Source organism: Brachyistius frenatus, unplaced genomic scaffold (assembly GCF_029030835.1).
Source record: "Brachyistius frenatus isolate BFR_SWC_R1_liver_20210118 unplaced genomic scaffold, ASM2903083v1 Contig_288, whole genome shotgun sequence".
NCBI classification, from domain to species: Eukaryota; Metazoa; Chordata; class Actinopteri; family Embiotocidae; genus Brachyistius; species Brachyistius frenatus.
Window position 1 is genome coordinate 192,171 of NW_027210887.1, and position 70,330 is coordinate 262,500.

The following is a 70,330-nucleotide window of genomic DNA, read 5'->3' on the forward strand; positions in this document are numbered from 1 at the left end:
CTGACTAAGAAAAGGATCGCACTCAACATCACCTCTCCGTTTCGATACAGATTACCCAACAATAGCTTCTGCCACTCTCTTAAATCCACTACACGGAGGCAATTTGTATGAGAAAGATGGAGACACAGGGATTGTCTTCGGTTGGTTGAAAGAGAGGAGAAGGGGGACCAGCGGAGAGAAGTGGGGGATAACCATCAGGTACACTCAAAGCCAATCTGTTGCTTCGTCAATAGGCTCCTTCTGCTGGAGTGCCATGTGCAGGGCGCCCCAGCTCCGCTCGGCCCCAACCTCGCCGTCACACCAGCCATCCAGGCAGGCACAAGCCGGGGGGGAGGGGGGGTGCAAAGAGAGGGCCATGGCTGGGTCCTCTCAATAGGAGGATCAAAGCAGGGATAGAGGGATGGGCCCCCTTTCTTTGTGCTCGCATGGCTCCCAAAACAAACGCATCCTCCTGTCTGTTGGAAGCCTCATGGAGCAGGCTGGCCGCTGGAACAGATGGTGCAGCGGACTACCACTGAGAGACACCTTTACTCTGCAAGTGTTGCGTTCAACACATCCGCGTGTCTGGTTTACAGATCACAAGCATTTGCGCTTACTTTTAATACAACATATAATAGAACATAATGATACAGAGTATGCAGCGCAGCGATGGGCTGAAAATGCTGCGGCTTTATTTCAGCTTTTAAATGCAATCACTCATCTCAGTTATACGTCAAGATAAAATCACTTCATCAAAAGATCAAACCCAGTGATGAGTTGATCGTAAAACATGATATAACGTATTCCTCTGCCACAGACAGACCTGCATTTCTGTCCAAAAACTATTAAAAAGAAGACCAGTGAGTCAGTCCCTCACGCAGCACTGTCGTAAGTAGCTCACCAAAGCCATGACTCAAAACAGTCCCCAGCAAATGCAGTAACATTTGTTAAAAATAAACACAGGCTATGTAGCTCGTTAAATACTCATCATGCAGCCATAAATATTCACTAAAGCACCAAATGTGCACTGATCCGCAAGTGAAAATAGGCCATTACAAATGCATAACTCTTGTTTGAGCAAGACCAAGACTTGCTAAACATTTTTTTTTTTTAAACCTACAGTGTCCTGTTGTTGTTGGAAACTACCTGTCTTATTTCAAAAATCTAAATATGTATTTATGACTGATCTTTAAATCTTTATGCCTTCAGAAGGAAGGAATAGGCTCTGGGCTGAGGAGGTAAGTCAGAAAGTTTGAAGACACTCTAACAGACTGTTGGTTCTGGTGTCTGTTGGATCTATTTAAAACAAACAAATAAATACATACAAAATAGTGCCAGCTTCATGGTTTAAAGGGTCAAAAAATTGCATCAACTTTCATTTTGTCTTGCCATGCTGAAAGTTGGGGTTTTATGTGATGAAGATTTCTGAGAATTTTTTAGTGGAACTACTTTCTATGAAATAAGTTAGTTTCCAAAGATTCCAGTTGCTTCCATTGTACGGCTCTAGAGACAGATACATCAAAACAATCATCTTGTTGTTGTTGTTGTTGTTTAAATATAAACTAATTCTTTAATATTGACTATTTCTTTGGTATCCCAGTTGTTTTCCTCATCCAAACTTTCTGAACCCCCTGCTGTATGACAAAAAGGATTTTAGTTGTTATACTCTTTCAAAAACAGTGTTAAAATTACCTCGCTAGTATTTAGATATTTTTGTTTAGAGTAAAACAATAAAAATTGCCAATTTTGTATGATTAGCATTATTTCCTCATGCCGTGAAGAGTCACAGTCTCATTCCCTGCCAGTGAGTAGAGAGATTTTCACGAGCCCATCAGAAGCAGGGCTTCCAGTAGATATAACCCATGCTATGGTAATCACATGCTAATCACAGTTAACACCAGAGCAGGGTCCTATACTCTAGATTAATGCATCCGTGGCATATTCACGTTCCCATTAGCATAAATCAGGTTCACCCTGCCTTTGTAATTAGTGTTTTCATGTGAATGATAATAAGATATGGTGATTAGGTCAAGGTACTAGAATGGAAATGACTTGTCAGCTAAGTCGGCCCCACACAGTTCCGCACATGATGGACTATCAATATGTGCTTCCTCAAGAAGCAATTAATGATGTTGAAAGATAATTGAAGTTTGATAGTAGGACATGGAAAGCAAAAGTAGACTATTAATCCAATTTCTGCAGGACACTGTTTTAGCAAGACTCTTATTGCAGAGACATGTGTGTAAAATATTTTGTATCCTTTGTATATGTTATGGTGACAATGAATTCTTTAACAGTATGTTATTTATGCTGCATTATCCTTTGTTGATGTTTTGCTGCTTTTTTGTGTTTATTTTCTAACCTGCTCAGGGACTGCAGATAAAAGTCACTGTAAGATTTTATTACTAATTTTGGGTATGAAGACAGTAAAGTATATCTGTAAAAAGGGAATGCAGTGCAAGCTGCATAATGAGTAAAAGATATCCATAACAACACTGAAATGCTGTGTTGGGAAAGTTACTTTTGAAATGTAATAAGTTACCAGACACCCTGTTAAAAATGTAATAAGTAATGTAAAATGTTCATCGCTTTACCAAAGTATGTAATGTAACTTATTACATTTGATAACTTTTCTCACCAACGTTTTAAACTGCCCAATAATTGCAAAGTCCTAAAAATAAATGCAAACTATAGGCCATGTAAACCTCACAGCAGAACTCAACACTGATTACGGTCCGACTTTAGTTAAAAATTCTTCACGATAACGTCACAGCTGACTGCAGTGAAGGAAAAGTGTTCCCCTAACCTCAAAGCAAATCTACATGCAGGTCAACTCCATGCTGAGTGATGATAGAACTACCAGCTGGGCTGGATACTGTTAATACCTTTTTGACACTGGCTCCTGAATTACTCTTCTGAAACATCTCTGTGTTTTCAGACAACATGGCCAACCGCCCTGGTGAGGTTCCTCAGAGCAACGCACACTAATGTGATCGGCCGACGAGAGGCAGTGCAAATTTAAACAAGAGAACCACTCGAAAACAAGACTCACAATTTGAGCACATTCTTGCAAATGAAAGGAGCTTAGATGTAATCAGAAGACATTCCTGCACGTTAAAAACATACAGAGCTGCAAAATAAATATTACATTCTTCATATTAACATTTTACAGAAAAGAATATATTTGTAATTGCCAACATTTTGAATAGTAACTAATTGAATTATTTCTTCTCAGTAACTGTAACTGATTACAGTTACATTTATTTTGTAGTTTATTTACATATAACTAGTTACTTCACAACACTGCTGGAATGTGATCTTTTTTTTTTAGGAAAGTTTTCTAAATGTCAACAGAATCGTTAGCTTTTTTTGTTTTAAGCATTTTCCTACTTCATTTCACTTTTCGGACACCTGTCGTTATATACAGGCTAACCTCAATGTATACCTTTGGACATTGTTTTCCAGGCTGTGAGAGACTTTCTTTTAACAAACAATTGGAATGTCTTGCGGACCCCCATTCTTCTCCCCACTTAAGAGCATGAAAACATGCATGAGCATACAATATACGAGTGCTTGGTAATGTGTGCACTCAAACACAAGATCAGAGTGCTGTGCATGCACGGGAATATAAGAGCAAGATGGAAATGTGTGTATACAAAGGTGCAGTGCACACTTGTGTACTTCAATGAAACACACAACATAAGCAGGACGTGCAGCAAGGACTGGCCAGAGGTGGGGTTCACCCTTTGTGGGTTTTGTGTCTCTTGGGACACCCCTTCCTCTCCTGACATCCCTGACATGGAGCATTCCTCTCAGACTGGTGACCCCACATGACGGACGGGAACCTCCATGCCTATAACCGACTGATAAGACCCGCCAGAACACCAAGAGACGGAAAGGCAGAGGTTGTGATCAGGAATGCAAAAAAAGAAATCAGAAAAAAACAACTTAAAGAAAATTATGGGTACAAATATAATAAAACACTTTTTTTTTTTTAAAAGGGGAAAATTCCACAGATTTGTCTTGATCTTCCAGAATAATTTCACATTCAATCTGACACCCCTGTTTCCATAGTAATTTATGAGGCTTGGCCTGTGAAGCTGAACACCCAGGTCACGTCTTCTTTATAGGTATCATAACCCCTCTTTGAACTCTTTGGTAGCAATCCCAGCTTTCTCAAAGTCCAAAATGTGAAAACTGATAGTCATGACGAAACTTTTGGTTTCCCTCTCTTTTTTTCTGGCGAGGGTTAAGGTTAGGAGAAAGGTAAAGGTCGGGTTGATTTTAAGCTTTTTGTGGAGAAGTTGTAGTTTGGCCGTAAAGCTACAGCCACAATATAAAAACTAAAACAAAACAAAAAATGATCTCTATCTAAATGTAAACTTGAATTTATATGGAGGACTCTGCATCATATTGTAGCTCTTGTCAAGGCAGAATAGCTGAATGAGAGATTCTCAAACAGGGGCAGTAATTTGCAGAGTGTGTTTCTAAGTTATTCCAGCTCCCGACAGCTCAGCAGTGGCTGACCCCTCTCCCCTTCTGTCTGCTAAGAGGCCTACGGGGAGGAATCAGCCCAAATTACCTTTATTGATCCAGAGAGACAGGTGAATACCAAGCAGGTCTCTTTTCCCTTCACTCGCCTTATCTCTCATCGAGCCTTTTCATCTCTCCATCCCCATCTGCCTGCAAGAAGAGAGAATATAAAAAAAGAAACGGGGGGCTTTTACGTGAAAGGGACTATTGTAACCACATGTTACTGTATCAGCCACCGCAGTGATTTAGTGTTTGCATTCAGGTTGCTGTGATTAAACCTGCCTTCTCGTTGCTCATCTTTCACCAGCGGCTGAGTGAACAGGAATGGCGAGCGGCTGTTTTTCTGCCTCCAATCTGCCGTTGTCCTTTCGCCCCAGCATACAAATCACTGTGGCGGTGGAAAAGATACTCCATTAGGTCCAACTCTGAGTTAAATCAATGCGTGACTTATCAAATGAAATAGGGGATTATGAGGTAATCACCTGACAAACGTTGCTGAAATTGTAATTATCTCCACTGCACGCATCTCAGAGAGAGACCAAACTAACTATTTAAGTGGAGGGCGAGATAACAGGGTGTAGAAAAGCACAACAGCTATATCTCTTAAGACGGCACGCTGTGAGCCAGAATGTTTATGCAACTTCTCTCACTCGACACAGCAATACGTACAGTACGAAGGGGTTCACTCCACTGACAGATCTACTGCTCAGTCAGTCTCTTTCGACTGCTTAATTACACCTGCGGGTGTTTATGTGTCAGCTTCTTGGGAGAATTGCATAAATGACAGGTGCTTAACATACACAGTGTCATGACAGGATTTGCACACCTTATGCAGTTACAAGGTTGGTTTTAGTTTTTTTCTGGAGCAAAACTAAATCATAACCTTTTCCTAAAATAAGCAATACAATCTTTAAAATAAATCACAGAAAAGTACTAATATAAAATTTAAAACACATTTGTAATATAATAATATATAGTATTAAATAATAACAATATAAATATAAAGTAGTCCAGTGACTAAAATATATTTACAAGTAATACATTTTTAATAAACATTACACATTTTAATTTGATTTTTTTTCTTTCAAAGAAAACAAATAAATCCATATTAAAATTATCCTTTTTTTGTTTTTATTTTGCTGTATTTCAATTCAAGATATCGTTGACTATAAAGTGATCTAAATTTATATTTAATGTCCACTGAGTTGAAATTGAATATTTACTGAAACCACATATTTCATCTGAACAACATAAAATAAATGTGTAAATCTGAATTAGGCAACAATGAAATTCACCAAAAATGACAATATTAGCCACAGACCATATAATTATTTTCACTTCCAAGCACAATGTACCTATTATTAATAGGTTTAAAATCAAAACATAAATACATTGGGTATTTTTATATTTATTCATGTGTTAATTTACCTATTTTTTGTTTTGTTTTAAATCATAAGAAGAATCTTCTGAGAAGGTCTTTTAAACATGTGGTGGGGTTTGAATATTCTACATCCTTTGACTGAAAGTATTACTGCTGGAGGACAACACAGCCCCCAGGTGGAAGCAGGGCAGAGTTACACAGCAGCCCCCACAAACGTGAAACACTCACTTTTGGCTATCTCACCCCATCTGTTGGTCAAACAGCCACATTGTACAATGCAGCGTTTAATAAATGTCCATAACTCAAAGTCAAACGGCAAAAGGGAACGTGAGCGCTGTCTGCCATCTCCGGTTTTTATAATGAGAGGAAGAACACATGGTGCACTTTCTTTTCTCAGTGACCAACAAGCATCAGTCCTGTGGATCTTCCTGTGTGTCACTGTGACTTAGACAGTCACTGACATGTCAGTTCCTTCAAATAATATCAATTCCTGTGCACTCACACAGAGTACAAAAAAAAATCTTCCATAGCAAACATGATTAAAGTTAAACATGGAGAGAAGCAGCACTTGTTGTTCCGTATCAGTCTATGAAAAATAGCTTTTGGGAGATCGTATTTTCTCAGAGATGCACGGCAGTAAAATACAGTATCAACACCAAACCTGAGAAGGAACGAATAGAAATGGCGTTCTTGTCACATCGTTCCACTCCACACAGTAGCACTTCCAGTCGTCATATCTCTTGAACACAAACTAATTCAGAAGCTGCAGCAGAAGCACAGTACCTCCTTCTGGCTCACAGCGCAACTACCTTTAAACTACAAACAAATTATCCACGAATCAAACTATATGTTTGGTGCAACTCAGGCAGAAAGGCCTCTGTTCCCACTGACAAGCATTGGTGTGACTGTGAGAAGCTGGCTGATGAGCTTCAGGCTCGGTCACACTTCGTCACCTCATTGGGTGTCTGCGATCACACCATGAGCAGAGTCAAAGTTCACTGGGGCATGGGAGCGGTCACACTCTCCAAATGAACTAATACATACAACAATACAATACAAGAATACAAAACTAATGCAGTATTACAAATCACAAAAAGTAACATCTTCAGTGACATGAGTTGCATAATTATGAATACTCAAGTTTGAACAGCACCAAATGATGTTCATTTAAGACGTGTCTGTGTGGCACAAACAGAGGAACTGGGCTGTAAATTCAGTTTACACTACCATGGTCAAATATCCATCATTTCATATTTAGATATAAAACTGGCTGTAACTTGTTATTCCTGGCTTGTGCCACCTTTCTGAGAAAAGGTACAGATGCAATGCGTGTGTCCCCTCAGGTCAAACCCGGGCCTGAGTTCTGTCCACTCCTTTAGGTGTGCGTTCATCACACCCTCGTTCACACCAGTCCCTGGGAAAGAGCAGCATGTGTCTGAAAAGATAAATCTCTGCAAAGTTCACCAGAGTTCACAAAGTCATGTTGGGACTGGGCAGAGTACATTGGTCAAAACCTAAATGTGTCATAATTTACATTCTATTATCTACATGTTTGAAATATTTGCCTGAAAATACACAGTCACACACATTCACAGCCAGAAACTTCACCTAACTCTGACCACTTTGTGACATGTGACTAATATTCGTTGGCTTTACTTTCCTTTTCAGGTTAAGATTTAAACCAAGATGTCTTTCAGTTACAAGCTTTTATCTGTAACTCACACCACCACACATTAAACAAAATAGTCTGGCAATTTTAACAAATGTAAACCCAGTGAGAGATATCTGCTTCATCTGGCCTACAGCTCAGTGAAGGTTATGAGTTCATCAGAGAGGGCATCAGTCCCTGGTTCTATATTTAACTCTGGAGGTGAACAAATTTCACACAGAAGTAAGTGACTCTCCTGCAGCTTTGATACCCAGGCTTGGGTATGTCCAGAAAAACCCACAGTTACAGAGGTTATGAGCGCTTCAGCACTTTATCAGAGCTCCGAGTCTCGGGTAGAATTTGAGGATTTAATTTAATTTTGATGCTCGGTAATCAGACTTGTGATCCCTCGTTCTGAAAAACATTTTGTTTTTGTTGTTTTACGCCTTTACAGTGGTGGCGTGGCCAGATTTGCCCTCTTTATCCCTGTCAGGCCTTTTTATTAATCTGTGTGAGTAATTTATTAAAGTGTGAGACATACAATGTGAGCGGATGTCTGTCAATTTATTCAAACAGTCTAGTGGAGGTCACTAGTTCAGTGGTTGTGCATTGCCCCCCCACCACCACCACCACCACCACCACCACCCGGACACAATCAGAGGCCACAGTGTTTCCCATCATGAAGGTGTGCAAACTTTGCACTCAGCAAAACACCTAAAGGTGATCCAAAAAGTTCCCGCAGAAGGGCTCGAGAACCTGGCAGCGGGGTGAGTTCAAGAGTCGAATGGGTACACGTTTGAAAGTTTAAGCAATTGTGCACTAAACTACACAGATTGTGACATCGTATTCAAACGACAGGCTTCCTTAACAGTTAACATGAATTTTAGGACGAGGTCATTATGATCTCCTATGATGTGAAAAGTGTCAAAGCTACTTTTTCAAACATATCACAAACACTTTTTTGTGGACTGAAATCCAACCATATGTCAGAACTACACTTACCAGCAAAAAAAACCCCACTCAAATAAAACTATAAAACCACGTCTGTTGCCAGTAGAACTTCATATTATGATCTGAATCGAAGTATCTTCTTTTTTTTTTTCCCCCCAAATGTTGAAATCTGGGAATAATGGGCCCTTGGATCTGGTGCCTCACTTCACAGGCTCTGCAAAGGGGCTTTCTGGGCAATACTGTCATTGGCTTGTACTTCGATATTACATTGCAGTGTTTTTTTTTATTATTATTTTCTATCACCAATAATAATTAGAAAAACATACAATAGGGTTGGTTTACTGGATAAAGTAAATACTGTATTTTGCCATTTAGCCACTTGAGTTGTAATTTGGGGTGATCGTGTTGAAAGAAAAGCGAGCAGGAGGAATAAAGGACCATCCGCCTACTGCGAGTTAATCCAGACCAAATCAAATTCTGCTGTCTTGTTTTGTCTGTTTGGACTTGTTTTTGTTCCAAGATGGTAAATTTGGAATCCCAAAAAGTTGAATAAGAATTGTTGTTATTGAACTATTGAACATTTCAAGTTCCATCCTGGATTGGAGGAAATAATAGTTTAAATCTTATGACTGCAAAATCCGTATCAAACTGATGTAGCCTGCCAAAGCGAATACAGACATTGATTCTTTGAAGTTAAAATCACATGAACAAATGATTTTATATGATAACAAGCACTCTTTTGTCAGAAACACATTTAGTCTAAGCCGTTTCTCCTTTGTGTATCTCAGCCTCCATCTTTATGTGCTCTCCTGGCAGGGTTTACACCTTCCACCTGTCACGCAGTTTCCGCACTTCAGGCGCCACTGCGCAGGAAATGGGGCGTTTACCACCTTGGTCTTATCCAGGGAAAAAGAGCTTTCAGCCGCGAGCAGGCGGATGTTAAAGAAGCAGAGGACAAACGTTACACTGCTGCAACTTACACTTCATCTATCAACTCCCAGCGGGTGTTAGCGTCAAGAAATAATAAGGAGAAAAAGTACATTCGTATTATGTGAAATGTACTTTTAGATATAGCACGTCAGATACAGGTTAACTACACGAGAGAGCCCCAGAGACACGTTGTGTGCTCTTAAAAATAAAAAACAAAAACTCGACTGACTGTTATTTGATCTCGACTGTATCAGTTTGACCAGCGACCGAAAAAAAAAATCTTATTAGGCTTTGGAAACAAATAAACCCCAGACAGCGACATTCAGTTAATACATTTTATTTCAATGCTCAACAAAATACAAAAGAGGTAGAGATGTTAAAGCAATAATTTAAGCATTTACATTCTTGTTTTGTAGAAATCAAGAATATCTATTTACATATATTTACAGAAATAAGTTAAAAGAAGTATGTATATATTATGAAATTATGCAACAATTTGTCTTCAAAAGTTTCAACGGCTGACTTTTAGTTCAGCTCATTTTCCATCTCCTCCTCTTCCTCATCATCGCTGTCTTCGTCGCTGCTGGAGTCTTCATAGGGGCAGATGGTCGCTTGGACCGGATAGTTCCGGAGGAGCATTTCTGCATCCTGGTAAAGATAATCGAAAAATCTGGATTTCGGCCAGTACAACCTTCAAAAAGAAAAGGAAATTGCATGCATATAATGTATTATTTTATTTTTATAGAAGAAAAGAGACCAACATAAAAAAAGAAGGATTACTTAGTTGATAAGACCGCACTTACTTCACTGGATGGATGACTTGCTGAGTTTTGGGGTGCTTTGCATCACAAGGGTCTCCATTGTGAGTCTGAAAGTTTAGTCTATTAAGCGATGCACATTGGAATTCAAAAACTACCAAACAAACTTTATGCCGTCAAAACTCACCTTGTGTGCAGCAGCTCTGCCTTCATTTGCAGTCCATGGTCTCCACAAATTGGATTGCTGGGTCGAATTGTCTCCCGTAAAAACAGAATTTAATCCACTGTTGGCCGTGTAAGTCTGCATGTTTCCTGGTGCTGATCAGTCCTGCGTAAAGTCCGCTGAGGAAGTGAGACTAAAGGCAGGAAACTCGTATTTATCAGGCAGCTCGTGCCAAATTGCGCTTTGACGCGTCTCCAAGTGTTTCCATGCGCCACGGTGTTAAGGTGTGAAGTCACACTTCAGCAAACTAGAACCATATGGCCACTTTCTTTCTTGATATTGAATGTAAAAAACAATTCTTCTGACAGAGTTTGGATCTGTTCAAAACATGACAACACTTTACAATTCAACGCTCAAAATCATGATATTTTCAAGAAATTGCGTCTCTGATCAAATCGAAAACTGTCATTGAGCGAACCTGCAGTCAGCACCTACAGTGTAACCCAGACCCGGGGTTTGGGTAATGAAAACTCTCTTCTTCTTTTTTAAAGGCCTAAGAAGGACATTTTAAGTTTAAGTTTAAATTTAACAGTTGTTTTAATCTCCTTAAGTTTTACTGAAAAAAAAAGAAAAAAAAAAGAACTCTTGATCCCATTTACTTTTCTTTATCTGACTCTGAAGCCATTTGGGTGTGAGGTGTGAAGAAACACGTGCCCTATTGCCTAAACCTAGTGGAAGATGCAAACGGTATCGGGTGCGGTGTGTTTTGAAGGGAGTTGACACGCGTTAGTCTCTTGTGTATACGACAGCAGGATGGGGGCTAATAGTTACACGTTATCAGATGCAGAACTTGAACGCATCACACTCCCAGATGTAAAACCTAATGTGCAGCTTTTACAGGAGCTCCACTCATGTGATCTTTATTATAAATCTGCAACACACTGATTTAATCAGTCCCTCCCCCCCTTCCCCCCTTCGCCGTTTTCTGAATTAAGTGTTTTCCCCACAAAGCACCAGCAGGGGGGAGTGTGGAGCTGCTCTGCTGGCATCATAAAGGGAACACTGTAATATCTGACACATATCTGCACAAAAATGCAGTGCAAGTAGCTGACTGAGAAGCACAGAGGACTGCATACAGGCACAGGTGTGCATTCGGAGATAAAGGATGCCACATATTACTTGTTAAAACGTGGCCAGCTGAAATGGTTTTTGTTCTTAAAAGTGAACCACACATGACCAGCATTAACTGTCTTTGACCACGAGCTCCGTCGACATCACAACACCCCTCTCTGGGGAACGAGCAGTCAGAGTCTGGCACTAATAAGGTCCACACAGACCTCCTCTCTCTCTCTCTCTTTTCCAGCCCCGAGCTAATTGGACACACTATGCTCTGCTGCTGGCTGCTTTTATATTTTGCTTTCGTTCACTCTTTTGCCATGCTTTGAATGTAAAAGAAAAACTATAGGGATGCATTACATGCTCTTTGCATACGTGTTTGTATAGCAAAACATGGCCTTTGAAATCATGCTCACAAAATGCACCTTAATGCAGTTCTTACAAATAACACAGCAAAAGTAGGTCAGTATATTGCGCCTGTTCAATGGTTTCATGTTTTTTTTATATATATATCTTTAGTGCTGGTCATCAAAAACATACCTCTTGTTTGTTGTCGATGTTTTAGTGACAAAGCTTCAGAGCACATGTGGTGCTTTTTGACAGAACAGTGCAAAGCATGTCAAAGGAGTGAAAAAGAGAAGAATACAAAAGAAGCTGGAACTGTGAGTTCTCTGCCAGCTCTGAATGAAGCAAAATAGAAATCCACTGCTGAGATCACAGAGAAACACATCCCACCACTACACACACACACACACACACACACACACACACACACACACACACACACACACACACACACACACACACACACACACACACACACACACACACACACACACACACACACACACACACACACACACACACACACACACACACACACACACACACACACACACACACACACACACACACACACACACACACACACACACACACACACACACACACACACACACACACACACACACACACACACACACACACACACACACACACACACACACACACACACACACACACACACGCACACACGCACACACGCACACGGACATGGACATGGACATGGAAAAAATATGAAACACAGTCATCATGGAGAGCACTGATAATACCAGATAAAGACATTATCCCTTATTGGCTCAATCCATTAAGCGCAAAGCATGACAAAGGCTGAGATGGAGGTAATGAGAAGCATAGAGAAAAAGCTGCAACTCAATATGAGGAAAATGTCTGCAATGTTTTTTAGACACTCAGCATTTTCTGTTGCTTAAAGGTTTTCCTCAAATAACCTCATCTATCGTTCCACTTGTATCTCATGCTCACGTTTCCCTCTCCCTGGCTTATTATTCATAGGTAGCCTGTGTTTTTGCCCCAGTTATTTACACTTCTGTCGCACAAAGACTCTACAGTGGATAGTCCTCTCCAGAAATGATTGTAAAAAAAATTAATAATAATTCTCCATGGCAACAGTGAAAATGAAAAAATGTCCAGGAACCCATTCAGGATTATTTTGTCATTCTTGCTCATCATCATCACTGCAAATTAAATGTTTAAATGTCTTCACAAATCAATGTGCTCAGCCTTTAGCCATCAACTGACCAAGCTTTGGTTTCCAGCCTATAGCTGTGAATCATGTAATAATGATATGTCTTCAAGCTTCCCGTGGTTCTGCTACCTGTTTGATTGTGTTGTTTATTGGGCACTTTTAGTTAAGAAGCAGTCAGTGTTGTACTCTGTAACACTGAAAGGAAAACATGCTTTTTTGTCATAAACCAACAGCAACAGTGCTGTCAAGATTATCCTAAATTCTTTTCATTTTCTTGGAAATGAGAGATAAACAAAGATGACTCTCAAAGAAAACCTTTCAGTTAAGCCTTTAAAGCAGCAATAATCAATAACAATAACAGACATCCCAGTATGTTGTTTGGCACTTATTTGAAGGAACTCAAAGGATTTAGTTTGAGAAGTTGTGCAAATCTGAAAAGAAGCAAGAACTTTTAAAGCTTTAAGAAAATTTAAATACAAGTGTTTTCTCTGCTGTTCTCCAAACTGATGGCGACAGGGCCGTGTCGACCCACGATCCCAAGTGCCTTGAACTTTTAAAGCCGCTGGTGGGTTTTCATTGTAAATGAGCTTGGAGGACACATTTTGTGGTATGCGGCTTTGATTCAAGCCATGCTCTTCTTTCAATACAATTAAAACATTGAATTAAAAAACCACTACGATTTCTATAAGGCTGCAGTTATTTTTAAGTTTGACTTTAAGCTTGAACATTTTAGATCTATATTAGATAGACTTCTTAAAAGTAAGCCCTAATATGTGCCCTACATATAATACAGTGAACAAGAGTTGTTAAATGTATTCAAGGATGAAATGGCAAAGACCTTTTGCTCACTTTACTGCTGTGAGAATGTTTTTCTTGTTAATCTGAGTTTAACAAGGACAACATTCCTCCATGTGACAACAGAAGTGAGTAGAGGTGACTCCTGATTCATTTACTAAACGAGATGCTCACTGACGCCATCATCCTGATTCCAGGTTGCTTTCGGAGCACGTTTTTTTTCTCTTTCTCATGGAACAAGGATCTATTGGTTCAAATTGTGTTTAAGAGGTGCGTGTAATCAATGAAAGGTGGTTGTGTCAAGAGTACCTGCTTCTTATTTGAAAATGCATTTTTCTGATACATTTGCCAAAATGAAAAATCTTAGAGAAGATTTCATGTATTATTCTTACAAAATATGAAATGATCAATTACCATGAAGGCATAGAGCTCAGCGGTGATAAATAACAGCCGAGTGGGAAAAGAATAATGCATCATTTACCCATCAGGTGTCCAAAGGCAGTCGATTGAAACCTATTTGGTATTCAAATCCTCAACCTCCTGGAGCTGCAATTCAATTATCCGAGTGAACATAATCATTTAAGATTTTCGCTTGATGTCATGATGAACTCAATGAGTGAAGCAGCACATGTTTTCGTGTCTTTATGAGGGCTTCTGTGAGCTCTGAGTTATGTTCTGAGAAGAGCTACGCAGAAGGTCAGATTGATCTAGATCTTGGTTTAATTGAAGTCCAGTGTTTCCTTGGAAACCATCTAATGGGGTTAAAAATGTATTGGAGGTAGAACCAGACATGGTTCAAAGAAAAATACGACAATTGCGAGGGGAAAAAAAATAAAATCCATGAAGTCAATCATAAAAAAATACATCAGTACATTCAACACTAAGAGGATAAAGCATGGTAATAATCAGGGAGGCTATTTCTGTATAGCTATACTTATGCAACTTTGTTATAGGAACATGGATCTATAGCCCTTACAGCATAATCCAAGTTGTACATGCAATGATAATATCTGTTTATTCATAGTTAAATTAATGACTTTAGAATTATCTTAATTTCTCCTGGTCTCCACTTTCCCTCAATAATTCACATGAACTCTGTTTTGATCACTCAGTACATTTTGTTGGGTCACTCCATTGTTATTTCAGTCACAGACCCACTACCATGGAGAGGAAAGGCAGAAATCACTGAACAAGGGTCAAGATGACGGCGGGCTGCCGCTTCCTCCTGCTCTGCACTGGGATTAACTTGTGCGACTGCTCAATATGTAGAATGGTTTTGGATTTATGCAGCCAAACACAGATTTGGAAGGCTCATCCATCAGATCTGATGGACTGAAAAATACCACTTGTGGGAGTCAATTTGGATGACAAAGAAGGAGGAGACTATCTTCAAGGTTTAGCTTGCAATTGGAAAGAAGGCTGAAATAAATTATGTTTGAAAATGTGGGCTTGAGTGCATGTGTGCCCAGCAAGCCTCAGTATCCCAAGCATAGTAAATTCAACTGGTTTTGCAGAGAATGAAATGCAGAATTAACAGAGTACTAGAGACATGTGGGGAAAACAGTATGATGCAATACATCAGCAAGTAAATGTTTTCCAGTGGCCACGTCTGCCTTTGAGCAGTCAGGACAAGACTTCTCTGCCAGGGAATGAAAGCTGTGAATTTATCTTCGGCAACATCAGCAGAATTATGGGTTGCACGTAGCAGCAATGCCGATGCAGAATCTATGAATATTTTACAATATCTATTTAAGAGTCCTCAATTTTTACATCCTCAATTCACAACTGGACACCTTCAGATCAGTCAGTCGAGGGGGTACTACCTTTAAATCTATAGAGCGGATTTGTGATCTGAATGTTATCAGGCAAAATGGGGAATTTTTTCATAAATAAGAAATGGCATTGGGAAATGTGTTGGCTCACAGCCCATTTATATACACTCCATGCTCACATCAGCACTGGACACACGCAGTGTATTAATGAAGGAGTGGATTGTAGTGTTTATAGAAAACAAAAACAAGCCTACATCTTCTCTACAAATTGGAAAATGCACGGTCACTCTTTGTTCCTTGTGTTTTCATGAGTTTACTGTGGTGAATCATTTTTAGGGTTTGACAGTTGTGTTTAATGGTGGTGAATCACAATCAAAAACATGCCTCCTACCTAATGCACCTGCAGTGGTGAGTCAGCGCAGCAGCCAGTGGTCAGGGCCATTTACGTGCATCAGAGGACTGCCGGGTCTTCAGAGAAGGTTTGAGTCTCACCTCACTTCAATTTGGACTCTGTGCTTCAAGAAAGGTCAGAGATAATCAAGGTGAACATCATATGGTTATAATGGCAAGGTTATTACAATTAGTTTCAACAAGTGTTCAAATCATTGATGTAATACTGGCATTGTGAAAGAAAGATCCCTGCAATTGAGAATGTCATTTAAATGATCTCCATGTCTGCAGCAGGCTATTTTAAATTTAATGAATACAGTTACAGAATTTCAAGAATTTTAATGAGATAAACTTGCCCTGGGCTGCAAACAAATAAAGAGAGCTAAAGCTCACTGATTACACACACAAAAATGAATAGAGCCTAATATGCAGCCAGTTACCAGTAAAAAACAAAAAACAAAAGCAGGACATACTGAAAGTGAAAAGCAATTTGTACATGGCATAAATGTTACTGTTAATGCTTAGCTAGGAACATTAATGTCCATAATGTGGGAAGAATTTTTTTAACATTTGTAAACAGGACCGCTCAGTGAAAGCAACGTAAACATAGCACGACAGCAGCAGTACTTTCAGCACAATATTTCACAACAACAAACAATCAAATGAGCCTTTGAAAATGACGTGGGAGGAATTGCTTGTAGTGATGAACCTACAGAGAAGTACCACATGGCTTAATCTGCATGTCCTGTTCTGGTGGTGGTACACTATGCAAGAACATTCATTCACACATTCAAGGTACTTGTGTTTGACTTCAGTTTTTCATACTCTTTCCATCCAGTGAAAACCATGTATCCGCAAATTTGGTTGATTTTGAATTTGAACTTTTCTGATAAATTGAAGGATTGGATGTTCCTTTATGGGGTGAGAAAATGCTCTTACTTTTTAATTCAAACTAAAACAAAATTAAATCCACTCAGATTTGCAGGAAAAAGCATTGTTTTACTGAGCTTCTTGACATTTAAGAGATATATATAGTTGTCACAGAACAGAAACGATACAAAAATATGACGATCCTAATATAATGCATTAGTGTAGATTAAATTAACCTACAGTACATAAAGTAGGTAAAATAAGCACAACCTTCTCCAACTGCATTAATTCAAAAGTTATATTAATCCAAAAACATAATATATTTTAGGAAAACACTGACAGGGAGCATTTATTTCATCAGGTGAACTTTTACTTTCCATCATACTTAACCTTAAGTCAAGTTTTAAATGCAGGACTTTTAACTTGTAGTAGAGTATTTTCAAAGTGTGCTATGAATACTTCAGTATGAAGGATCTGAGTACTTGCAGCACTGCTGCTCGACTCTTTACCACCTGTGCAGAAAGCAGGAGGAGGAAGGCACAAAGCTGCTGAACATCGTGGAGCTTTTCCCAGTGAAAAGACCCAAATACACGATTTGATGGAAATCTAAAAGGAAGTGAATGTTGGACTGCAGCACGAGTGGGAATGAAACGTGACGAGAAACAGAGTTTACAACGAAGGCGGACTCGACGTTACGTAACAGGAAGCACAAACCAAACACGCGCTGCACTCACCGGAGGCTCACGAGCCCCGGGCAGGAGAGCAGCGCATGCGCGACCGGAGACCAAATCACCTGGAAACTGACGAGGAAGAGAGCTGGTCTGTGTGCACGGCATGGCGCGAGGGACAGGTGAGGACACAATTTGGCGGGAAAGTATGGGGACACGCACACCTGCAGCCACGAGAGGATCGCATGAATGAAACTTACTCCAATTATCAGCATCTATCCCATAACTTCTTTTTCGTCTTCTGTGAGTTTTAATAGCGGTTGGTGAACGAGCTTCGAGGTGCATTACCGAGCTTCAAGGTGCATTACCGCCCCCTACTGGACTGGAGTGTGGAGCGGTGGATTGGCATGAAGGAACAACACCTCGAGTCTCCATTATTCCTGTCGCTCTTGAATAATTAACCAGGAGAAAGTGCACCTTCCATGACGTCTTTCCAAGTGCATTCACAAACGTCACATTGGTTTTGTTTTTTTTACCCTTCAGTATCACTGATATTAAGTCCTTTCTTTGTTCATCATACTTGTTGCAATCTATCTGTTCATGCTGACAATCTTTCGTTCATTACAGTGTACGCATTGTCCAGTTAGTGCTTTCCTATTCTATGAAATGTTTGATTTAATCCTGCATGTCCTTTTCTCAGATGGGTAATAACCATCTCTTCTTTTTGACTCCCCTGACATATTCCACCAACACCTACATGCTTTTGAATACTGCAGAGATCTCTGTGTCACTTAAGTCACAAAATGTTTTAATAGTTTTAACCCCTGCTTTGCTTAACTGCACTTGTACATCAATTATCTGCTGTTTAAATGAATGTTCAACCAATATGTTCTCATTTCCTTCGACCCTTACATGAGCTGGAGCCCAAAGTAAGGGGATATCCAATCTCTTATAATGCAATCTGAGAAGTACATTAAACATTTCATGCACACTAGCCTGCATGGTGACTTTCCAGGCTTAATGCTTTAAACCGCTGATAAGCTACCAGATGCAATTAATGGGTTGATTATTTCCTCCCACCCAATTTAATGAACAATATTATACTCAGTAATTCAGCTGTTACAGCTCTTCTGATACTCTTTTTCACTGCTACCTCGCGATGAGGGATGTAGAAGGCAGCACCTGTGTGTCCAGTCTCTGGTTCCTTTGAGCCACCTATAAATATGAATATATTGTGTTGGTGTTGGTCAATTAAGTTCTGTATGATCGCCCATTGTAGTGCCTTTTTAGGCCTCTCTTCTTATTCTTGCTGCAGACTTGTATCTATGTATGGCATAACGAATCTCCACAGAGATCAAGCAGATGCTGGAACCATAAGAATTACCTTTCGGTTACATATGTCTACATTTAAAGCATCCCTGTCAACCAAAAGTTATCAAACCTGGAGTAAGTGTGTCCCCAGCTCTCCTGTAAAATGTCTTGGTAGGATATGATCCACTGCGTGTTTGCAGATTAACCCAACCCAACCCATTAATTAGATATGAGGCCTCAAACGTCAGTAGGCCTATGATTGGGGGCTGTCTGATTTGATTGATGGAGCCTACCTGGTCTGGCGTGATTGACAGGCCAGCAGTCTGGACAAGGCTAGGACAGGTGTGATACTGATTGCAATTTTATTAACAGCATATAGAAAATATGTATTTATTTATTTTTGCTCAGATGTCGCCCTTAGTATCCGCTTTATAATGTTTAATTAGCGAGCAAACAAGCGTTTGTACTGTTGATTAGACCGCTAAAGTGTGCAGAAAGAGTTCCAACACAAATGCTGCGCACTCGTACCGTCACGTCTTCACAAACGATCTGACTGCACGTGTCTTTTCTTTTAAAGGTGACAGCCACCGACATGAACCGTTCATTTTCGCCGGATCGTTTTGGACCAAACCTGTCTTTGAGGAAACGTTTATCGGCCCCTGCGGCTCCTTCCACCACATTGCCTCCACCAGGACAGCCCACCATGCCCGGTGCTCCACCTGTGCGCCCGGCGCTCCACCCCACCTGTGCGCCCGGCGCTCCACTCCACCTGTGCGCCCGGCGTCACTGGAGATGGTAAAACAGACACGCTTGACTGGTGTCCATTACCGGACACATAACTGCGTGGCATACCTGTTGTTTTTCTAATGTGGTCAATTGTACACTGCGAACGGGAACTAAACGGCAATGCAAACTCGAGCATGGTCATAAGATACAAAATGTTATCTAACCTTATTTCAGTATGCCTTACTATCTTTGTTTCTTTCTCTTTTTTTCAGGTAATCTAATTTCACCAGTCAGCAGGGGTACATCTGGAGGATGTAACAAACGTGCAGTTTTTCTCATTGGCTAAATCAGAGTGTTGTATTGACATGGAAATGCCTTTCACCCTGTGCCAGGTTTTCCTGCCTTCACAGTTGTTAGGATCTTCATCACCAGTAGTGACTGTATACTTCTGCAACTACTGTGGTCAGCCAGGTAATATTACAGTGGAAAGGAGTATTACATTACATTACCTTACATTTCATTTATCTGACTCTTTTATCCAAAGCGACTTACAATAAGTTAATTTCAACATGAGGGTTCAAAACCAGAACAACAGGAATCAAGAAAATACAATTTCTTCCAGAAAGCCAAACTACAAAGTTCTATCAGTAAGTTCCATGTTAAGATACTAAAGTTCTGCTGTTCAAGGTGAAGTCTGAAGAGGTGTGTTTTTAGTTTGTGGTGGACGATGTTCAGAGTTTCTGCTGTTGTTGGGGAACTCATTCTACCATTTAGGAGTCAGGACAGCAAACAGTCGTGTGTATGTTCTCCTGCAGCTGTTTGTTCATTTTAGCCAAAGGCTCGTGAGCAGGTGACTTCAACCATCAATAGGCAGGTTTCTCGGCTCAATGTTGTCTTCGCTTTGCATGTTAAGTGCTGGTGTCGCTGAGGATGTATGAATATGGTGGTATGCAACTATCTTCAGTTCTGTGGTTTTAAGTGAAGTCTGATTTACTGGTGTTCACTGACGGGGAGTTTTCGGTGCCAAAGCTGTAAGACATGTTACTGCTCTGTGAAGTGTCAGACAGAAGACTGCAAGGCGCAGAAAGGCGTACGAATACTTGTGCAAGTCCGTTGATCCAGAGCCCACAAAGTAAGCTGGGTCAACTCTGAGTGCCACTCACTGTCAGCTGTTACCAATGTTTTAATTCCAACAAAACCCAACCAATTTGTAATTGAGCTGGATTAGGATATAATGTCTCGCCCTTCTTTCTTTTAAATTCTGTAGAGAGAAACCAAAGGAAACTTCAGCTTCTCTAGTTACTGAAGACGAAGCCAGCCTCTTGGAGTTTGAGGTAACTGCAAATGATCTTTTAATGCAAGTAAAGGTTTCAAGTTCTACATATGCATAATTTGAAATAACACTTTTAAGAGAATAGTGATTTTTACCTCTTTTTATTGAAGCATGGTTATTTATCCAGTCCCCAGAGGATCTTTCTGAAGGACTTGCATATTTCTAAAGTCATTAAGGGAACAGATATCCAGGTATAACATACCCAGTTAACCTCAACTGTACAGACTGATTTAGTCGGTGTTATTAAATTCCAAAACGCAGTCTTTGTTTGTTGCTCTTTTATGTGTTTTCAGGCATCTGTTGTGGAGTTGTGCAGCCCTGGCAGGTTTTTCCTCCATCCTCAAAGCCCTGAGCTGCTGGACGCTCTGCTGAGCATCAGCACAGGGCTTCAGAAAACGTACAGCTGCCCCTCCGTGATGATGTATGTATCCTGTGTTGGGGAGGTTTGCGTGATTCAGTTTTCCTGTGATCTGGTGAGCAGAGGCCCATTTAGTCAGTTTCTCAAAAGACACAAGTTTTAGTGTGCACGTTAGCTCAGTTCTTGGCTCTTTCACTTGTTTGTCTATTATTTTGGGCAGAACTGGTACCGAGGTCTTGTGCAAACGTTGGATGCTGACCACAAGATGCCTAAAGTCCTTAACATTGATTTTGGCAATGAAGAGAGTGTCCCGGTGGACAGGATCAGACCCATGACATCTAATACCCAGCCATTTTGCTCATGTGTGAGTGTATTTTCACACCCGTAGTTTTCCAATGTAAAAGTGATGAATGTTAAGATGTGTTTTTTTGGTCTACCTTTAGGCAATGGAGTGCCGAATCGTTGGGGTGGTGCCAGTGGTTGGCAAATGGTCAGGAGAGTGCTGTACAGTGAACCCTCGTTTATCGCGGGGGTTACGTTCCAAATAGAGACCGTGATAGGTGAAATCCGTGAAGTAGTAACCTTTTTTTTTTTTACAATTATTATACAATGAAATACTCCATAATACATTGAAACCAAAGAACAAAACCTTTTTACAGGCCCAAGCATTTGTTTAACAAATAAAAGTACTGTATAAAATTTTTTTTTATAAATAACTACTGTACTGTAAAATAATAATTTGAATCATCAATACGAACTGAAGGCTTCAAATTGCTGAGATCGGCACCGCCCCACTGCGACCCGAGTCATTGGATTAGAACGGGAGGAAATGAAAAATGATTATGAAAACAAATACAAAGTACAGTAGGACAAATAGTGACTCGTGTATTTCACTGCTCTTCTGACTGAGCCGCTGCATCCTGACTCCGCTCTGCAGCGGTTCTTTCTTCTAAAGCCGGCGGTGCAGGTGTGGTTTTTCGAGAGAAGAACATAGTTATCGGTAGTTGTTGTCGCTCTTTTTTCTTCTGGGCAAAAAGATTCTTATAAACCGACATGCCACCATCGATTATTTTTAATTTGGCAAGCTGTTTTACGTACGTGTACATATTAAACCGCAACGTTATTGACAAACAGGTAGAGAAGAAGCGGAGAGACTGTTTAGCCAATCAGAATGCAGAACACAATGCACGATGCAAATCCGTGAAGCAGCGAGACCGTGAAAGGTGAACCGCGTTATAGCGAGGGGTCACTGTATTACAGTGAGACAGCTGCTGGTTGGCAAGACTGTGACTGTTAGGTTGTTGGAAACACTGGAGAACGGCCGCTGGGGTGACTCACAAGACATCCCCCGCTATGCTGCGGAGCAATTCTCAAACATCTGTTTTGGGGCTCCTCTCCAGGGGTGCAGCCTGTGGGGGAGAGGTGGTCTGACGGCTGCCTTTTGGCCCTGCGCCAAAGGGTATGGAACAGAATACTTCGCATTCAGATCCAGGGAGTGCATGAAGGCAAGGCCTTGGTGGCCATGATTGATGAGGCCAGTGATCCTCAGGCCAACGTAGCCGAGCTGCTGATCTTTGTCGGTTATGCCGTTATTACCAGCAGTGACCAGCAGGCTGCTGAGACAACTGATGCTGCAGAACCACAAAAGGGATCTGACATTTTTGTTGTTTGAACGGAGATGCATCGCATCTCAGATTCAGTCCCAGTTTTAGCTTCTGCAATTGCAACATACTTGTAATATATGTACAGCCATGTTTTAAAGTTGGAAAAGAAAACATTTTGAGAACATTTGAAAATAATTATCAGTTTGAATCAATGATTGTTCCTTTTTTGAGATAATAATGTCAAAGATTTTTTTTTTTCTACCTGTTCAGGTAGTTTGTTGAAATGTCACTTGAGTTTTTGTGGCTGTCATTTAATAAATGAACCATAATCACAGTTTACTTGTCGATGTGAGTTTTTATGCATCTGTCTCAGCCACTGCTTTCAGCTGAGAACTTTATAACTTCGCTTTCAAGCACAAAGTCTGATTGGCCAGAGAAGTATACCTCTATGTGACAGCCAGATAGTGGCACTATTAGCCAGTGTGTAGGAGAACCCTGAAGAGTTTTTTACATCAAAAATCCTACAGGTATTGTTTCTTCTGCCAGGATGGCCACCATTATATAATAGCAAATAGCTCCAGCTGTCTGTATTTTAGCTGTGTGTTGTGGGTCTTTATCCTGTCAGAAGACCCGTGACCTGTGACGAGAGAGCTTTCTAACACTCGGCAGCATGTTTCGCTGCAGAATGCTTTGATAGTCTTGAGATTTCATTCATGTGTCCTGCACAGATTCTAGGCACCCCGTGCCAGATGCAGCAAAGCAGCCATAAAATGAAACCAAGCTTCCTTCATGTTTCCCAGCACGTATGGTGTTATTTTCTTGAAAAGCTTCCTCACTGCCGATGCCAAAAAAGCTCCAGTCTTGTCTCATCTGTCCAGAGGACATTCTCCCTGTAGCATTGTGGCTTGCTACTTTAAGAGAGAATTTTCTGTCTGTGTGTTTGTCAGCCCATCAGCGGTCCATCAGTGGGGGAGCCCTGATGTGCCACGTTCCCTGGAGAGACCATGTACTGCAGCTCATCCTGCAGAATGTTTATGTTTATGAGTCCGAGTTAGATATTCATTGGTCATGATTGATCATTTTATGAGAAGCCAGATTACTACATTTGTGAATCTTATCAGTGAGCTGAATACACTTTGATTTATACGTCCTTGATCTGAGGTCTGATACCACTCACAAGAATTATTTTTCCTTTGATTGCACATAATTAGCTGTTTGCTCCCCAGGGTATGGAGAATGGTATCGGGTTGTGAAGACTTGGTAACAGTGAACTCATGGTTACAGCAAGAGAGACAACTTCTATAGGTGGGATTGCTGCTGGCCCTCAGTCTGAAACCAAGAACCTCATTAGGTGAGTGAGTCTAAAATACAACAACAGAAACAGAAGCATGACAATCATTGACACAATGCAAAATGAGTCTCAGGATGTCAATCTGATTAGTTTGTTTGTGAACTCTAGTCATTTTCATTTTATCAGGAAAATCCAGGCAGCAGGAGCACCACAGAGGGCACACAGGCCGGTGGAACTGCAGGCTCTGGGGTGAGTTTAGATGCTATAGTAAAATGGTATTATTAATTTAGATGGTTTGAGCTTTTGGTCTTGCTGTTGCTCTGTTAAAAATGCACTATTGAGCAGCATGAAACTAAATTGTACTGATGAATTATGTCGACAGAGCTGAACTTAACCCTTGAGCTACTGCTTAAATCGGTAATGATCTCCTTCAGGGGATTTACTTTGTTTACAGCATACACCAACTCATTGTTGTCTTATCTGCATGAAACATAATGAAATGGTTCAGGAGAGCAGAGGGAGGAAGACCTGTCGGAGCCAGAGGTCCTCAGTTGATGGCTAACAGTGGCTTATTGACTAGATTTATTACTCCGCCTGGAGATATAATATATGGGTGTGATGATGCTACACGTTTTGGAATCAATATTATACAGTGTTCTACCGTTGCAGAGGTTGTATTATAAAGAGCCAAAGTGACATTTTAGTTTCTGTCAAGAAAAATATACTGTATATGTGAACGTACAAATATTTAACGAATAAGGAATCTAATCCATTTTAGATTGGATTGGCGCACTTCTTTTTTCTTTTTTTTTAAAGTATGTGATACAAGTCCTGTTTGGTAAATTTCATCATACTGCTGCTGTATGTAGATCAGTCAATGATAAATACAAATCCACACACTTACATACAAGTGTTCATACAACAAAGTTTGGTGTTGAATCAAGATTACTTGCTTCTATATCTAAGGCTGCCTTTCTGTCTGCACTTTAGATGGTAAATACAGGGGGACATCGATTTTTTTTTTTTTTTTTAAACAGTCCAAATACATTCAGGTTTTGACAGTTGTGTCAGTGATACAGAGAGTTCTCACTCCTCACTGACAAGTACTTAAACCATTTCACTGCCAGCAACCGACAGACATATTTCTTTTGATCAAAGCCCTGCTAACATTCTCTGTGAAAACAGCACGGCCCAGCATCTTATCATGGCCACTGTGGCTGAAGAAGAACAAAGCAGCAGACCAGTACAAACCCTGACAGCTGGCAGCTGAAGTGGCCAGACATTGTGAAACGGTGTGCATTGAGAAAACAGGCTGTTTTATTGAAATAATGCATTATTGATCTGCAGATAAGACAAAATACTGTAGACAGCAAGCTTTGACGTAGATTTTTCACCCATTGCAGCATTAAAAAGAATCAAATGCAGGAGAAAGAATAAAAAGAGACGATGGTAGTATGTGGAGACAAAATTTAAGACTATGAAAACACATTTTGATTTTACTGTTGTGTATATCTGCATCTGATTAATAGCTGAAAATAAAGCATTCAAAGCAATTCATTTGGATGTGATTACTCAACTGATATTGTCAGAGAACACAGATCGCCAAAAGTGTCAGATGAAATCCTGATTTCAAGTTTCAAAAGCCGTAAATGAACTAGCTTCCTGTATTTATTTGTTGGGCACACCTTACATATGATTATCATCTTTCAACTTATTCTGATGGCATATATTTGCACTTGTGGAGACAATTCTGTCAAAATTAGTGCAGTGTATGAGTTACGATCAGTTTAATTTCTGATGTATTCATGGGTTAGAGCTGATGCTTTTTAGAATTGTCCAGTATAAATCTTCTGTCTGGTAACTGGTTTGGTTTCCCATTGTGTCATGACTGATACTACCATCTGATGGCGCTAAAGTGAAGACCTTTCAAGTCATGAAGTAGCTTTAATTCAAAACAACCTGGAAAGAAGACTGTGCTTAGAACTATGTTGGACCGGCTGAGTCTGAATTAATCAGCTTTCTGTGCTGAAAACAAAAACACAGCCAATTTAGACAAAAGGGAGGCACAGTGCAGATGGAGTGAACAAACACAACTCCACATGTTTCAATTTCTCCTCAGTGCCAGCTCTATTAAAATCATTAGGCATGGTTGCTTTCAGCAACCCTCCTCCCCCCTCCCATTCCACTGAAATGGAAAAAGGCTAGGCCATTTAAATATGCACTTTCTCAAAGGACTTAGTGGGAGGTAAATTACTAAACTTCTCTTTTCACAAAACTTTACACTAATGGAGTAGCTTGAATAGATTTGGGTTGTCCCTGACCAGCATTTCCATAGCCTGTTACATGGAAGATACACTGGCTGGTTAAATTACCCATCTTAATAGCTTGCCCCAATCAAAACCTTTCCTCACAGTTGATGTGATGGAACTGAAACAACTGGGCTGAGATAGTAAAATGACTTCATTTTTTGAGTGTGGCATTGATAAACACTATTTTCTTTGAGTTATTTTACTGCTATATTTTGTCAAAAGTAGTAGGCTAGATGGCCACACCCACTTTGTCTAGAAATATGATCACTCCATAGTATAATCCACATTCTTGCATGCTGATAATCTTATGGGATTCACATGCACTTAAGCAGTCATTATGGAGCACTCAGGGTACAGGGGTTACAAAGGGGAGAGCTGGAACTGGCACAACTCCAGGGATGTTAGGCTTGAGCTAGGCACAACCTCATTTTCATTCTAATAGTTTTGTAAATACATGCAGACATATTTAGGGTTTGCAGCTGCAGATTTGTGGATTATTGGCCTTGATAGAATTCTGCGCTCTCCGAGTGCCCTTTTTATTAAGCTTTAATTGTGTGGGTGGGTTTCAGAAAAGCTTTTCTTCCACTTCATGTCTTATTTCTTGCAATGTCGAAATTACTCCTAATGAAAGGCAGTAATGATGCTTCAGTTTCCATGGTCTGTCTTGGTTCAAGAAGTTTATGATGTTTGAGAACACTTGAAACAAGTGAAAGGGATTTTGTTTTTTGTTTTTTTTGCCTCTCTTGTCCACTTTATGTTGAAACATTTCGACCAAATTGTGTATTTTTCTAATAAAAAAAAAATGTGACTGTCTTGAGAGTAAATATGGAAAAACAATTCAAATGCACTTACAACATATTAATATTGGGTGATATCACATAGCCAAACCACTTCCTACAAATTTATGTCTCAAATCCTTTACAGCTGAAAACCTGTAGAAATAAAGTTTTAAACGTGGTTTTAATGAAAATACCCTTCAAGACAAATCACTTGCATCGGAAACACCTTCTCATGAAATCCTTATCTCTGTAATGATGTGCATTTTTGCAGTGTAATCCGAGAGTGAGCGGGCCACCAGTGAGAGGCTGTTGGATAAGGGTGATGCGCACTGAGAAGCTCACCAGAAGACCCGAAGCTGCTTCGCTCATTGGACTTACAGCGCATGAGGATGGAGAGAGTTTTTCCGTAATAGTCGAGCGATGGACTTCGCTGCTTTTTCCTCACATTGTGCGCTTGGTTTTTAAATTATAGACGGAAGAGGTTGTTCGCGCAATCCCCAAATTTACTGGCTATAAAAAACAAATTCCAGAAACAACTGACAGCTTCAACGAGATTGAGGTTTGCAAACTTTATGGATGCAGTAATGTCATTTTTGTATGTCGTTCATGCAGGATTGATTTCATTTGGTTTCTGTTGTTAAGATACGTAAAATCCGCTTGAAATGTCCGACTTCCACAACCGTAGCCAAACCAGCGCACGTCGCAGTGACTACGTGTGGCAGTATGAATATTATGACGACGAGGAGCCCGTGTCTTTTGAGGGGCTCAAGGCGCACAGATGTAAGTGAATCCATTACCGAGACCATTTCCCATCATTTCCACTGTGCTCCTACTTTGTGCAGTGTGTGCATGCCTTCCAGTGCACTTTTAATTAATAATGAGTCTTTATGCTTCAGCTCACGGGTGACATGCATGCTTATCAATAACATTATAGCAGTAATAATCAATGTACTGTCGTATCAAACTCTCAATTGTAATGGTCAAGTCACTTAAAGAGATGAATTGCCATAGCAAACAAGTCGACTGCTGTAACCCATTTATTTTAAACACTGAATGCTTGAACTGAGGAAATGAGGATTGTGCCCTCAGTGCGAGAGATCCTGAGAGAAATTAAACTCGTAGAAGAGAGGCAGCCAGATGAGTTTCGTCGTTACAACATTAATCTTCCCTCTCTGACCTTTCAGACTCCATCGTCATCGGTTTCTGGGTCGGACTCGCTGTGTTCGTCATTTTCATGTTCTTTGTTCTCACGCTGCTCACCAAAACAGGAGCGCCTCATCAAGAGTGAGTATTATGATTCGCTCCTGTTTCACTATCACTTTCACACCTGGCCCTGTAAAGGGGTCGTTTCAGCACCACAGAGAGCTCCAGCAATTCAGCTCGCACACGTCTCATCTCAGAGGTGAACTCGATGTGCAGAGACAGAGCTGTAGGAAAGTCTAGGGAGGATTTTTTTTTTATTTTATTCTGACAGTAGACTAAATTGAAGACATTGCAATTTGTGCAAACCATGGCTGGATGCCATTGTGTGACCTTTTTTTGGCCTATATTTGAGTTGGGGATGAGATACATATGGGCAAAGGCACATTACCACAGTGAAAACTAGCTTTAGACATTGGTGTGAAATCACCTCTATGAAATAAGACGGAGGTTAATCTGAGATGGAATGGGACGTTTATTGGCTGGCTTTATGTCACTGCTCCTCCACCCTCTTCTACTTTTAAAAAGGCTTCTGTGGTTATTTTGAGAACCATTCCCCAAATGCACACCAAATAGTAAAAAAATAAAAATAAATAAATCCTCAGACATTTCAAGAGCACAGAAATTACGATAATAGCCTCTCATATTTTCAAAGCCTTTTTCCCACTGCAGTCTCACTGGATGTTTCTTTGATTATTAACAGAAACGCAGACTCTGCTGAAAAGCGTCATCGACCAGGGAGCTGTCTGGTAGATATCGACGGCCACCAAGATGAAAACGACAAGGCCTTCTCTCGTCCGCTGCTTGCAGGGTCCCGTTCATATTTTAATTTCTACATCAACGAGGAGGATCAGGGTCAGGGGAAGCAAAAAACAGACGACAATACAGCCGGAAAGCACACCAGGCCCCGAGCCCAGCAGAGGACCTGCAACATCAGCTCATCTAGAATGGATGATATGGAGGAGGACATTGATGAAGCTGGAGCACACCTACCTCTCAATGGATTAATAGAGGAGAAGAAGACGGACAGAGAGTGTCCCTTCCTGTCTCACTTCAACATCCCTAACTTTGTGAACTTGGATCAGAGTTCCACACTCGGAGAGGATGATTTGCTGTATGAGCCGTCGGTCATCCTGGAGAGTCAGTCTCAAGCTCTCGATGCTCACTGTGACATCCACTAAGGCTGTTTCTAAAAGGCTTGGCTATAGTGGTATTGTGATATGATTTGCTTTCCATGCAGAGGGCCATTTATTAACTGACAGAGGGAAATATACTCACCTGCTACACACCTAACTTTTTTCTTTGAAGCTTCTGTGCCTGCATTATTTTTGTATCTTTTCAACAAGCATACATTCGGATCAACAAGTAAGAGAGCACAAAGCTTAGCCCGCAAGTCCTTAATTTTAAGTGCAACTTAAAGTCAGAAGATGACATCTCTTCTTGAAGACACAATTGTAATGTTAAGAAATGGTACCTGTTACTTTGAGTACTAAGGTCCTGAGTTGGATGCAGCTGTGCTGTATCTGGACCAGAAGACTCGCCACACAGGAACGAAGGAAAATGATGGAGGTCACCAGGGAGAGAGGCTTTATTGAATTAATTCAGCTGTTATTGCTGTTTTCTTGTTGAAATCCAGACATTCTGCCTTTTTCTCTCCAGCAGGACATAAATGCCAGTTGGTCCACTGACAAGATTAAAAGTTCTGAATTACATTGTTTTTACTTTGAAATGAAATGCTCTCTTTTAGAAAAGGTGAATTGTACGTTAACTGTGTAATTAGTAGCACAAAATCAAACATATCATTGTTTCTTAACAGAGGAAGTCACCTGAGATGACAATATCATAAAACACTTTAGTAGTCAGAGTTCTGCTACACTTACAAATGCTGGATGTTAAACGCCCAAATAAAGCCTGAATGTTTTTTGAAATCAGCTCAAGATTGGTGTGATGTAGCATTTCTTGACATGTTTTTCTTTAATTCTATCAAATAAGATCACAATCAGACATAGTTTCTTCAAACCCACAAAGATGTATTTTCTGATTCTGCAGTACCCCACAACTGAATAGGTTTTTACTAACCTTTAGGTCTTTTTATTCGGCAGCTTTGGCTTAGATGGTAGAGCAGTTTTCACACTAATAAGATCCCTAGGTCCTAATGTCTATATGCTGAGACCTTTGGGAAGACACTGAACCTTATGTTGCTCTTGATGGCAGGTGAGCACCTTGCATGGCAGCTCTGCCACTATTGATGTGTGAATGTGAGTGGGCGAATGAAAGAAGGCACACTGTAAAGCTATATAAATGCAGACCATTTCTTTCTTTTTTTTAATTTGATGTTTTGGTCAGTCTCACCACATTCACAAACCCACTGCAAAACTCCCACACCTTTTACTCCTGAAAAGACTAAGTTTCTTCAGGAGATGGTGGAGACCAAATCAGAGATTAAAGTGAAAGTTAAACTTGCATAAAACTCTAAAGGATATGTTGCATTTAGAAATGCCCTATCTACAAGTGACAAACTGTTACGTGGGCGATAGGAAAATGGACCCAAAAGCACAACACAGGACGGAGGTCAGCCAGATTTATTGTTGAAACGGGTTGTAATGTGGAAATTGTCCAAAAGTTGAGGGGAACAGAATGTCCAGTCAATCCTGGGCCTGGCCCGGGCTACTCGGTAGCATCTAAGCGAGTAGGTGCTGCTGAACAACAAAGAGTCAATGGCTTGCTTGGCAGGTGGAGATCCAGCAGGAAGTGGAGAACTCGGGGGAGCCACCGGAGGTAACTGCTGAGCAGCAACGGACTAGGCAGACAGGGACATACAGGGACCAGAGGTTCGCTGGTGAGGATCTGGAGGATCTGGAGTCCAGAGAGGTGAGTGCAGTAGCTCCAAGGCAGGAGTGGCAGGTTGCAGATAGGTGGAGAATTACCAGTCAGTGGACAAGAGAGGAGCCGAGGTGAGTGGATCGGGCAGAGGGCTATTCTTCTGGTAGAGTATTGTGGAAGACAGATAGAGACAGGGCAGGCCTGCAGGAAATCCTCCAAAAAACACAGGCAGGTTTGAGCAGGATGGCAGCCAGAACTGATGCTGCAGCAGACATAACGATCTGACAAAGTGGAGTGGAAGACTGGAAATAGATATACTGCTGAGGTGATTAGTGGGATGAGGATCAGCTGCGTCAGGAGCCAGAGTTGATGGGCAGCAGGTGGAACCTAACAAGCTGCAATAACCACCAGACACACCCACCAACACAGTGAAAACACAGGGAAGGACAGGGATCCTGACACAAACAAACAAACAAACAAATCAATGAATAGTGAAGGAAGTTTGTTGTTTCCTCATATTTGCTTCCACTGTGAAAAGAAAAACGATATCCTAATTGTCTTTGGTGGTTTCTTTCATGTTTGGGGAGATTTCACAGAAAAGCTGAGTCACAAAAAACAAATGCTGCATTCCTGCCTGTCTTTATTCTTGTAGAAAAATCATTTCTAGACAAAACAAATAAAAATTGTTTTGAGCAATATCAGATAATGATTATGAGAAGGAACATTGCTGGTCATGATGGTCACTTATCAGGAAATGCATGCGCTACATATATTTGTCTGATGGGAGGATGTGCTGACAATCCCCTGGAGTCTATCAGCATCAACGTGACACCAACACCTCCAAATAAGTCTTTTAGATTTTGACAAACGGCCCATTCATTTATTTCGGCATTGCCAGGGAAAATAATTTCTCACATGGGAGGCTGTGGCTCAGACAGCCTCCCATGTGTGCACACTAATCAGAAGGTTGATGGTTCAATCCCCAGCTCCTCTTGTCCACATGTCCAAGTGTCCTTGAGCAAGACACTGAACCCTAAGTTGTTCCCAATGGTGTACCGTCAGTGTGTGAATGTACTCCTGATGGCAGCACCCTGCATGGTGATCCGTCTCATGAGTGGGTGAATGGGAAAACCATGTTAAAGAGCTTTGAGACCGAAAGGTGATAAAACACTATATAAGTACAGAAGCAGTAATTCATTCTTCTCTGACCAATGAAATGCCATGGAAACTTTCAGAGCTGAGTGCAAGTCATTTTTTAGAAAACTCACATGGTATCAAAGAAACTGACAAATGTTCTGTCTTTCTGACTTTTTTCCCTCTCTATGTACAGCATAAATATCCCTGCATTCCTCAGGGATTAATAAAGTAATTACCTAACCTAATCATTCAAGCCCGTCACTGAGCTGACAGAAGTGGATTCAAAGGTTGTTAATGACTAAACGGTCACTTCAGCAGAACAACAGAGTTATTCTCAGAAGTGCGGTTCAGTACGACCTTTGACAACAGTCAAGGATAAAGAAAAACTCCTTGAGAGAGTTCAGAGATTGACCTTAACGACCCTCCCTGACTGCAAGCTCATGCAGGAAGAGGCCAGTTGAGCCTCAGCTGGTAGAAAGGGAGGGGTCGTAACACTTCTGACCGAGGGGGTGTTCAGTCAAACTGTGTCCACTGTGCAGTCCTTAACACAAGAAAGCTGGCAGGCATTTGCATTAAGAACAAGTGGAGAAAACTATGTATGCGTCTCCATTTGTTCTTGTTCAATTTGCATATACCTCCATGTCTGTAAGAACATGTCAGCTCTAGCTTCTACTATTTAATGTGGCTTCATATAGTTGTATTCTCGCTCAACTCCTGCGACTTGAACATATCACTTGTAGGATGTCTCAGCAGTTTATTTCTGAAGAACCTTTTTTCTACGAGGGAGGCTGGCCTTCATGGGTGTAGTGAACATCTGCAACCAGTTGGTGGAGCAATGGAATTAAATCAATTGCACACATTGGCTCCTGCTACCAAATACCCCAGGGCGGCCTCTCAAGGAATTGTGGTTGACAGTTGGTGAGTTGCAGTGACTGTGCAGCAGCAATGGAGGACGGACTGGGAGGGACAGGCAAGGCAGAGGACGACCAAACTTTTTGTTTACACAGAAAATTCTCTAGCATTTGGTGGGTTTTAGAAAAGAAACACTAGTTAAATGGTACTTTTATATTTGGTTGCAAGTAAACAAGACACACAACAGATTCCATGGCATCCACATCAATGATGCCATAATATGAGCAAGGGCAGTGTTATACAATAGCTGCAAGGCACTTTCAAGGATAGGTAGAAGAAATGCACTGCAAATAAATGTTTTCCTCAACAGCCTCCGGTCTAACTCATTTAAGTTTCTATGAGCTCTGATCTCGAATTAGCTATTTATTTTGAACTCAAATGCAAAGTATGACTCGGCAAAAAGAAGTCCAGAAACTGTTTTGGAGTCCACAAACTGTTTTGGAGTCCATGGGTGAGGAACTCAATCCTGATGAATGCTGTTTGTGTTGTCTGACATTAAGATATCTTCTTGTCGTCTGCGGTGGTAAAAGGTCTGACTCATCAGATGTGCAGTGGTAATACACTCTGATCACCACTGTCAGTGACTCATTGCATTTACCCATGTGCCCAAGGACCACAGTCTCTTTATCTCTCTCTCTCTTCAGCATATAGAACAGGGATTCAGACCATATTTAAGATTAAAAAAAATAAAAGTAAAGAAAAAAAACATCAGATTTGTTCATTAGTTATTTTCAGCTTCCTTTTATTTATCCAGAAACCACATATGTTTCTGATGTGTGTATTTATATGTTGTTCAAGTATTTCTTCAACTTGCCTATAAAGTTACAAAATATATGTAGTTAGGTTCACAAGTCTTTGGTAAATATACAGAGTATGTGATGCATCTATGTCTCATGTTTATCCAGTCACACGTCATGGTGTCACAGCCTTTTTTGCTGCACTTATACTAAAACTTATCCACCCTAAACAATTTGAACATTTGAGGTTGGGCAGCTATAAAGAGCAAACTCGTACATCACAGTTACAATAATCATATAAAATGATCAGAAACTGCAGATAAAAGCCTTCTGCAAAGTTACAGTAAAACATCAAATTGAATGACTCTCTATCCGAATATTGTCAGTCTTCCCCCAGAAACCTAACAATTAAAATATTCTTCTAAGCAAGGGGAATCTGGGTGGGAACAGAGACTGAGTAACTCCTTCTCTCCAGTCAGCAGCAGCAAAGCAGCTGTTTACACACCCTCCCCCCCTCCGACTGAGCAGCATGTCTGTAACTGTGTGAATTCACACAGCTGGGCAGCAATCCTTGACACAGTCACTTTATAAAACTGGATGCACCAATACCTAAAAAACCCTCTATCACTTCCTTTTACACTTATTATTTCGGACTAAATTGCTTGAATGCATGAGTCATTCACGAAGCATCAGTATTGTCTATAACAAGCTCTTGAGCTAATCCTGACAACCCAGGCCAATTATCAGGAGCCAGCAAAAGTGAAGAGACACTGAATGCTTCTTTTTCTTTCTAAGTGCTTTTTAAAAGCTTGCTAGTTTTGTTTTTATGTGCTATTTTGTTAATTAGCTCCAAACCAGTAAAACTGGTCTTCCACTCCCTGAGGTATGAATTGTGATAAGTGTCATCATTTTCTTATTTCTCCCCTGAAACACCAGCACAGCTGAGCAGGCCAATAAAGTTCAGCCACTGAATGAGATGAACCAAATCTAAAAAATCTCAATCTTAAAGCGAAAGACATGCCTGAACAAACTGACATGCAGATATAACCTTGCCAAATTGTTACGTTAGGTTCCAGTTTTATTTTGTTATTAGACAAAGAGCTGTCAAATACAAGGTGTAAATCTTTCATAGGGAGGAGTGAGACAGGTTTCAGCTTCTGTTCCTCATTAATAAGTCAGAGGAGAGAGGCAAACCGAGAGGAGGAATTTGTTTGTGAATGTGTTACATGCCATTGGTGAGTTTAGTCTGAACGCTGTTTGCTGTGTATACATAAACAGGTTTGAGTTGTATAAAAAATAGAAGAAAAACAGCCCTTTACATTGTTTTTAAATGTAGGGTCTGCAGTCAGACAAAAGTCATGAGATGAATAAGAGCACGAAATCCTCTGACCCAAAAACACCACTTGGTTGAGTATTGTGTTGGAGGTTAGGTTAGGTTGGGTTAGGTAGGTTAGGTTAGGTTAGGTTGGGTTAGGTTAGGTTGGGTTAGGTAGGTTAGGTTAGGTTGGGTTAGGTTAGGTTAGGAGGGGAGTCTGTGGACTATTCGGCCTCTTATTCAAGCTCCAAACCTCAGTGTGTGCCAGTTCTGTGGCTGTTTCCTGACATACCTGTAATGTTGCGCAACAAACCGCCATAGCTGAGTGTTGTGTCAGTGCTCCAGAGTCGGGGTGTGTTACCTGGCCCGGGCAGATTCCACCTGGATCTCTCTGAGAAAAAAAACACTTCCAATGCATTATTCACAATGACATACAGGCTAAGTGGCATGTGATATTTTCCTCATTTTAGACCGCACTAAATATTAATCAGGCAGCGAGGTGCCCTGTCCTGCCTGGGGGGTGGTGGGGGTGGGGGGCAGGTTACCTCCGAGAGGCGACGGCGCACTGAAAGGCTTCATTCTCAGGAGGGCTTTCTGCAGCTGGCTGCATTTGACCGGTTTATTCCCTTGACAGCCAAAGAAAGCTGTAATCATGGTAAGATCTCGCTGTCTGTCTGCGTTGACGTGCATGTAAAGAAATGAAGTCGGGCTCGTGGGCTTTTCGGTCGAAGGGCTGTTTGAGGACGAGGGATGTCTGAGCAACACTGGAGCTTCAGGACTGTTGGTTGAAGTTTTATGGAGAGACAGTCCGTGCAAAAACTACAGCTTCACCGGGACTGAGAGGATCGATTCAAGAATATCATGAATATAATGCAATGTTATTATTGTCACTGTTTTATTTGAGGCTGTTTGTAAACGCTTTGGGCTATATTCCCAAACACCGTGGGAAAAAGCTTAAGCGTTATGAAAATGACCAGTTATTAACAAAAAAAAGATTAACAAGGTCGTTAGCTGTAATTAGGTAGGTAATTTAAAAAAAAAAAAAAAAACCACAATATATGAAAGTCTATTATCATTTTCAAACCAATGATTATCAGGGCCACTCCCACATCTACAGGTAGGGAGGATTGTGTGCTATCAAATTAAAGTGACAAATATTGGCTTTAAATAGGCTAAATCATACCACGCCATATCATTTGATATGATTTGATTTTAGATACCTAATTTCAAATTTAAAAATCGAAACGATGAGAATTTACCCAAACAGAAGGAGTTTAAGGGTTAAAAAGTTCCTCGACTAAGCACCATGGAAAGCCTGACTGGAGTTGCCCGCCAGATGAAACAACGGCACGCACATTTCTAACTCCAAAAACTGAATTCAACGAGCTCTGAAAGCCCCAAAGTCGCTGCGTCACATCCCCTGGAAAACTTCGGTTGGGCACAGCCGCTTGCTGCATTCAATTGCTATAGAAAAAGTCGGAATTTTGAGGTGTACACACATCATTAGATCAGAAGGTGTTGCAGCAAATATAGAGGGGAGTAGCAGCCCCTCTATATTTTACTGAAGCAGAGTTCATGCATATAATTTCAAACTGACAATGTTGACACGTGTTTAATCGCTCTATGTGTGTTACACAATTGGTCTGTTTTAGTACTTCACTTTACTACTTTATTTTAGTGCTTTTAGTAGTTTACTTTTGAGAGTTTAGGAGGAACCTGAACTCTGCTTTGTTCATTACTGCACCCCACCCCCCTCCACACACCCACACACAAACAACAACAAATAAAAACACAAACAAAACTCTGAAACCTACCGGCCTTGTGATTAAAATTACACAAACAAACTTGCCCTCCAGCGGTCTACAACGTCTCTCATATTTGGCCATCTAGTGACACTGAAAGTCCCCACTCTAACAGAACACATTATCCAAATTACAAGGGTTCACAGATAATTGGACACATGGCAGCTGTGTATGTCGTTTTGTTCATTCATGTACAAAAGAACTCCGAGAGCTGACTTCGAGTTAAGATTTGACAATTAGATTAAGAAGGGTTATTTATGAGGGCTTTATCTCCCAAAACATCTTTCTGTACTGATGGAAATCTACTCAAATCAAAACTGAGACTTTTCACTTTTTCTGTTATTTTATTTCAAACTGAATTTGCTGAAGAAAAAAAAGATGTAACTGTTCAAATAATTACAGTGTAGACTGTGATCATGTTTAGTAAATTATAAGCAATTCCACTACATGTTAGCTAAATTGTCCTTCAAACAAGACTTACTCGTGTGAGCAGCTGCAGTGACTCACTTTCAAAATTTGGAAAATGGCATTATCTTTTGTGATAAATACCTTCTTTTAATTACAGTAACATTCCAAAAATGTGTAATGCAAGCCATAATATGGTCGTGTTCAAATCACAAATACGATGGCACTCAACAGAAAACACGGCAGCCATTCATCCCCAATTTAAATGTTTAACGGTTTAACACTGAGAACAGGTAATAAATCAAATGATTTTCCGTTGAGTGAAAAATTTGTAACAAGCTTAATGGATTGATTTGATTTGTGTGACTGGCTGGGAGTTATTGAGCCTTAGGGTTATTGAAATAGGTGCAGTATAAAGTTTTAAAATGCTGACAGCAGCCAAACTAAACCTTACATCCTAGGCCAACGAACATGTGTCGTCAAAATGAAACTGCTGTTGGGCCGCATGTGAGAAAATCAATTGTCGACTGGCCAAGCTTCCAAGTTTCACGCACTTGAGAAGTTTACGAGCAGCACGTGAAGGCATCCCTCCAGCACTGGGCTGTGCACGCTCCTCTGTCGGGGCAGAACTTTAATACCGAGCACATCTCCAACAGTCTGCCGCTCTCCTGCAGTTGTGGATGCTTAACTGGAGGCAAGGAGGACTAAACACACCATGTCCATCAGGTAGAGATGCATCTTAGTGAAGATCTTAAGCTGCACAAACTGATAAGTTTACGTTTTGGAGAAGAGAAAAGTTTTGTGTGATTAAGGGTGAGTTGATCTTGAAATCATTCTTAACGGTGTCTGTTCCTCTAAGTAAAGAGAGTTGTGTTTCTGCCACTTTGCTCATGCAGAGTATTTTCTTTATGATATTTTGCTGCTCTCACTGCTATTGTTTATCCTGGTGGAATGATTTTGTTTTTGTTTTATGCTCTTTAGGAGTTTTTGTTCTAAACCAAAATCATGTTCACATCCTACATAAAGAGTCTGAATGATATGGTATTTACTACGGTAAGCGTACAGGATATATAGCCCCTCTGCATGACGTTGCTATGCTGAGAGATGCATGGCTGTAGCCTACTAAATGTCTATGAACAAACAATCCTTGCTTATATTTTCTTTGGATCCCAAGCCTGCACCCCCTTGCTTTGTTCATAGATAATTTATATTATTTGCACTACCAAGTGTAACTATTGTAATTTGATCTAAAGTTTGCGCATATTCATTTGAAATATGCATGATTATTAATTGCAACTGCATGTGCTAGCAAATATTTATGAGTCATTTATCTGCTTTGGTTTAGGCTGATAGCCCCGAAGAGCAGCCGAGTACTGGAGTCTTGGGCCGTATTGGCAGTTGGTTCTCTCCGTGGACGGGAAAGGCTCCAAAGACTCCTACTGAAAGTGCCTCCCCAACTAGTGATCACTCATTTAAGTCAGCGGGAGAAGAGGAGAGTGAGGAGCTTGTGAGACACCAGGGAGAAGGACAAAAGTGGGAGGAGGAGAGTCCCAATCCACCGGGTCTCTTCAGAGACATTTTCCCTTGTGAAGAGGAGGACGCCACGCAGTCTGCCCACAGAGACATCTCTGTTGTGAGCAGCACTGAGACAGGAGGAGGAGATCCAAAGGAGGAGGAGCTTGTGGAGGGCAGGAACCAGAGAACAGGGCAGGGCAAGGAGAGGGAGGAGAGCAGCAACAGTGCTTCAGCTAGTGGGAATCCTGAGAAGAATGCCAGTCATCTGACACATCTGTCTCCCTCTTTGAAACAAGGAGTGGTATGGCACTCTGACCAGGCCCACGCCCAGCCTCAGGCCCAGAGACAAACACAGGCCCAGACAGGCAAGAAGCTCCATGTGTACCTGGAGGAGACCAGTGTGATTCATCGTGGCCAAGACACTTGTGCTGAACAGGAAGTTGTCCGTACCAAATTCACAGAAAGCCTAGAGGTCCTCCCGAAGTCAAAATCATCACCACGTTTTGATTTACCCCATAGCTCAAGTCCAACCAGTGGAGAGAACAAAAGGACAAATGTGAGGCCTTTGGTTGGGGCACAGGATTATTACAGTGCTCTAGTGGAAGTGTCACTGAAATCACACCAAGAATTAAGGTTAGAGCCTGAACCTGATAAAAAGCAAACAGAGGCCGACAGTATGGGGCGTAAAAACTCATCCCGTAGGAAACTCAGGAAGACCCCTCAAGGAGATGGAGGAAACAGCCCCCTGGAAAAAATACCTCCAAATACCCAACCTGTGTCGCAGGGATTCCCTCCATCAGAAACTTCGGTGAGCAGACCCCGGGGCAAAAGTCCAGAGACTCACATGAGAGAGGCATCTGCAGACTCCTCCTCCAAACACAACTCCACCTCACCGGCCTCACCTGAAGGAGGGGAAAGGAAGACTTCCTGCCCTGACACTGTCAAACAGTTGGACAACTTCCAGGGCTCAAAGTCAGTGATTGCAGCAAGTCAGGCACATGTGGTGGATGTGGGTGCAGACATGGACGACGATGACAGCCTTTACAAAGTAGAAAGGAAAACAGAGACACCGGAGTCCAAACGCAGGAGTGTTAAGCTTTCTTGGAGTGAGGTGAAGTTTTTCCCCAAAAATGTGCCTTTAAAACCTGAGCAAAACACACCTCAGGTTTCAAACCAGGATTGTACCGCAGCATTAGAGAACACCGAAGATGAAGAAAAGGAGACGCCCCAAACGGAGACGGATTCAAGGTAAGTTAAAGCTCCAGAGAGAAAGTGTTTGATATGTGAATGAGTAAAACAGTGATTCATCATATTTCCCTAAATTGTAGCATTTATAGCAGTCTACCAGTCCACATAGAAAGCCTTATTTGTTGGAGAGTTAGACTTAAATATTTATTTGAACTTGTGTGCCTCCATGAGCATACATTTAACCTACCTGTAGCTTTTGTGTAACATGACATTGCTGTCAAAACGGAATGTGTGTTCACTGTTACAGCTCGAGTAAACACAGGTGTATCTAAATTGAAACAATGGCCTGAGTCATGACACAAAGTTCAGCCCTGTGTGCCATGAATGGTCCTGTAAAGTAAGTCGGGTCAAAATCTGGGGTATAGATAAGACTTATCTTTGGGTCATAAATAAATTATCCAAAGATCAATCTGACATTTGTTCGTGGCAGACGTGCTGGTTAATACATTTATCACTGTTGACTTTAAAGTTGTTTTTATTTCACATGTTTACCTCTTGTTGTACACAGAGCACACGACCCAAAGAAAGCCGACGAGGAGCCTAATCCAGTTTTCGGCCAGATCGCAGACAGAATCAGCCTCTTTGAGCGGGAGCAGCCGATCTGGGCCCGCAAGCAGCCCTTCCAAACACCGAGGAGTGCTGATGCCTCCCCGAGCCGGAAACCCACCGGGAGGTTGAAAGCACCTCTTTTGTCAGATCAGAGGTCAAGATCAGCCGAACGTTATGACATGGCCAGGTCCAGCTCTGCCTCACCTGTCAGGGAGAAGCTGACGACGATCAAGGAGCGAGCAAGGAAGTTTACAGAGGCATCTCTGTCAGAGGTTCAACCAGCACTACCTCAAACGCTAGCCGTGACAGGAATGTCCCAGAAATCCACCTCGTCTGTGGCAGTGGATGCATCGAAGTCACTAGAACTGGACAGTCAGGGTAAACTGGATACTAAAGAGCAGATACAGACAAGAGCGATGTCAGAGATAACATTAAAACCTGACGGACAAGATACCTCTACTGAAGGGGTACAGAATTCCAATCCTAAGGTACAACTAGCAGACTCCAAAACAAAGGAAATAGTCGTCTCCAAAGCAGAAGATCAAGGTCGGAAATCTGACAGCTTTGAAACAGATCATCCCGCTGAGGGGCCAGCTGATTCTACAGAACAGACCAATAACGTTAGCCCGCAACCCAAAGGCCTCAGCAGAACATGCTCCCGCTCTAAAAGAAGGAAAGGCAGAGAACCAACAAGTCCCGTCAGCCCAAATAATCCAAACAAACCAGAGTGCTCTACAAGTAAGCCGAAGGTCAATGCTCTAAAACAAGAGCAGGTGGAGCCAGAGGAGGCTGTTTCTGCCTCCAAACAACTTCCAGAGAAAGACCAAGGAAATAGATCGGATAAACAGCCACTGAGTAATACCAAACAGAAAACATTTAAAAAGGAGTTGGAGCTATCACATACACAGAAGACACAGTTAGATGCGTCAATTAAAAAGAAGAATACTGACAAACTGGCAAACAGACAGGAGGAATTACCAAAACCATCTGTCAGCAAAGATGAACCTGATACTGCTGCTTGTAGCAGCGGAACAAAGAAGCCTATTGACAAGGATCCCGTTATTTTACCCCAAACGGAGGAAAAAGCGGAGAGAGACAGCCTTGTATTCAAACCAGAGAGAAGAAATGTCTCAGAGGACAGCAGAGAAACTTCAACCTCCTCCCCCTCACCTTCGGTTGTACGACCTGTCGAGAAGCCTCCTGCAGCGCAGCAGGAGTCACCTGCTGAACATCCCAAATTAGATAAAGAACAACTCCAATCAAAAAGCAAAGGGAAAGGAAGGAAGCCCGGAAAAAATGAAACACCGCAACCCCAAAACAAGGCGGCAGAACAAATAAATCAGGTTGAAACTAAAGATGTGGAGAAATTTGAAAAGGTGGGGAGTGAAAAAACAAATGAGATAGAGGGGAAAGAGAAAGAAAAGATACAGCAGCTCCTGCCTTCGGATAAAACTACTACAAAGGAAAAGGGTTCACAGAGCGCACAAGGTGTCTCAGGGAAAGAAGGAAGTGTTACAAGGGACAAGAAAAGAGAAAAAGCTGAAAGAAATAAGGAGACACAGCCGGTTAAAGACAAGACAAGACGACCAAATGCCGACCAACCAGAACCAGCCTCTCACTCGTCAGAAAAGACGAGTGGATCACCAAACCTTCCCGTTCAAGCACAACATGTCGGTCAGACGGTGACCACACGTCCAGAAAAGGTTGTTGTTAGTACCGTCACCCAGACTAATAAGACTGGGAGTGATAAAGACGCATGTAAGGTTGAAACTGCTACAAATGTGCCTCCACAGTCTACAGAAACTCCTAGAACAGAAACAGAGCCAATGGTGATTGCAGAGGAACCACAGGCTAACTCTGTATCTGTGGAAAAAACTGAGAATTCACTTGATGACTCATGTGCACATGGAGCTAATGATGCTGAGCTCTCCAGCTCAAAACCTATGACCACAACAGCTACAGCAGTTAAGGAACTGGCTGGAAAAGTCACGAATAATACTCCAGTTCAGGAAACTGTACAAACTGATGTGACAAACAAGGCCAAAGAAGAGCCATCTGATAAAGAGACTTCTCCTGTTTCTGTCTGTAAATCAGCAAGCACAGAGGGAGTGAGGCGGGATGACGGGGAAAAGAGTTCAACTGTCAAGTCAGAGTCACCAGAAGGGAAAATCGCAGGAGATGTAATGAAACAAGTTCCTAACCACCCACAGTCTGAGGAATCAAAAAATACAGAGTGTACCAGTAATAGCACCTCATTTAAGGATGCAGCCAAAATAACACAGAGCCCCTCCGATAGCGCTGCTTCTTGTTCTACAGTTAATGTGACAGAGAAGAAGTCACCCGAGAGAACATCCAATCTGCCAGTCAGTCAACTTTCCCCTGTTGCTTATGGTGATGTCGCCTCGAATTCGCGACTGAGCACGATCAAAAAGGAGCCAATCAACGACAAGCCAAGTCAAACTCCGAAAGCACCCACTTCCCCAGAGGCTAATAAGCAGATCTCAGACTCAGCGCAGCGTTCATCCATGAGGAGGCTCCATTTGCCACAGGGACTAAGCAAACAGCAGGACGCCCCCTCTAGCTGGCTGGATGTGGACTTCCCCAAACAGAAGTTTAAAGTCCATGAGACAAAATTGACTTCTTCTGGAAGTGAAAGCAATCTTCTGGACACTTCCGGTGAGCTGGATGATGTGGATTTTGTTGAGAAAATCAAGAAACTTTGTGCCCCATTCTCCCTCCCTCCACGTAAACACAACCACCTGCGGCCACCTCAGCCCCTCTTTGCGATGCCGGCCATCAGAGAGGACCGCTTCGAGAAGACCTTCGATCCCGAGGAGTTTACGTTTGGCTTGAGGAAGAAGACTAATTTCACCTTAGACACCGTCTCAAGCCTGTTATCCAAGAAGCAAAGCACAGAAGCCAAACCTGGCCTGAAGCCTGCCAGGGCTAGTTTGACAGACAGGAGCATGCTGCTCAGTACCCTGGACACTCACTCTCGCATCAGGGACAAGACCCCTGTCGATGATGAGGAGGATGTCAAGGAGGAGAAAGATGATCAAATGAAGGTGAAGTCTCGCTTGGAGGGGAGCTGTGTCCTCAGCAGTCTCACCTCCTCCATCTTCAGAGGGAAGAGGAATGAAGTTCAAACACAGGTGGAGAACAGCAGCTCGGGGAATGTGTCTCCTAGTGAAGCCCCCCAGCTCAGGCCTCCACCTTTATCCCAGCCACCCCCGCCCAGCCCGACTGCCACAGCTCCAATCAAAGACACACTGGCCAGGCAGAGTGAGGAAGAAGCCCAGGCCGTGGTCAGTGACTCACATCCTCCACTTCCTTCTTTTAACGACATCAAGCTGCCGGACTATTTAGAGAAGTACCTCCCACGAGACCAAGCAAAACCAGTGCAGAGCTTACAAGGACAAGAGCAAGTCAAACCAGAGGTTAGTTTTCCTGCATGTACCTTAAAATGATGTGAATGTCAGTGTAATTGTCCGAACACAGCGATTCCAGAGACAAAATACATCTAGTAAGCACTGGCAAGTTCAAGCAAAGCAAAGCTACTGATTAGCAACACAAAGAATATGAGTGTACCAACTGTCCACAGAAAATACAGAGCTCTGTTTTAACATGTAGCTTAACTTTGACATTTTAAAGAAGATTTAAATCATCAAAGTACATTTGATCAACCTTTTTTACACTGATCGTTTTCTATTTATGCATCAGTTTACTGGAAAAATGGCAACTGTGGTCGCTGGAAGTGAAGCCGACGTGGCTGTGAAACCGGCTCCAGTGCTTCCTGATGCTGTGGCTCCATGTTTTCCAGAGATCCCTCCAACCACACACCCTCCACTCCCTCAGTTTAAACAGCCTCCGCCTCTGCCACAGGGGACACATAGAAATAATGTAAGTGTGCTGTATACATTATGCACATACTATCAAGGCATGCATAATTCTTTAGTATCACAAATTAAAGCTGTACATCGCTTAGAAGTACATGAATATCAGCAAACATGGCTGCTCCCTGTTCAGGCAATTAAGCTGGAGAGTAGTTATAACCTTAATCTGCCATAGAGCTACACCTCATACATTTCAATGGGACATTTTGAATTTTTGGTTACAATCAGTAGGCAAGCGTCCCTGTCCACACGAACTGTGCTTTTGTCTCAGTCGTATAATTTATGATGCGAAATGTCTGCTCTCCTTACATCTGAACATGCAAACATGTGAGCTTTGTTTGTGGTCAAACATACAGTTCGGTATGTTTGACCGCAAACAAACAAAGCTCACATGTTTGCATGTTCAGTTACAAATGCAAGCTGGTACAACAATTTAACTGCAATTTTACTGTCTAAATGTCACACAATAACCTGACATATTTACACTGATAATTTTGTTCAACCAACAGTTCAAAACCTAAACTTACTCTGCTTACTATCAAAGAAGACTAATGCAATTTATATTAACATTCGTGAAACTAGAGAAAGTGAAAAAGTTTAGCATTTTAAGCACTAAAATATATACTTAAATCACGAATCAATGATCAAAGTGTTACTGACTTGATGTTTCTAGTTGCTGTAGTTGACATTTTTCAGTTTCCTTTCACTGCTATTTGAAGATGCCAAACTTGCAAGTCCCCTCCGAGGGTTAAGAAACCCTGCCTGGGTTGCCTCTCAGTGTGGTGTTTGAAATCAGAATAGAGTATTCTCCACAGACCCGCTGTGTCCCTGGGAGCAAACTTGAAGGTCGGGATATTCGACAGGCACAGAGCTGCTGCACAAACAAATGCAGATCAGCCTCTTTTGCATTTTATTTGTGTTTTCTCTGGTCTACAGTGTTTGTCGAAATCTTAATTATGTGTTTTTACTTTCCAGACAAGAGCCGTTAAAGGATTTCACAAACGCCCTGGAAAGGTACAGTAGGCACATCTTTGCCCACACAGAATAAAAACAAGATGGAGAAAGGAATCTGGACAGATAACTTTGTTCTATGAAAACATCTGCTTTTCATATGGTGTTCTTGGGGGTAAACAAAGTATAACAAAAAAAAAAACAGTTGAGTGCAAATGCGCAGCTGGATGCGATTACAATCGTGGAATTCAGTGCTGCCAACAAAGTGCAAAACTCGTATTTCTTCATTATTGTAGAACTTCATTAGTGGTTGTTGCAGCAAAGTCAGATACTCCCCTGGCACTCTGCATTTTCAGTCTCTTGCCCACACACCAGTTTTTCATTAATTCATTCTACCTCCTGCTTTATCTGTGCTTTGGATCCACTGTCACGACTGGCAATAACCCCTCAAAAAGATGCATAAAAAGATTTTTAATTTGTGAGATTTGACAGTTTCTCATGAGGGCTTTTACAATAAAAAAAATAAATAAAAAGTTGTATTGACTTCATAGTCACCAGAGCAGCCCCTTTTTGCAGTGCTTTACTTCATTATTCTTAAATGCTGATATTCTGTTGAACTAAAAACTGAAAATGTAACTTTTCTATTAAAGTGCTGCATTACATCAACAGTACGCCCTGGTAGTTCAAGTAATTGTATGCCTCTTGTGCTTTTTGGTGGCAATAAACATCAATATTCTCTGACTGTAGCATGAAAGGCAGACAAAGTACAGGGTCATGCTATTAGGCTCTTCTCAGCAGTCATTGAATCCTGATTTAAAGTTATAGATTCAGCCAGTAATGTATTTTGCCATTATTTCTCTTCATTGTTAATGTGCAAACGTATTTTTTTTTTTACTCTGCCCTCATGTCTTTACACAGATGGTGTTGTTTGAAAAAGCTCAGTTCAGTGGCCAGGCATACGAGGTTTACAGGGATGTAGCAGATGCAACGTCTCTGCAGCTCTCACCTCTCATATCTGTGATGGTCGTTAGAGGATGGTAAGTAGCAGCATTCAACCAGAACTTTCAGATGATGGACAGAAAGTGTGTTGTGAAGAGTAGTTCTTCTAATTAGTGTATAGCTTGACCGTTAAGGCTCCTCACAGGACTAATTTAATGAAACGGTAGCCTAGAGAGCCCCTTGCTTTTTTTCACAGTTTTTCTTATGAAAGGTTTTGTGAAACAAGCAAAGTTTCTGTTTTACCTTCAGCGTTACCAAAACAAACTGTGTGTATCCTTGTTGCCTGGCAAAAGCTCAAACTAAACTGGGATCCACTTATAATTATAATAATAATAATAATAATAATAATAATAATAACTCTGTAGTGCTACCAAACCAGTGGTCAAAAACAACCTTCAACATTCAAGCTAGATCTCTTCCATCTTGCTCTCCCAAAAATAGCACAAGGCATAGTTACCTCATTTCTATATTTGAATAATCTTTAACCTTTGCAGCTACACAGAAGAAGTAAATAACTGTAATCAATGGCATTGTCTTCAGTTAAATAAAGATGACAGAAATTATGGTTTGGGAAAGAAAGAAAGTTATTGGACAGCTCGATTCCACTGCTATAAAGATGAAAACCTTAATTAAAAACTGATTCAGATCTGACCTTCAGCAGCCACATTAAGGCAGACTAAATTAGAAGTTTATCATCACGAATAGCGAGAGTTAAAGGTCCCATGACCAAATAAGATTTACAGGACCTCATTCATGCCCTCATTTCCAGCTGGTTGGACTATTGTAACAGTCTTTTGTCTTGCCTTCCCCAAAAAATACCTTTAAATTACTTCATCTCATTCACAGCACGGCTGTCCGACTTCTAAGAGGAGCCAGAAAAGAATAGAGCACATCAACTGAAATCTGTACTCTGGCTTCCAATTACCTAACAGATTTTAAAGTGCTGGTTTAGAAATTACTCAATAATCTTGGGCCAAAATACATTTTCGGATATCTTTGAAGAATATAAACCCAGGGATCTTAGATCATAGAAAATAGTTAACTGATAGCACATCGAGTCAGATTAAAACAGGGTGAAGCTGCGTGTTGCTTCTAAGCCACACAGATGGAACCAACCTCCTAATTATGTGATGTGCCCCCGACTTAGTCACCTTCAAATCTAAATGAACTAGAGCTACCGCCTCCGCCAGCCAGGCAAGAGAAAGTTTACATCCACGTCTGTCCACACTCACTTAATAAATGTAGCAAAGACTGTGAAGGAATGTTTGTATGTGTTCACATGCTTGGAAAATAAAGCTGAATCTAAAAACACAAAGTTGCTGTCTTGACAGTCAACAATACTTCAATCAGTTAGTATCAGCAAATCAGTATCTGACCAGTGGTGACTTCAGCCCTTTTCTCATATGAACTCCAGACAGTAGACACATAGGTTGTATTATCTGATTGAATATTGGTAGTAGCATAGATTCAGCAAGCACTAGACATTTCCAGAGGATAAACAGCACTGTTGTTATTAACAATGAATAACCTTGTTTATTCTCTGCTGTTAATTGTGTTTGGGGCACGTGGGCAGCCGACAACACATTGTGTGCTCAAGGATGCTTTGTGTTGTGTTTACACTTCTGCTTTGCGACAGATTAATCAGATTAGAAATAATGTGTTATTCAGTGAGTTGTAAAGGTGGTTTTAGAGCCAACCGAGCCGGCTGTTGTCTTAGAGGACAGATACAGAAGTGATATTGATCTTCTCGTTCAGAATGAAACCACAAAAGTGGATTTTCCAAAATGTCAAAGTATTTATATGAAACAATTTTTTTTTATCGCATACATTTACCTGATTCTTCATCTACTCATGAATTTCTGCCATCTGATCATACATGATTCTGTTTACGCTGCAGCTGGGTGCTCTACGAGAAGCCTGACTTTCAGGGACGCACCATCGCCGTGGAGGAGGGGAGCATTGAATTGGCAAATATGTGGGCAGAGCCACACAACAACACACCGATGCTCATCGGCTCTATTCGACTTGCTGTCTGGGTGAGTGCTCGGGGTCATTTTAATAGCTACATCATCTTTATCTCACTTTGGATGTGAAATGTGGCTAATAGGCTACATTGCTTTATTGATATTCACTCCGGGTTCCAGAACAGAAAAGAATAAGACTCAGCCAGTTAAGTTTCTCAGTTACATTGGGAGAAAATATCGAAGGACTGGTGTGGGCCACTGCTGATGAGTGCTGTGTGTGTTTCCCCCTGTCTGTAGGATTACAGCATCCCTCATATTGATCTGTTTACTGAACCGGAGGGCCTCGGGAGAGTAACACCTCACCATGATGATACAATAGAGACGGGCTCATTCGGCATCCCACAGAGTACTGCTTCCATCCGAGTGCACTCCGGGGTGTAAGTATGCTTTTTTGGGGAAAACGTGTTTTTTGTTTTGTTTTTTTAAACATATATTTAGGCACTAAAGAGTGAAGAACTTGTATCGTTGAGTTAATGACACAATCCCAGTTCTTAATTATTATTATTATATATTTTTTTTATGCTCCTGATTGGCAGAGTCATTAGAGATGTAGTAAAAAATGGAAATCTTGCCTGCTGTGATGAAAAAAATCTCTGAAATGTGAACTTTCTGGTTGTAAGATGCCAAGGACAAAAACCTTAAAGGTAGCTGTGGGGAAGAAAGTCTGATGTCATTCATTTCCTTCGGTCAGGGCACAAAATGTACGAAATGCGCCCTGTGCAGAGGCGGCCATTATGGGATGTTCGCTATGTTTAGCTTTGACAAATTGCTGAGAGATAATAATCGTTAAGAAGTTCCTCTGTGTTTAGCTTTATCTTTCATTTGACTCTCACTCATTTGCCACCTCAGGAATGTCCGTCCTGCTGTTGCATGTTTAGAAAAGAGGGAGAGAGGGAAGGAGGGAAGGAGGGAGGGAGGGCGGGAGGGAGGGAGGGAGGGAGGGTGTGAGGGTGTGAGGACACTTGGAAAGCCAAGCAGAGAGGTGGAGACTAGACAGCCAGAGAGAAACAGACAGAGGTGTGGAGAGAATTTGGCAAAGAGGAGAATGTTTTTCCACGTGAGAGCTGTGGGCATTGAGGACATTTTGTGCCCTGACCGAAGGAAATGAATGACATCAGACTTTCTTCTCCACGGCTATCTTTACAGTTTTTTCCCTTGACATTGTACAACCAGAAAGCTCACATTTCAGAGATTTTTTTTCATCATCTCTCAACATCAATAACAAAACTATTTGCTGTCAGATACCAGCTCATCTCTGCTCAGCAGATAATTACAACTAATTCTGCCTCAGCAGCTCCTGCTACGCTGTTTGCAAGTAGAGACAACTGTTCAGCTGATGCAGTGAAACACATTTATTGTAACATGCTCCTGGTCCTGTCCTGTGAACAGACTCGCTGGCTCCTGTTATTTTACAGCTTTTAACACGATAAGTTTGGCATCACTTCTTGGTATCGCTGTCTCTGCGGTGACCGATTGAGCTGGGGTTATTTTTCCTGCCAGAGGCTCACACATGGGGATTGGTATGAGGTGTTGTGTCGCGCTACATAATGGCTCAAAGTGCCAGCAGCGTTAGTGGCATTATTCCAACAAAAGGCTGCCCACGCTAAATATGAATTGTGGTGAAGAATTCTTTGAACCAAAGAATTCCATTCCAAAGATATTTCACTCTGAAACAAATAGCTTTTGTTCTCCGCTGTAATTGGATGATTCATGTCTGAGGTAGATATGGAATTAAAAATACAAATATTTTTGTAATTCCTTGATCTAGTAATACCTAATGTACTGTGAAAGAGGTTTTATTCTTGTCTACACTAAAAGAGACCGTGGCTGATTATTTCTATGCAGGAAGTAATTTTCAGTGAACGTGTTCTTTCTTTTTATAACTGCTGTTCAACTCCTGTTTTAAAGAGATAACAAACTGTTCATAGTTGTGACTCACAGTGATTGTAAAACCACCAAGAGGCATAGTTAGATATATGTGGAAGGACCTCTTGACATAATGATTAATTAACATGCAATGTGGGTGTTCCTCCTTCCTTCAGGTGGCTGGTGTTCAGTGACCCAGGGTTCCAAGGCATGATAGCTGTGCTGGAAACAGGAGAGTACCCTTTTCCTGAGGCCTGGGGCTTTCCGTCACCCTTCGTGGGCTCTCTGAGACCTCTTAAAATGGTGTGTGTGTTTCTGTGCAACATTAAATGTACACTGCTGTTCGTGTGATGAGTTCATTTGCTATTCTTAGCCGCTCTGCCAGTGTCGTTAAGTCATTCAAGCAATTACGTCCAGACACAAATATCTGTCAACTATTTGATGGACCACCATAAACTTTTGGACCAAAGCGCATGATATCTGGAGAATGAAGCTTAGTGGCTTTGGTGATTCTCTGACTTTTCTGCTATCATGACGTTTACATTTTTCTTTTTTCAAAAATGTTCTTTACACTTATGGGGCAGATTGCCATGAAACTTGGTACAGATAGTCAAGGACTCCAGTAAATATAATTCCAGTGACTTTGAAGATCCTCTGACTCTTTATATAGTGCAACTCAGCATTTTCTGGATGGACTAATTCAGTAAGGGTCATTCCTGGTTCCCATAAGGATGACTCATAGTGACTTTGGTGGTCCACTGCCTATTCCTCTCTTGTCACCATGATATTGGCATTTATGGTTTGTATGAAACGTGCAGACAGCCATTGGGTGGATTGGCATGATATTTGGTACACCCCTTCATAGTTTGGTTTATTACAGAAATCCAGCAAAAATGATGACATCCTCATCAGCCACAGCTGCACATTGTGTTTACTGCATGCCAACAAACTAAACTAATGTGGTTATCAGAATGAACATTTCTGGTTAAACATCAGCATTGGATTGTTGTCATTTTGAGGTGAGCAGGTTAGCATGCTACAGTTAGCGCTCTGTACAAAAGAGAGTCAATGTGAGAATCAAAAGTTATTAGACATCCATGGGAACAGAACTTCTTTTTTTTTTTACTCCACTAACTTATAATTTCTGAGAAAATAAAACTATTTGTGTAATTGCTGACAGTGTGGCTTTTTACAGTATATATTGATTTGAGTAGAAAATGGTTATTGATGATGATGTCTCTGTTCCAGGGTGGTTTCAAAGTGGAGAATCCCCATGAAGTCAAGGTATGCAGCTCTGTACACTCACAAGTTTTCAGTTTTATTTTTGCTCACTTGTGTATTATTAAGTTCAATTAATGAGAAAAATAAGCAATGTAATGTCAAATCTGTAAAGCGTTAAGTAATCCAATGATGAACTGTGGTAACTTAGCCATGTATGTAGGAAAAATATGTTTTATAAAAGGCCTATTGGCATTGTGACTTGCATTCTTTGGCCTATGTTTTTTTGAGCCAAAGAATGTCTAATGTCACCACCGTGTATTTGCAAGTGGAAAGCTCTGAATGTGAGTTTAAAAATGCCCCTTTTTATATTCATCATGTCATGTTCAACCAACACATGGTGAAAATCCCTGAAGTGGACACGTTCTTTATTCAGATAGTGCAGTCTAGACAGGCAGGAGATGTGGGGAAAGAGAACAGGGGACAGTGACGGTCCAGCCAGCTGGGAATTGACCTGCAGACTCACTGCTGAAGACATTTCCGCCCGTGTGTTTTGCCAAAAGAAGAGCACACGTTACTAATCTCATGCTCACAAATGGAGGTGTTTCACTTCATCATTTAAAGTTTAAGGGGAACACTGATATTATTAAAAAAATTGCAACATTTCTTTAACTGACCTTACATACCCGTTCATTATTAAAAAGAAAGACTCAATACATACTGTTAAACAACTATCTCGGTTCAGTTGTTAACAAAGAAGAAAGACAAACAAATTTAAAGTAGCACAAATGTCAGAGCTGATTTTAATATCAGTTTATCAACTGAGCCAATGTAAAAGATGACTTCAGGTATTCAAATCCCTGTCCTTCCTCTGTTACAGGCTGTGATATATGAGAAGCCTGGCTTTGACGGCTCCTGTTTGGAAATCGACAGTGATGTTTTCAGCTTTTCTGAAGGTGAAGGAGACATCACTACAGACGGAGAAAACCCTGACACAAAGAAACCGAAGTCTGTGGGTTCTTTAAAGATCACTGGAGGATTGTGAGTGTGCTTCTTTTGTGTAGTTCTTTTCCTTTGCTTGCACAGGATCAACTTCAGCGGTAATCTTGGCTCGGAGCAAAGTTTATTCAGGACTAACTTCGCTGCCAGATAGTAATTGTGAGGCTATGTAATCCAGTCCTACAAGTGCAGCTGTAACGGGCAAAATCGCTGCACTTTTTTCTTCTTCCAGCTGGGTCGGCTACAGCCAGCCCGGGTTTGAAGGTCAGCAGCACATCCTGGAGGAAGGAGAGTACCTGGACTGCAGTGAGTGGGGAGGCACAGAGCTTTTGTCTCTGCGACCAATACTTTCTGTGAGTACCACACACTTTGTATGATCAAAGCAGCATAGAGCATGCGCATCTGTGCTGCATAGTAACTGTAGACTGATGTTTAAATTATAGCCAGACCACCACGGGTTTGTGAAGGCTGGAATTTGTAGATTTTGTCCAAACAGGTTCTTTCTTGTCAAAGTGGAAAATCCATGTGAACTCACTCTTACCATGGGAGACCAGAACTTTCCACATAAACACAAACTATGCGCAGTGTGTCGGTTTAGCGAGCAGGGAGACCCAACCTATATATCACTCTGAGTGTTTATCGGAGAATTAGTTGAACAAACAAAGAAGTAAAAACTAGGTTTTCTTTTATGAAGCTGTGGTAAAGGAATACAATTTCCCAACATCAGCTGGTGGCTTTGCTGACTTTTTGATTCACAAAACAAACTAAAAAGTCTGCACACTGTTACTTATGCAATAAATTCGTTCTTATTGCACAGATGTATCTGGCAGAGCTCTTCCTCTGTGTGCTTTTTAGACATCAACCACATTCTGACGGCATCAATACAGAGATTTGGCATAACCACCCATAAGTTCACAATAGTAAAACAAAGACATAAACAGTCATTTAACAATCATAGTTCCCATGTGAATTTTGGGTGTTCAATATTTTAACTCAATATCAGCATTAAATATATTGAGTAAAATGACTTATTAATCAAACCTCAAAGAAATGGATGCTCAAGAGTTCACTTGTGGTACTTGTGACATTTTGTGTCTTTGGAAATCTTTTTTTTTTTGCAGAGCACAACACCGTAACGAGTAAGCACTTCACGCTTGGATGGTCATTTGTGACATGACTTAGTGTATCGCTCATCAGATGATTTTTATTCCTGCCACAGGATTTCATGTCTCCACACCTCAAAATGTTCAGCGACAGAGATTTTGGCAAGCTGGGGGTGAACATGGACCTCACAGTGCCTGTTATTAACATGGACGACACAGGCTATGGCATGAAGACGCAGTCTATTGATGTCATCGGTGGTGTGTAAGTGACATTTATTACACTTATCCCATTTATTACACTTATCCCTTTTACCTTTACTGTTTTGAGAGCAGCGCTGGAATAGAACAGGTAGGGGCCGTTTACAGCACAAGTTTTCTTCTGCTATTAGAAATAATCAGCTTTCATGGCTCTATAATACTTTAGCTATGTTTCTAATGAAGTCGGCTTGATTGCCTAGCGTTTCATTAGAACTTACGGTAAAGTGTTCCAAGAAAAGTATTTACCCTTCAGCCTGATAATTACTGCTCCTGTAAAGTATTGCGCGGTTCACTGACGTTCTTTGCTGCTCAGGTGCGTAACGATAAGGCCGACACACCCGTGCACACAGGTCGAGACAGATTATCTAGTTCTGTACTGTTTAGTCTGACACGCCTCACTTCCTGTCAGTGTAAATGTAACAGAGAGCATGCTGCGTTGCACTTTTTGGCAGTGTATGAATAAATGTGACATTCATGTAGACCTAGACGCCTGAACATTATAATATCGGATGATATTTTGTCTCCTCATCTGTATTATTACATGCTGTAGGAAAAGTGGAACACAGCAGTGCCTCTGTTACTTTGCAGTGTCTATTTATGGGTTTGCTGTGGTTGGATGAAAAAATGCAGTAGTAAACAAATCAGAAGCAAACAAGAATAATGAAAAGCAGAACATGTAATTCTAATCACTGCTACCTCAGGGAGTGACTAACAAAACGGTTAATAATGTGGAATGGAACATTACGTCCTTCCTTTTGAGGCAGGACTCACAATATTGAGAGGTTATTCTTGCTTTGCTGCTAGTCTGTCATTAGACTGCACAGCCTCACCCGTGCTGAGCTGCCGCCCGTCCGAGCCTCTGATTGGCTCAGGGTTTCGATTTTGTATTGCTGAGAAAGACTTGTTAATTGTCTTACACGTTAAGACACACACACACAAATGTCCACAAAAGTAACACACTCTTCAGCCACTCAAGACTTGCCACATTCTCCAAGTGAGTTTAACTGCTGAGACGCTGTCATGTGGGAGGCTATTATCCACTTGGATTCTGACCAAGAACTGTTGACATACGTGATAAATGAACACTGCTTTGTCTGAATTCTTGTGGTTTTCTTTGTATGCAAGTGCGGCTACATCACAAACTGTTTTTCTACCAATTAAAATGAAATGAAAAGGGGGAAAATGTAATTCTGAAAAGTCCTTGCAGAAATGAAAGGGTGATTATTCTCCTCCTCCTCCTCCTCTGTTTTTCCTTTCAGCTGGGCTGTTTTTGAAGAGCCGGGCTTCTGCGGTGAGTCTTACATCCTGGAGAAAGGCCTGTATGGAAGCCCAGAGGACTGGGGAGCACTGCAGCACAGAGTTGGCTCTACAATGCCCATCATGCTGGTAAGAGCAGTGACTCATAGAAAGTAAAAAAAAACAAAAAAACATGCTGTTTTGTTTTGGGTGGGAAAGTTACATGGCTATGAGACAGATGGTTTACATTCAATCACAACAGCCATTGTGTTGTCTTCGGTGATTTATCATTGTGCAATTTCAAACGTTTGCCGGATTTTCACTTCCCCTGGCAGTCCGAGTTTGGCACACCACGTGCTTTAATTGCATGTGACCAGTCACAACTTTCACACTTGTGACAAAATCAAAAGTTAAGATGGAGTCAGTGGATCTCTGGGGTGAGAGGCAAACCTCTAAACAGCAGATTATCTTTGGGAGCATGAGGCACAGTACAGGCAAAGCAAGAATAAATTGATCTGCCTGGTTGAAGAGCGGAAAATACTTGTCAAAATATAAAGCAAAAACATCTTAGATCACAAAGGTGACTCATCGCCAGATGGTGACAAACAGACATGTATTTCATGGAAAGTCTACTGTATTTTTGTTGCTACACTCACAGCTTTTACCACTGAAGCCACAATGAAATGCAGAAATTAACTGAGACTAATCATTACAGTTAATAATATGGCTTCAATTAGAAAGCAGAGATTGTTCCTCCTATGCACACTGCTGTGTAGATTGCATATACAATATATGAATAACATATTTTTAAATGACTGTCATTTGTGGTTTCATGCATGAAAATCAGTCTTATTAATCTTTTGTATGATTTCAGGATAATCTTGAGAACACAGCCAAGTTTAAGGTAGGCATTTAGAAAGGATGAAAAACAAAACCACCTCACGCATCTAATCTTCTGTGATATTGTCCATCTCATCTGATGAAGTGTGAGGAGCTGAGAGCGGAGGACTCGGTCTCATTGTCTTGCTGTGTGTGCCTCAGGTGCAGCTTTTCTCTGATCCAGGTTTTCAGGGCTCCGTCCTCCTTCTGGAGGACAGCACTGCTTCCCTACAGGACGGCTTCTCTGTGACTTCCTGCAAAGTTCTGGCTGGCAGGTGAGTAACACGGCACGCTACGGAGAAAATATCACGCTGTGGGTTTTTGTCAGTCCTGATACAAGTTAAATCATCGATATTCAAAACACTTTGCAACTCCTTTCCAAACGCAGATTTTAGGAGCAGACTTCCCAAGTTGATCTGCCACAATAGTAGCTGCATATTGTTCATAGTATAAAAATATCTGTGACTCAGAGTCTGCTACAGGCTGTCACTGCTCCACTTTCCAAAAAACATCCCATATGGCAGCAGCTTGTGATATACTACATGGCTTACATTTTTTATAATGCAGCATCCACATTGATTTAATACAGCCCTGTTCATAGGTGAGAACTCAGCAAGCAGATCATTCTCAAGCATGAATAAACTATCAGATACACACACATATTATAACACGCTGAGCTAGCATGTAATTTGATGTACATAGTCAAATTAGAAACCTACATCGTGCAGAAAGCTTTCAATGATGATTATATCTCTCATCAGTTTATAACAGGGGTCTGATTCTATGCTCTTTGTGTTTGTGTGTTTATGCAAATAACTTCCAGTTGGCTGGCATTTGAAGGCCAGGACTTCACTGGCAAGATGTATGCGTTAGAAGTGGGGAGCTACCCAGATCTGAGAGCAATGGGCTGCGTCAGCGCAAGCTCCTCCATCCTGTCGCTACAGACTGTCGGCTTTGTAAGTCCATTTCTTAATCCCTCTAACACCTTAACACCCATTCCCATTGTTAGCCCTATTAATTTGGAAATTCAGATTTGAAGGGTTTAATTCATTGTTAATGGACTGTTAAAGAGGTCGAGACACAATGTGTTTAAATGCTCCGCGACAATCCCTACTTTTATAGAACAGTGGATAAAATGACTGTAATGTGAGAACTCATTTTGAAGAAGCCCCACAGACTTATCCCCAGTCTCTGCAGCTCTCCTCAGCTCTGCAGGGCTAATTTTAGCGTCTTTTGCCAGGTGAAACATGGAGTGGATTTTTGTGGAACTTCTCAAAAGGTCTCTCTCCGGTCTATTGTGTCTCATTTGTACATCACTTTTGGACAAAAGCTTCTGCCAAAGGAATTAATGTAACAAATATAAATTTAGCTGCTCAAGGGCCAAATATTTTCCTTAGGACTAAGTAGATACCAAAAAATAAAGAGCAAAAAGGAGACTGACTATCAGACTTAGAAATTGGCTCTAAGTGCTCTGTAAATAGTAAACTGTTTGTTATATCGGCTTTAAAAGTGCTAATTATCTTTGTCATATACCAGCGTTCCTCTGCCCCCTATAACATGGTAACAACAACTGACAAGACCAAAACACTCATCAGTAAAAATCAAGGTCTTTTACTGAAAAACAAAATGTACTGGCGATGTCTCAGGGATACCGAAAGGGCAAGCCGGGATCAAACAACCAGGAAACAGACAAGAGCCAGAACACCAGGAATAAAGAGCGCTAAGTACAACAAACCAGCACAGAAGGGAGGAAACACACAAACACACACAAGGGCGGGAAGACAGTTGGACACAGGTACACAGAATCTGGGTGTGGCAGGCGATCACACCGGCGGAGAAACACCAGGGCAGGAAATCAAGACTTCTGAAACCAGAGGGAGAGTTGAGTAACCAAAATAAAACTAAATCAAATTAAGTACTGAAAAGGAGAAAAAAACGAGAACCCAACAACAGGAGGGGGTTGACACCCCAAGTAAAAAAATCAGTTGTTGTTGTGGACAGTTTTTGTTTTAATAAATCTCAATTTAATTTATTGATTCATTTTTTTTCTCATTAATGGAACTTTTCAAAGTACTAGAGGTCCGTAAAAGTTCTGCACGATGCCAGCAACCTTCGACGTTATCCAACCAAGTAGCTGCACTGATTTTAGACGAGGGAAATTAAATTAAGCAGTATCAAGACGGTTTGAATGATTTTTTTTTTTTTAATTCAGTTTAGATTGTAAGAGTAATTTCATACATATATTTCTACATCCATTGGTAATGAGAAGTCCTGTACATGTCCTCTTTATAAATACTAAAACCCAGTACTCAATGAGTCGCCGCAGCTGGCCCACAACGTGAGTGTCAATTTAGAGAACAACCCATCTTTTTCAGTTCATAGAAAGCAAAAATGCCGGGGGGCATAAAGGTGCGAGTGGTCTGTTTCAAGGGTAACTTCAAAATAAGCTCAATTTTAATTGCATGACCTGCAGCTTTCAGAATTTGCTAATGCACTTGTCCTTTCTCTCTCTCTCTCTCGGCAGGAGTTCTCATTGCCATCCATCACTCTTTTCGAGCGACACGGTCTGCGTGGGAAGAGGGTTGTTCTAACAGATGGATCGGTCAACCTTCAGCTGGCTGGAGGCTGCGGCCGCGTCCAGTCGGTGCTGGTGGAAGGAGGCATGTGAGTACATTACAGCTGCTGTGCGCTAACTCACTTTACAGGAATGTAAAGCAGCTATCCAGCCGTCACCGAGTTCTCCAAGCGGTATGTGTTCGACAGGTCTGAGCGTAGCAGACTCTGGGAGTGCTTCTACCCACTGTGCTGTTAAAACAACCGGGGAACACCTTGAACGGAATAATATTCTTTATTATTTCACACACTTTGTTCTTCAGTGGCCTGTTGTTTCCCAGAAGCTCCACATCTAAACCCCTGCTGGTTTGAACCTCTTTTGGATCCCTTCCAAACTCAAGTCATCGTCTGCCAAGTTGACATGTTGAATATTTTCTGAAGCTTTCGGGGAACAACTCCATACTCCTTTGTGTGTGAAGCCACACCTGCGTAGTGCACTGCTACTGTCACAGTAACTCCCAGACTGTTATTATAAAACAGTAAATTCTCAGCAGACAAAGCACGTTGCTTCAAATTAAAGATGAAGGATATTGAGATATTAGAAAAAGCGGGCATCAAGATTGTCTTTCTCTTGAAGTGGAAGTCTTCCTGTACTTTTGAACTATCAGTGCTTATCTCGACATTTACAAAAGAAAGCAGTATTCTATCAAGGCCTGGTAGTGTGACAAGGATACGAAGAAGGATTCCTGGAGGTATTTTGATGAATTACTGTGTTGGTGAAGCAGGTTGAGCCAGTGTGCTCTGGCATGATGCTTCATAGTTTCAGAAATATTGGATGCAAGGTCTTTATAATGCAGCGTGGCAGCGCTGACAGATAGATGAATGATGGAAACCTGCTGCTGATGTGCCAGATTCAGACTGTAAGTGTGAGCCTAAGCCGAGGAAATAAAGGGCTCACAGAGAGGCAGAGCTGTCGCCTGAGTGGCAAATTCCTGCTGCAGGAGAGACAGGCCACTCAGAGCAACATCTGGTGTCAAAGCAAAACTGGACAGTCAGTGAGCTCAGCACATTTTAGATGATTACAGGTGTTGCTTTTAAGACAGGACTCAAAAAACCAGCATCAGAGGCTCGGCACGTTGAGTTCATAACAGAGCAATTCAAATTTAGATTTCCAAAATTGTATTTGTTAATTTATTTCGGCTGTCTTCGTTATTTTGTAATTACAATCCAAATGTTACTTCCTTATCCACGCAAGAAAAAAGGGTGATGAAAGACAGAAGAATATCGGTTTGTTTTCTGTCAAACTTCTTGTCTAACTCTTAATTTCATGTCCATGAAGAAATAATACAAAAGATAAAGAGGAAACCCCCAAAAAGTGACAGATTCTATGTAGGAAACACAAATGCATCCAGTATTTATCTTGGGACTGACAGTTTTGACCTCGGCCCAGGCAAAGAAGCTGACGAGGAAGTGTTGTTGGTTTTATTGTAACTGTTGAACGTGTGAGACCTGATTGTGTTTTTGTCTTTTCTTTTCTGTCAGGTGGGTGCTATACGAGGGAATCAACTATCGGGGATCTCAGATTTTGCTGAAACCCGGCGAGGTGCCGGACTGGCGCAAGCTCAGCAGCTGGCAGAGAATAGGATCTCTCCGCCCTCTTCTACAGGTAGGCTAAAAACGGCTGCTCCACAGCGAGTACAACATGTTTTCATGAAGTCTGTGAAGGAGCAAATATTTACACTTCTAAATACTACATACCAGACCTATCTTTATCTATTCCAACAGTTAACAGCTGTCAGGTTGATTTCACTGAAATGACAAACCAAAAAGAAAACAACCAGGAATAATTTCCCTCACTGAAGTCGTGATGCTTGCTTTTTTTACTCTGCGGTTTTGTTTCCCGAGCAGAAGCAAGTGCACTTCCGTTTAAGGAACAGACAGACGAGGCTAATGATGTCAGTGACCGGTGACTTGGATGATGTCAAACTGCTGCGGATACAAGAAACTGAGGAGACAGATGGTTTGGAGCAGATTTGGTTCTACCAGAGTGGACATCTGCACTGCAAGGTACCACTCATTATAGTACGAGTCAATGTCAAAGGTCAGAGAGAGTTTGATCCTTAAACATTGCGATAAATAAGACAGGCCTTATTTAAAGCAGGAGTGTAGGAGGAGATCAACGGCTTTAGTTTGCCCACTCTGCTTTCTCTACTTCTCACTTTAAACAGGTAAATTCCATTCTATTTTTGAAGGACTTTATTAGTATAGACTCTAAAATTATAGGAAATATCACTATCCAATAGTAGACAAACTGTTTGAGTATGAAACACTGATCAATCTACCGTGGACATTTTGTTCATGAAGAAAACTGATATTTATGAATCTCTCTTCCTGCTTTCAGATGTTGGAGGAGTGCTGCTTGAGTCCCAGTGGCAGTGTCACAATGCCAGGAAGCCGCGTGGGTCTCACCCCGGAGCCAGACAACCAAATGCCCCTCTGGAGTATCGCCCCCGGGGGCTTCATCCGCTATACCCTCACCTCTGATCTGGTCTTGGAAATCAAAGGTCAGCATCCGTATCTGTCACCCCATGTAACTTACATAGTATTGATGAATCGTACACTGATCAGCCACAACACTAAAACCAATAACAGGTGAAGCACATGGTATAATACAACAGCCCCGCATTAGATCCTCCATTTATAATAATTGTAATGTACAGTCATTCATTCTGATTGACAGAGGAGTTGATTTAGATACATTTTGGAGGCCGCTGAGCTTTACTGGGTTATTCTGAGAGGTGTTCCTAATAGTTTGTGAACCCAATTCATTTAAATAGGAAGGACAAATTATTAGGAACACCTCTCCCCATAAATCACAGCCTGCAGAATTAATTTAAATAAATCAACACCTCTTTTAATCAGAGTGAACATGGAGGGAGGGTTTGTTGTATTCAACTTTATGCTTCACCTGTATGTGTTTCTAATGTTGTGACTGATCCGTGTAAAGCCTTCAGTTAGGAATACTAGCCTCATCTGGGATGAGTTTTCCACAGAGGATTCAAATGTCAGTTATATAATAAATACTCCAGTGCAAGTCAAATTTCCATGCATGTTCAGGTTTTACAGTTAAATCTTATCGCAGCAAGCACAAAGGCCTCGGGTCAAATGCTCAAATTATTATGAAATATTCTATGTTCCCATGCTCATTACAGAGGCATCAATTGTTCTGCACAAAACCACAGTATTCTACTTAGAATTCAGCTTGTATGCATGATTACTTTTGGTCAAACCCAGCCAGTGTTACCAGCAGAACAACAGTGTTGAAGAGTGTGTTGAGAGGGAGAAAAAGGAAAAACTGGGCATTCATAAAGAGAGACTTTGTTTGCATCACTGTCAATTAGTGACACCTTGTGGACTGAATAATGAAAGTGTACCAAACATCAAGAATCATTCACTGCATGACTGACTACTACTGCAGAGTATTCTGGATATTAGTTTATCATTATATTGTAAATTAAATTTATGTAGACCTTAAAATAAGGAACATGAAAAGGGTTTTAAATATAAGTGATCATATATGGCTGTGATGTTTCTTTTATAAAGTAAATCATATTTTGGAGCATGAATTCATCCCAGGTTCTGTAAACAAGACAACCACTTAAAAAAAACAGTAGTTCATTAACCACAATAACGATACATTAAACTTTGGTGTCTTTCAGGTGGCCATCACTACGACAAGAACCAAGTGATTCTGAACACACTCGATCCAAACAAATTACAACAAAGGTGGGACGTGGAGATTTTATGAAAATACAAGCTGCTGAACTGCATCACTAATATTATCGGAGGCGCAGTTCTATTAAAGACTCACTGACAAGGATGTGCTCAAGGATGCAGGTGCATCACTGCTGCTCAACCTTCTGCCGCAGGGGAACTATGTAATGTCCGATGAAGAGGTCAACTCGGAGAGAGATAAATAATTCCGTAAGAATGTATTACAACCCACCGAACATACGAACAATGGGTTCCATACTTGCAGTAATTAAGGGTTCTATTTTGTCTTTTCATTGAACCTTCATCAAACTGGTTTCTGCCTTATTTTAATTAACTTAATTCAGTGTTAGCACTTTTCCATCCCTTTTTATGTAATGTCATGTTATACAGGACATATCGCCTTACTTTCCAGCTGCATGCAATGAGGAAACAAAAAAAAAAAAGTACATCTTGTGTCTTTTATTTTTGTTTAACCAAAACTATACAACAGAACTTGTTTGTTTTCATAATTATTTTTGTCAATAAATTTCTCAAATACATTGTACATTAGACTGAGCTGCGCTTGGTGTACAACAATTTAGAAACAAAACTAAATGTTTCAGATAAGAAGTTTCTGTAGTTGTTGTTTCCCAAAGGCTGAACCTACTTTTCTGTTTAGAATACTCAGCTGTATGGCATCTACGTAATGATGGGTAAATGACATCAGAGGGCTCGTAGCAGTTGTGAAACGACTCAACATGGAGACGATGCAAATGTAAAAGAAGGAAAAAAAAAAAGTTACCTGTCTAGTTGAACTTGTTTCTGGAGGGTAAACATGTCGAAAGCCAAACATTTCCTGGTAGTTATGTTTGTAATAAACTAGCTTCATTGTGCGACTCCATGTTGAATCATTTGCGGCAATCGGCAGCTCACCAAAAGCCTGGTTACCATTACCTGCTGGGTGCTGACCTGAGTGGTATTTATTAGTCAGCAGTTTGTAATTATAGTAACTCCAGCAAAACATGAACGCAACAGAACTCGGGTACCTTGTGAATACTTCAAGACGGTACCCGAGGGTGTAAGATTTAACAACAACCCTCGGCACGCTCAGACCAGGACCTTTCTCTTTGGATAATCCAGTTTGCTGCAGTCAAGCGTGGCCTTGTAAAGGTGAGAAGGATCACAGGAGCAATTCTCTTGGCACTTGCATTAGTGTTGCCTGGCTGTTTCTTGCACTTCCTGCTCTGACTCTGCAGTCTCTGTGCAGCTGCTCTGCACCAACTCCTCGGCCTGCCCGTTATCCTCCTCAGCCACCCTGACGACGGTCTTCCCTCTGGCGTGGCCCTGCTCCAGCCTCTGAAAAGCCTGAGGCACCTGGGTAAAGGGAAACTGGGCCTCCACCACTGGCAGGATCTGTGATGAAGCAGCAGAAAAAATATCAGGAACGTGAGCTGAAAATCAAGAAGTGTGTCCGGAAACCATTTAAAGATCAGATTTAAACGCTAAGTTTAATCAGCAAGGGGTGAAATCGTTTTTGAAAATGAGTTTTGGTCTTTGTTTTAATGTCTGACATGGATGGGTGGAACTCGTTTTATTTGACAGGAGAATTAGTACTGACAGTTTGACATTTAACTCAATTAGATATATTTATGTGACAAATTATGGTGTCTAAATTATGCTGATGAGGTAAACACTCTTAACACATTAAGTGCTCCAAACCAGACAAAATAAACGACTGTTCTTTTTTCAACAGCACAGGACCCAGATCTGGAGGTTTCTTTCGCCACAGCGCGGCATTTCAAAAATATAGTGATTCATTGATTTAACCAATTCAAACTAGCAAATAGCGACGAGCTCCTAATGCTACATCATCTCTGCTTTCATCTCTGCAAATGTGAGAACGTGAGGGAGGGTTTCAGAATGTGATGAGGCTGGACAATCCTGCGCTAGTCCCACAACACAAGCAGCTTGTTCTTCTGGTCAGCACCTCTTGTCGTTAACAATGAATGGGGAGCGCGGTGGCGTCACTGGAAACCATCCACACTTCTGATGGGACATGCAGGGAGAGCGCGCGCGTGTGTGTGTGTGTGTGTGTGTGTGTGTGTGTGTGTGTGTGTGTGTGTGTGTGTGTGTGTGTGTGTGTGTGTGTGTGTGTGTGTTTTGTGACAGGCGGGGGGGCCGTGTGTGCTCGTAGCTTCCCGCCACGGGTCTGAGTGTGCCGCTCGCCGTAAGCCCCAGGACAAAAGGACAGAAGTCCCACACGCTTTTGCAAATGGCTGCTCAGCACTGTTTCAAAACCCATTCACCGTCTCTTGGCGCCTGACTCAATCGCCCAGCAGCAAACCGTGCACCCCAGCAACCAACCAACCAGCAGAGTGGGAATGCGACGCTCACTTCTGAACAAAGCCACAGGGGAGCCTTGAATACAGGCATGTATGGAATCCCTGCTATGTTCATATTCACTGCACTGTATGATCTCCATCCCTGCATGAATTTTACCCTTTGATGTGCAAATGAGAGAACTTCAATCTCCCCTATTCTGTCAGTATAAATGGCTCTGAAGGGGCATGTGTATGATGTGAATTATAAGTCAACACAGTACCTTCCCTGCATCCACCAGCTTGCTGACCTCATCCAGAGCGGGCCCATCTGGAGCATAAAATCCCCACCTGTAGAAGACTCCTCCTGATATTATATTCTGAGAGGCAAACAGAGTGAAGGCAGTAATTAGAGGTCGGGCAGGTCTGCACCTCCCGGCGCAAATACAACACACACAATGGTAATCTGGTGTACAATGATAAGCAAGTCAGCATACAAAGGTCTCCGGGGGTCTTTACATTTTCATAAATGTCAACCGTTTTAATAGAAAAACTGAAAACATAATGAGTCATGGGAAAAATCCAAATATGAAAAACACATTCAAAATGTTGCAATTGATCTGTTGTCACATTAACTAGTGAAGTTTACTATGTCTTCCAAACAACCAAATCTGACTTCTATAAAATATTATGAGACGGTAATTTTCTTGATCAGCTGTTAGAAACATTTGTTACCATCGACAGACTAAATTAAAAAAGAAAGATAAAGCTGTTGTTAGTCACGAATGATCTTTGAAGGCAACTACTGTTGCTAAATATGTCATATATCTAATGAAAATGTATATTTTGTTTTGCCCATTTTATTGTGTCACAAGCAAAACCTCCTAATGGACCTTTTTCATGGCAGACATTTTAACATGTCATACCAGGATCAGCAAAACTGTGATCAATAACACCAATCCTGGCTATACTCCATTTGGGGTTATAAGATTCAGGTTCCTCCTAGTCTAAACAGAGAAACCACTAATGGTAGTTGCATCTGTGCTTTTCCTGCCAAGTCAAAATGAGTACGAATCTATCACACAACTAGAAAAGAAGAAAGGAACGGTCATGTACTAATCTGGAAATACAGCACTCATTGATATTTAATAATAATCTTCAATTTTTAATGCGCTATCACTTTGCCACACCTCTTAAACTCTGGGAAAGCTACACCAACTTAAAAAAAAACAAAAAAACAACCAGACTGTTCCCCACCAAGAAGTTGAACACTAGAGGGCTCAGTTGCACCGTGATCCCTCAGATGGAAAAGACATGCTGGACAGAGCTGGACACTGAGGGTGTGACTGCTGCAGCTGAACCCCACCAAACCGACCGGCTGGCTGCCCCTCTGGACAAAAGGGCTCGGAGGCACAAACACCGGTATTTGCCAGTGGGGGTGGGGGTGAGGGGGATAGTCGGCCACAATCTGAACAAACACCAAATACTGCTGGTTCAGCAGCAAGCCCACACTCGCACACACACTGTCTCATCCACACACCCAGTTTCAACACAGCTGGCAGTTGTGCTGTCACCCCCCCAGCACAACTTAAACCACCCATCCTGCCCTCGTCTGTTCATCCACCAACCTCCTGACATGCACCCCCCTGACAGCACCTGGAGGGGCATGACGTACACACAATAACATGAGGCTTACACACATGCAGGGACTCTTAATGCTCAGATTCTCTCCCCACATGCACCCAGTCAGATTTATTACACCCTACTCAAGATCAAACATGAAAGGGGAAAACATGCTGTGAAGCCAAGTCAAGTTATTACATGATTTATGTCCTCCCTGTTTCACCTGAACATCGATTCATCTGAGTGGAAATAAAAGGTATCAGAAGTTTCTAGTGGTTGGAACAGTCAAGTATGGCATTCCAGTTTGGGAGCACCTGTAGCCCACACCCAGGCCAATGAGAAATACAGGGCTCAGTGCCTTTTGTGAAAGTAAACAACATGGGACAAAGGGTTGCACTTGTGTGGTTTGTTTATGTTGGAACATAAACAGCATTATAATCTTTCAGATTAGCTTTGTTAGATTCCAAACTGAAATAGAAAGTTTGTTTTACTCGTGTTTACCTGAATGGCCTTGTTGTGCAGGGTGAAGCCAGAATGAACCGTCCCATCCAACAGGCCCATGGAGTCGGTGTTGGAGAGTAAAGGTGTGACCAGTGTGACGTACTTTGCCCCAGACCAGGGCTTCAGCAGGCCCATCGCCCACTGCTCTGTATCCCCACCAACACCGTCCAAAACAACATCAAACCTGGTGGTGCAAAGACACAGTGTCAAACTTAAAGAATTCCTGCTGGACACAGGATTAAAAAAATAAATAAATCAAATGATCTTATGTCAGTATGGTTTGTGTTGGTAGAGCCTTATTTGAAAGCTATAATAAGTGTCTTTAATTGTTATGCCTTCAAGTTTAAGATGAGGTTTACCAATTTGGTTCTGGTGGCAGAAAAACAAGTGAACCAGCATCCACTCAGACCTTAAGCCCTGGTTTCCATGGAAACTAGAAAGTGAGTCAGTGAGCAGGTGTGCCATGCTGACAGGAAGATGTTGACTGAATTTGGGGTGTTAAAGGGGGGAAAGCACACAGAATATTTAGCAGTCCTAGATGATTCCATTTCATTAGCACCTTCATTGGACTGGCACTGACTTTAATGATACTTCATTAGACTCTGGGGTTGCGGCTACAAAGAACATTTTGCTCCAATCTCTTTCTTTAAAAAAAAGAAATAGTACAATGAAATCACTTCAGACATGATGTACCGCACAATTTCTGAGTCTGGTTATCTGTGAATTTACAACTCTTACTTCTCCATCATTTGCAGTTGTTCAGCCGCATCTCCTGCTGTGTAGTCCACCACCTCGTCTGCCCCCAGCCCTCGAACAAGGCCTTCGGCGTTCTGAGAGCAGGTAACAGTAACGTGGGCACCCCAAGCCTTCAATAGCTGGCAGAACACAGAGGAAGAAAACAGGAATACACAAACAGCAAGAGGCCTTACATTCGTGAAGGGATTTGAAAGAGTCAAACACACACGACGGCAGGAATACGCTCACCTGAATGGAGAATGTTCCAACACCTCCTGATCCTCCAGTGATCAAAACTCTAGGAGGAGAAACCCCAGCAACCACAGGGTCATTCAATTACTGCGTGACTCATTTAAGCGAAGCTATAAAAAGAAGTGGAAGCCTTGGGGTGGGGGGGGGGGGGGGTAAAGGGATTTGCAGGTTTGGAGGCTATTACGTTAGCGGAGGAGTGGAAGTTCAAATAGGTTACACATCAGGTTACGGTTTTTTTACAGTCTGCGGGTTAAAAGCATGATTTTAAAACCCTTCTGATGCCAATTAGAATGAAATAGGGAACCAGTTTGACTACTGAAATGAATGAATTAAAAAAGGTCTCATGAATGTAAAGGTCTGCATGACTGGACTGATTTCTCAACAGGAAAAGAGCCCATTAAAAAATCCAACACCCAAAGAATCAATTCAAGGATTACACTTTATAACAGTATTCAGGGCCTTACACCTCTCACTCTTTCCCCGATACTCTGATTCCCATCTCTCATGTTGTGCGCATAAATGGCAAGAGGGTGAAAGACGTTCAATACAAGGTTATCCAGGATCGGCCTGATGCTTGCCTTTTATTTGAAGAGCTGTCTCTGCAGAGACCACCTGCATTGACAAGTGCAGACAGAGCCGTGCTGGCCACATAGGGGATGGACGCTGCCTCTATGTGACTCAATAATTTGGGTTTATGGGAGACCTGCAAAAACACACAGACAATGCAACCAGTTAGGAATATAAAAAACACGTAAACAATATTTGAAAATTGAGAATTTAAAAGCTGAGTCTAATCACCTTGGCTGCTGCGAAGGCAGCTAAAGCGAGAGCTGCTGAGTAAATGAAGTACAAGGCAGCCAGAACACAGGGCAATTTGTGTGTCCTTGTAATTGCTGCCACAGTGGGAACTGCTACCGAACAAACTTAATCCTAATTACTTCTTACACCGCAGCATTACATAACAGGGGGCCCCTCTCCCAAACTTTTGTTCAATATGTAATTTTTCGTTAAAATAAGAGTTCTCGGTCAACTTTGAAAAAAAATTTGAAAACACACTGACAGTAAAAGTCAAATGACTTTAAAGGCAGTCATAGTGTAGACAATCATTTAATTATACACAGTGAAATTCCTATTTAAAAACAATTCTTCGATCGTACTACCGTACAGACTCTACAGCTCACCTCATATTCTGTTAGAGTCACAAATTGTGCCAGACTGCCTTGTTTCCACGGAGGAACAGCGGCCCACACCTGGAAGACAAATATGACATTTAACACGCTGAGCGCAGCACAAATTAACCGGCTACTCGTAGTCTCTGACTCTGGTTAATCTGCTATTAAGGTCTGAGACATTTGAAGATCTTTGCTGGAACACCATTACAAGAATAGTGCATGTGGGTTGTTTTTGTTTTTTTCTACTGGTGTATTGTTCTATTATTTAATCACATTCATTTCAAGGTGAATTTTTCATAATTACATTTCTGTCTGCAGGAAGACAGTAATGTGGATATGTGGGAGACAACACAGAGGTCTCCGAATACATTTGAGTCACACACATTTGATGATTAAGCAGAAATAACTTTCTTCAAAGAAAATGTTTTGACTGTGGAGGTGTGTGTGTTTGGGGTAATAAACAGTGTGCCAATAAGAATTACATTTATGTAAAACCAGCAATTCTGTCATCAGAAGTATCAACTTGGGGGAGTTGGGAACGCTTGTGTCAGATCATTGTGGGTAGTGTTGCAAATTTGGGCAATATTGGAGTTTTATGAGTTTTACATCAATATTTACATGTTCTCAATTGATTTTATGGATGATCCACATCTCACCTGTATATTACAAGATCCATTCAATGGTCACTTTGTTAGGTACGCCTATACAATTTAATGCAATCCACTGTACCAGAAGTACCACAAATATTCTTTCCCCCTCATGTTCCTGTGGTGCTAAAACATTAAAACATGTGTCAATAAAATGCATACCAGTTCAACACCACTGTAAAGAAATACAAGATTTAGAATTTAGACATATTATGAATTGTTATCAGCTGAAGCCTCAAAGACATATTTAAATGCAATGATTTGTTTTCTTTTCTACATTATGAATGTAAATAACAGTGTTGGTCTCAGGGAAGCAAGACTGTCATCAAATATTTTAGATCACTTCACAAACAAGCCCTGAAGTCCTGGACAGGAAATCATGTCAATATTGTCATTGTGAAATATTTTTGAAATATAAAATGTAAAGCTTTGGCAAATTAATTTAGAATTCAGATGTTTGCCCAAGATGATAAATAATGCTGCTCCTCCACTGTTG

At 41.3% G+C, this 70,330-nt stretch overlaps 4 protein-coding genes and 2 long non-coding RNA genes across 8 annotated transcripts in view; 4 read left to right on the forward strand and 2 right to left on the reverse strand.

The window, feature by feature from the left end:
* Positions 1-9,947: 9,947 nt before the first annotated feature.
* On the reverse strand, positions 9,948-10,611 carry LOC138635049 (protein ripply2-like). Its single transcript, XM_069722356.1, is given in 5 exon segments — positions 9,948-10,113; positions 10,226-10,260; positions 10,320-10,492; positions 10,495-10,569; positions 10,572-10,611. Coding segments are annotated over 5 exon segments (489 nt in total).
* Positions 10,612-20,105: 9,494 nt separating this feature from the next.
* On the forward strand, positions 20,106-21,062 carry LOC138635066 (uncharacterized). The gene is made up of 3 exons (XR_011312051.1): positions 20,106-20,184; positions 20,805-20,871; positions 20,981-21,062. It is a non-coding gene; the product is annotated as an uncharacterized lncRNA (long non-coding RNA).
* Positions 21,063-21,159: 97 nt separating this feature from the next.
* Positions 21,160-21,735, forward strand: LOC138635065 (uncharacterized). The gene is made up of 3 exons (XR_011312050.1): positions 21,160-21,343; positions 21,449-21,592; positions 21,672-21,735. It is a non-coding gene; the product is annotated as an uncharacterized lncRNA (long non-coding RNA).
* A 2,395-nt stretch (positions 21,736-24,130) lies between these two features.
* On the forward strand, positions 24,131-30,348 carry LOC138635056 (melanocortin-2 receptor accessory protein 2A-like). 2 transcript variants are annotated; one of them, XM_069722367.1, is made up of 6 exons: positions 24,131-24,183; positions 24,310-24,372; positions 27,483-27,770; positions 27,854-27,991; positions 28,396-28,495; positions 29,115-30,348. In XM_069722367.1, exons 4-6 carry the CDS (start codon positions 27,874-27,876, stop codon positions 29,590-29,592), a joined length of 696 nt encoding a protein of 231 aa, XP_069578468.1. In that variant the 5' UTR covers positions 24,131-24,183; positions 24,310-24,372; positions 27,483-27,770; positions 27,854-27,873; the 3' UTR covers positions 29,593-30,348. The 2 variants fall into 2 exon arrangements, with proteins under 2 accessions (XP_069578468.1, XP_069578467.1); XM_069722366.1 differs by having other exon boundaries at positions 24,132-24,183; positions 27,483-27,991.
* Positions 30,349-35,921: 5,573 nt separating this feature from the next.
* On the forward strand, positions 35,922-62,858 carry LOC138635051 (beta/gamma crystallin domain-containing protein 1-like). 2 transcript variants are annotated; one of them, XM_069722358.1, is made up of 22 exons: positions 35,922-35,990; positions 38,888-40,305; positions 40,814-44,291; positions 44,575-44,754; positions 45,723-45,761; positions 46,617-46,735; positions 48,595-48,733; positions 48,959-49,098; positions 50,764-50,890; positions 51,836-51,871; positions 52,686-52,846; positions 53,037-53,157; positions 54,024-54,169; positions 55,425-55,551; positions 56,276-56,305; positions 56,443-56,555; positions 57,104-57,236; positions 58,805-58,944; positions 60,376-60,499; positions 60,742-60,900; positions 61,235-61,397; positions 62,553-62,858. In XM_069722358.1, the coding sequence occupies exons 1-22, from the start codon at positions 35,988-35,990 to the stop codon at positions 62,639-62,641; spliced, it is 7,185 nt and encodes a 2,394-aa protein (XP_069578459.1). In that variant the 5' UTR covers positions 35,922-35,987; the 3' UTR covers positions 62,642-62,858. The 2 variants fall into 2 exon arrangements, with proteins under 2 accessions (XP_069578459.1, XP_069578458.1); XM_069722357.1 differs by lacking the exon at positions 35,922-35,990 and adding an exon at positions 38,548-38,595.
* Positions 62,859-62,895: 37 nt separating this feature from the next.
* The window catches only part of LOC138635052 (reticulon-4-interacting protein 1 homolog, mitochondrial-like), a 12,026-nt gene continuing 4,591 nt past the window's right edge, over positions 62,896-70,330 (reverse strand). The window contains exons 3-9 of the mRNA XM_069722359.1: positions 69,197-69,265; positions 68,594-68,718; positions 68,013-68,061; positions 67,767-67,903; positions 67,029-67,212; positions 65,189-65,284; positions 62,896-63,999 (exon numbers count right to left, since the gene is read on the reverse strand). Coding sequence (XP_069578460.1) covers positions 63,796-63,999; positions 65,189-65,284; positions 67,029-67,212; positions 67,767-67,903; positions 68,013-68,061; positions 68,594-68,718; positions 69,197-69,265 — 864 coding nt within the window. The 3' untranslated portion in view covers positions 62,896-63,795. The remainder of the gene's footprint in view (positions 64,000-65,188; positions 65,285-67,028; positions 67,213-67,766; positions 67,904-68,012; positions 68,062-68,593; positions 68,719-69,196; positions 69,266-70,330) is intronic.

Coding starts and splice junctions, on each gene's coding strand:
- LOC138635056 (XM_069722367.1), top strand. CDS start 27,874: ATGTCCGACTTCCACAACCGTAGCCAAACCAGCGCACGTCGCAGTGAC. Junction 27,992..28,395: donor GGGGCTCAAGGCGCACAGAT/GTAAGTGAATCC, acceptor CTGACCTTTCAG/ACTCCATCGTCATCGGTTTC. Junction 28,496..29,114: donor ACAGGAGCGCCTCATCAAGA/GTGAGTATTATG, acceptor GATTATTAACAG/AAACGCAGACTCTGCTGAAA.
- LOC138635051 (XM_069722357.1), top strand. CDS start 38,548: ATGTTCACATCCTACATAAAGAGTCTGAATGATATGGTATTTACTACG. Junction 40,306..40,813: donor CAAACGGAGACGGATTCAAG/GTAAGTTAAAGC, acceptor TGTTGTACACAG/AGCACACGACCCAAAGAAAG. Junction 56,556..57,103: donor TGCAAAGTTCTGGCTGGCAG/GTGAGTAACACG, acceptor AATAACTTCCAG/TTGGCTGGCATTTGAAGGCC.